The sequence below is a fragment of the Eupeodes corollae genome, chromosome 1 (assembly GCF_945859685.1).
Source record: "Eupeodes corollae chromosome 1, idEupCoro1.1, whole genome shotgun sequence".
In the NCBI taxonomy this organism is placed as follows: domain Eukaryota; kingdom Metazoa; phylum Arthropoda; class Insecta; order Diptera; family Syrphidae; genus Eupeodes; species Eupeodes corollae.
The window spans coordinates 171,345,800-171,417,888 of NC_079147.1; positions in this window are offsets into that span (position 1 = coordinate 171,345,800).

Sequence of the window (72,089 nt, forward strand, 5' to 3'; positions counted from 1 at the left end):
CCAAGCCTCCAAACATGATGCGGTTTTCACTAAAATACAGAGCATCGACCCACCTTTCAATTGATGCATAAATCACAAAAATGATTTTTTTTCAGTTTTTCGAGAAAATCGTAAGCTAACCCTTGCCGAAAAAAGTAGTATTTTCAAAACTATTTCCCACCCAATCAAAATGCACATCAAAAGAAAGGTATTTAAATGCTCTACCCACAACTGCAAACCAAAATGTTATACGATCGCTTGTTTCCGAAAAATTAGTCAAAAAGTAAAATTACAGAATTTCGACCCAGCTCATCACAAATTATCTTTCGGTTGCTCTATTTCTTCAACCAAGCCTCCAAACATGATGCGGTTTTCACTAAAATACAGAGCATCGACCCACCTTTCAATTGATGCATAAATCTCAAAAATGATTTTTTTTCAGTTTTTCGAGAAAATCGTGGGCTAACCCTTGCCGAAAAAAGTAGTATTTTCAAAACTATTTCCCACCCAATCAAAATGCACATCAAAAGAAAGGTATTTAAATGCTCTACCCACAACTGCAAACCAAAATGTTATACGATCGCTCGTTTCCGAAAAATTAGTCAAAAAGTAAAATTACAGAATTTCGACCCAGCTCATCACAAATTATCTTTCGGTTGCTCTATTTCCTCAACCAAGCCTCCAAACATGATGCGTTTTCACTAAAATACAGAGCATCGACCCACCTTTCAATTGATGCATAAATCACAAAAATGATTTTTTTTCAGTTTTTCGAGAAAATCGTGGGCTAACCCTTGCCGAAAAAAGTAGTATTTTCAAAACTATTTCCCACCCAATCAAAATGCACATCAAAAGAAAGGTATTTAAATGCTCTACCCACAACTGCAAACCAAAATGTTATACGATCTCTCTTCTCCGAAAAATTAGTCAAAAAGTAAAATTACAGAATTTCGACCCACACATCATCACAAATTATCTTTCGGTTGCTCTATTTCCTCAACCAAGCCTCCAAACATGATGCGGTTTTCACTAAAATACAGAGCATCGACCCAGCTTTCAATTGATGCATAAATCACAAAAATGATTTTTTTTCAGTTTTTCGAGAAAATCGTGGGCTAACCATTGCCGAAAAAGTAGTATTTTCAAAACTATTTCCCACCCAATCAAAATACACATCAAAAGAAAGGTATTTAAATGCTCTACCCACAACTGCAAACCAAAATGTTATACGATCGCTCGTTTCCGAAAAATTAGTCAAAAAGTAAAATTACAGAATTTCGACCCAGCTCATCACAAATTATCTTTCGGTTGCTCTATTTCCTCAACCAAGCCTCCAAACATGATGCGTTTTCACTAAAATACAGAGCATCGACCCACCTTTCAATTGATGCATAAATCACAAAAATGATTTTTTTTCAGTTTTTCGAGAAAATCGTGGGCTAACCCTTGCCGAAAAAAGTAGTATTTTCAAAACTATTTCCCACCCAATCAAAATGCACATCAAAAGAAAGGTATTTAAATGCTCTACCCACAACTGCAAACCAAAATGTTATACGATCGCTTGTTTCCGAAAAATTAGTCAAAAAGTAAAATTACAGAATTTCGACCCAGCTCATCACAAATTATCTTTCGGTTGCTCTATTTCCTCAACCAAGCCTCCAAACATGATGCGGTTTTCACTAAAATACAGAGCATCGACCCACCTTTCAATTGATGCATAAATCACAAAAATGATTTTTTTTCAGTTTTTCGAGAAAATCGTGGGCTAACCCTTGCCGAAAAAAGTAGTATTTTCAAAACTATTTCCCACCCAATCAAAATGCACATCAAAAGAAAGGTATTTAAATGCTCTACCCACAACTGCAAACCAAAATGTTATACGATCGCTTGTTTCCGAAAAATTAGTCAAAAAGTAAAATTACAGAATTTCGACCCAGCTCATCACAAATTATCTTTCGGTTGCTCTATTTCCTCAACCAAGGCTCCAAACATGATGCGGTTTTCACTAAAATACAGAGCATCGACCCACCTTTCAATTGATGCATAAATCTCAAAAATGATTTTTTTTTCAGTTTTTCGAGAAAATCGTGGGCTAACCCTTGCCGAAAAAAGTAGTATTTTCAAAACTATTTCCCACCCAATCAAAATGCACATCAAAAGAAAGGTATTTAAATGCTCTACCCACAACTGCAAACCAAAATGTTATACGATCGCTCGTTTCCGAAAAATTAGTCAAAAAGTAAAATTACAGAATTTCGACCCAGCTCATCACAAATTATCTTTCGGTTGCTCTATTTCCTCAACCAAGCCTACAAACATGATGCGGTTTTCACTAAAATACAGAGCATCGACCCACCTTTCAATTGATGCATAAATCTCAAAAATGATTTTTTTTCAGTTTTTCGAGAAAATCGTGGGCTAACCCTTGCCGAAAAAAGTAGTATTTTCAAAACTATTTCCCACCCAATCAAAATGCACATCAAAAGAAAGGTATTTAAATGCTCTACCCACAACTGCAAACCAAAATGTTATACGATCGCTCGTTTCCGAAAAATTAGTCAAAAAGTAAAATTACAGAACTTCGACCCAGCTCATCACAAATTATCTTTCGGTTGCTCTATTTCCTCAACCAAGCCTCCAAACATGATGCGGTTTTCACTAAAATACAGAGCATCGACCCACCTTTCAATTGATGCATAAATCACAAAAATGATTTTTTTTTTCAGATTTTCGAGAAAATCGTGGGCTAACCCTTGCCGAAAAAAGTAGTATTTTCAAAACTATTTCCCACCCAATCAAAATGCACATCAAAAGAAAGGTATTTAAATGCTCTACCCACAACTGCAAACCAAAATGTTATACGATTGCTTGTTTCCGAAAAATTAGTCAAAAAGTAAAATTACAGAATTTCGACCCAGCTCATCACAAATTATCTTTCGGTTGCTCTATTTCCTCAACCAAGCCTCCAAACATGATGCGGTTTTCACTAAAATACAGAGCATCGACCCACCTTTCAATTGATGCATAAATCTCAAAAATGATTTTTTTTCAGTTTTTCGAGAAAATCGTGGGCTTACCCATTGCCGAAAAAGTAGTATTTTCAAAACTATTTCCCACCCAATCAAAATGCACATCAAAAGAAAGGTATTTAAATGCTCTACCCACAACTGCAAACCAAAATGTTATACGATCGCTCGTTTCCGAAAAATTAGTCAAAAAGTAAAATTACAGAATTTCGACCCAGCTCATCACAAATTATCTTTCGGTTGCTCTATTTCCTCAACCAAGCCTCCAAACATGATGCGGTTTTCACTAAAATACAGAGCATCGACCCACCTTTCAATTGATGCATAAATCACAAAAATGATTTTTTTTTCAGTTTTTCGAGAAAATCGTGGGCTAACCCATTGCCGAAAAAGTAGTATTTTCAAAACTATTTCCCACCCAATCAAAATGCACATCAAGAGAAAGGTATTTAAATGCTCTACCCACAACTGCAAACCAAAATGTTATACAATCGCTCGTTTCCGAAAAATTAGTCAAAAAGTAAAATTACAGAATTTCGACCCAGCTCATCACAAATTATCTTTCGGTTGCTCTATTTCCTCAACCAAGCCTCCAAACATGATGCGGTTTTCACTAAAATACAGAGCATCGACCCAACTTTCAATTGATGCATAAATCTCAAAAATGATTTTTTTTCAGTTTTTCGAGAAAATCGTGGGCTAACCCATTGCCGAAAAAGTAGTATTTTCAAAACTATTTCCCACCCAATCAAAATGCACATCAAAAGAAAGGTATTTAAATGCTCTACCCACAACTGCAAACCAAAATGTTATACGATCGCTCGTTTCCGAAAAATTAGTCAAAAAGTAAAATTACAGAATTTCGACCCAGCTCATCACAAATTATCTTTCGGTTGCTCTATTTCCTCAACCAAGCCTCCAAACATGATGCGGTTTTCACTAAAATACAGAGCATCGACCCACCTTTCAATTGATGCATAAATCACAAAAATGATTTTTTTTTCAGTTTTTCGAGAAAATCGTGGGCTAACCCTTGCCGAAAAAAGTAGTATTTTCAAAACTATTTCCCACCCAATCAAAATGCACATCAAAAGAAAGGTATTTAAATGCTCTCCCCACAACTGCAAACCAAAATGTTATACGATCGCTCGTTTCCGAAAAATTAGTCAAAAAGTAAAATTACAGAATTTCGACCCAGCTCATCACAAATTATCTTTCGGTTGCTCTATTTCCTCAACCAAGCCTCCAAACATGATGCGGTTTTCACTAAAATACAGAGCATCGACCCACCTTTCCATTGATGCATAAATCACAAAAATGATTTTTTTTCAGTTTTTCGAGAAAATCGTGGGCTAACCCATTGCCGAAAAAGTAGCATTTTCAAATCTATTTCCCACCCAATCAAAATGCACATCAAAAGAAAGGTATTTAAATGCTCTACCCACAACTGCAAACCAAAATGTTATACGATCGCTCGTTTCCGAAAAATTAGTCAAAAAGTAAAATTACAGAATTTGGACCCAGCTCATCACAAATTATCTTTCGGTTGCTCTATTTCCTCAACCAAGCCTCCAAACATGATGCGGTTTTCACTAAAATACAGAGCATCGACCCACCTTTCAATTGATGCATAAATCTCAAAAATGATTTTTTTTCAGTTTTTCGAGAAAATCGTGGGCTAACCCTTGCCGAAAAAAGTAGTATTTTCAAAACTATTTCCCACCCAATCAAAATGCACATCAAAAGAAAGGTATTTAAATGCTCTACCCACAACAGCAAACCAAAATGTTATACGATCGCTCGTTTCCGAAAAATTAGTCAAAAAGTAAAATTACAGAATTTCGACCCAGCTCATCACAAATTATCTTTCGGTTGCTCTATTTCCTCAACCAAGCCTCCAAACATGATGCGGTTGTCACTAAAATACAGAGCATCGACCCACCTTACAATTGATGCATAAATCTCAAAAATGATTTTTTTTCAGTTTTTCGAGAAAATCGTGGGCTAACCCATTGCCGAAAAAGTAGTATTTTCAAAACTATTTCCCACCCAATCAAAATGCACATCAAAAGAAAGGTATTTAAATGCTCTACCCACAACTGCAAACCAAAATGTTATACGATCGCTCGTTTCCGAAAAATTAGTCAAAAAGTAAAATAGAATTTCGACCCAGCTCATCACAAATTATCTTTTGGTTGCTCTATTTCCTCAACCAAGCCTCCAAACATGATGCGGTTCTAACTAAAATACAGAGCATCGACCCACCTTTCAATTGATGCATAAATCTCAAAAATGATTTTTTTTTCAGTTTTTCGAGAAAATCGTGGGCTAACCCTTGCCGAAAAAAGTAGTATTTTCAAAACTATTTCCCACCCAATCAAAATGCACATCAAAAGAAAGGTATTTAAATGCTCTACCCACAACTGCAAACCAAAATGTTATACGATCGCTCGTTTCCGAAAAATTAGTCAAAAAGTAAAATTACAGAATTTCGACCCAGCTCATCACAAATTATCTTTCGGTTGCTCTATTTCCTCAACCAAGCCTCCAAACATGATGCGGTTTTCACTAAAATACAGAGCATCGACCCACCTTTCAATTGATGCATAAATCACAAAAATGATTTTTTTTTCAGTTTTTCGAGAAAATCGTGGGCTAACCCTTGCCGAAAAAAGTAGTATTTTCAAAACTATTTCCCACCCAATCAAAATGCACATCAAAAGAAAGGTATTTAAATGCTCTCCCCACAACTGCAAACCAAAATGTTATACGATCGCTCGTTTCCGAAAAATTAGTCAAAAAGTAAAATTACAGAATTTCGACCCAGCTCATCACAAATTATCTTTCGGTTGCTCTATTTCCTCAACCAAGCCTCCAAACATGATGCGGTTTTCACTAAAATACAGAGCATCGACCCACCTTTCCATTGATGCATAAATCACAAAAATGATTTTTTTTCAGTTTTTCGAGAAAATCGTGGGCTAACCCATTGCCGAAAAAGTAGCATTTTCAAATCTATTTCCCACCCAATCAAAATGCACATCAAAAGAAAGGTATTTAAATGCTCTACCCACAACTGCAAACCAAAATGTTATACGATCGCTCGTTTCCGAAAAATTAGTCAAAAAGTAAAATTACAGAATTTGGACCCAGCTCATCACAAATTATCTTTCGGTTGCTCTATTTCCTCAACCAAGCCTCCAAACATGATGCGGTTTTCACTAAAATACAGAGCATCGACCCACCTTTCAATTGATGCATAAATCTCAAAAATGATTTTTTTTTCAGTTTTTCGAGAAAATCGTGGGCTAACCCTTGCCGAAAAAAGTAGTATTTTCGAAACTATTTCCCACCCAATCAAAATGCACATCAAAAGAAAGGTATTTAAATGCTCTACCCACAACAGCAAACCAAAATGTTATACGATCGCTCGTTTCCGAAAAATTAGTCAAAAAGTAAAATTACACAATTTCGACCCAGCTCATCACAAATTATCTTTCGGTTGCTCTATTTCCTCAACCAAGCCTCCAAACATGATGCGGTTGTCACTAAAATACAGAGCATCGACCCACCTTTCAATTGATGCATAAATCTCAAAAATGATTTTTTTTCAGTTTTTCGAGAAAATCGTGGGCTAACCCATTGCCGAAAAAGTAGTATTTTCAAAACTATTTCCCACCCAATCAAAATGCACATCAAAAGAAAGGTATTTAAATGCTCTACCCACAACTGCAAACCAAAATGTTATACGATCGCTCGTTTCCGAAAAATTAGTCAAAAAGTAAAATAGAATTTCGACCCAGCTCATCACAAATTATCTTTTGGTTGCTCTATTTCCTCAACCAAGCCTCCAAACATGATGCGGTTCTAACTAAAATACAGAGCATCGACCCACCTTTCAATTGATGCATAAATCTCAAAAATGATTTTTTTTTCAGTTTTTCGAGAAAATCGTGGGCTAACCCTTGCCGAAAAAAGTAGTATTTTCAAAACTATTTCCCACCCAATCAAAATATGCACATCAAAAGAAAGGTATTTAAATGCTCTACCCACAACTGCAAACCAAAATGTTATACGATCTCTCTTTTCCGAAAAATTATTCAAAAAGTGAAATTACAGAATTTCGACCCAGCTCATCACAAATTATCTTTCGGTTGCTCTATTTCCTCAACCAGGCCTCCAAACATGATGCGGTTTTCACTAAAATACAGAGCATCGACCCACCTTTCAATTGATGCATAAATCACAAAAATGATTTTTTTTCAGTTTTTCGAGAAAATCGTGGGCTAACCCATTGCCGAAAAAGTAGCATTTTCAAAACTATTTCCCACCCAATCAAAATGCACATCAAAAGAAAGGTATTTAAATGCTCTACCCACAACTGCAAACCAAAATGTTATACGATCGCTCGTTTCCGAAAAATTAGTCAAAAAGTTAAATTACAGAATTTCGACCCAGCTCATCACAAATTATCTTTCGGTTGCTCTATTTCCTCAACCAAGCCTCCAAACATGATGCGGTTTTCACTAAAATACAGAGCATCGACCCACCTTTCAATTGATGCATAAATCTCAAAAATGATTTTTTTTTCAGTTTTTCGAGAAAATCGTGGGCTAACCCTTGCCGAAAAAAGTAGTATTTTCAAAACTATTTCCCACCCAATCAAAATGCACATCAAAAGAAAGGTACTTAAATGCTCTACCCACAACTGCAAACCAAAATGTTATACGATCTCTCGTTTCCGAAAAATTAGTCAAAAAGTAAAATTTCAGAATTTCGACCCAGCTCATCACAAATTATCTTTCGGTTGCTCTATTTCCTCAACCAAGCCTCCAAACATGATGCGGTTTTCACTAAAATACAGAGCATCGACCCACCTTTCAATTGATGCATAAATCAAAAAAATGATTTTTTTTTCAGTTTTTCGAGAAAATCGTGGGCTAACCCTTGCCGAAAAAAGTAGTATTTTCAAAACTATTTCCCACCCAATCAAAATGCACATCAAAAGAAAGGTATTTAAATGCTCTACCCACAACTGCAAACCAAAATGTTATACGATCGCTCGTTTCCGAAAAATTAGTCAAAAAGTAAAATTACAGAATTTCGACCCAGCTCATCACAAATTATCTTTCGGTTGCTCTATTTCCTCAACCAAGCCTCCAGACATGATGCGGTTTTCACTAAAATACAGAGCATCGACCCACCTTTCAATTGATGCATAAATCACAAAAATTATTTTTTTTCAGTTTTTCGAGAAAATCGTGGGCTAACCCTTGCCGAAAAAAGTAGTATTTTCAAAACTATTTCCCACCCAATCAAAATGCACATCAAAAGAAAGGTATTTAAATGCTCTACCCACAACTGCAAACCAATATGTTATACGATCGCTCGTTTCCGAAAAATTAGTCAAAAAGTAAAATTACAGAATTTCGACCCAGCTCATCACAAATTATCTTTCGGTTGCTCTATTTCCTCAACCAAGCCTCCAAACATGATGCGGTTTTCACTAAAATACAGAGCATCGACCCACCTTTCAATAGATGCATAAATCTCAAAAATAATTTTTTTCAGTTTTTCGAGAAAATCGTGGGCTAACCCTTGCCGAAAAAAGTAGTATTTTCAAAACTATTTCCCACCCAATCAAAATGCACATCAAAAGAAAGGTATTTAAATGCTCTACCCACAACTGCAAACCAAAATGTTATACGATCGCTCGTTTCCGAAAAATTAGTCAAAAAGTAAAATTACAGAATTTCGACCCAGCTCATCACAAATTATCTTTCGGTTGCTCTATTTCCTCAACCAAGCCTCCAAACATGATGCGGTTTTCACTAAAATACAGAGCATCGACCCACCTTTCAATTGATGCATAAATCACAAAAATGATTTTTTTTCAGTTTTTCGAGAAAATCGTGGGCTAACCCTTGCCGAAAAAGTAGTATTTTCAAAACTATTTCCCACCCAATCAAAATGCACATCAAAAGAAAGGTATTTAAATGCTCTACCCACAACTGCAAACCAAAATGTTATACGATCTCTCTTTTCCGAAAAATTAGTCAAAAAGTAAAATTACAGAATTTCGACCCAGCTCATCACAAATTATCTTTCGGTTGCTCTATTTCCTCAACCAAGCCTCCAAACATGATGCGGTTTTCACTAAAATACAGAGCATCGACCCACCTTTCAATTGATGCATAAATCACAAAAATGATTTTTTTTCAGTTTTTCGTGAAAATCGTGGGCCATTGCCAAAAAAGTAGTATTTTCAAAACTATTTCCCACCCAATCAAAATGCACATCAAAAGAAAGGTATTTAAATGCTCTACCCACAACTGCAAACCAAAATGTTATACGATCGCTCGTTTCCGAAAAATTAGTCAAAAAGTAAGATTACAGAATTTCGACCCAGCTCATCACAAATTATCTTTCGGTTGCTCTATTTCCTCAACCAAGCCTCCAAACATGATGCGGTTTTCACTAAAATACAGAGCATCGACCCACCTTTCAATTGATGCATAAATCACAAAAATGATTTCTTTTCAGTTTTTCGAGAAAATCGTGGGCTAACCCTTGCCGAAAAAAGTAGTATTTTCAAAACTATTTCCCACCCAATCAAAATGCACATCAAAAGAAAGGTATTTAAATGCTCTACCCACAACTGCAAACCAAAATGTTATACAATCGCTCGTTTCCGAAAAATTAGTCAAAAAGTAAAAATACAGAATTTCGACCCAGCTAATCACAAATTATCTTTCGGTTGCTCTATTTCCTCAACCAAGCCTCCAAACATGATGCGGTTTTCACTAAAATACAGAGCATCGACCCACCTTTCAATTGATGCATAAATCTCAAAAATGATTTTTTTTCAGTTTTTCGAGAAAATCGTGGGCTAACCCTTGCCGAAAAAAGTAGTATTTTCAAAACTATTTCCCACCCAATCAAAATGCACATCAAAAGAAAGGTATTTAAATGCTCTACCCACAACTGCAAACCAAAATGTTATACGATCTCTCGTTTCCGAAAAATTAGTCAAAAAGTAAAATTACAGAATTTCGACCCAGCTCATCACAAATTATCTTTCGGTTGCTCTATTTCCTCAACCAAGCCTCCAAACATGATGCGGTTTTCAATAAAATACAGAGCATCGACCCACCTTTCAATTGATGCATAAATCACAAAAATGATTTTTTTTCAGTTTTTCGAGAAAATCGTGGGCTAACCCATTGCCGAAAAAAGTAGTATTTTCAAAATTATTTCCCAACCAATCAAAATACACATCAAAAGAAAGGTATTTAAATGCTCTACCCACAACTGCAAACCAAAATGTTATACGATCTCTCTTTTCCGAAAAATTAGTCAAAAAGTAAAATTACAGAATTTCGACCCAGCTCATCACAAATTATCTTTCGGTTGCTCTATTTCCTCAACCAAGCCTCCAAACATGATGCGGTTTTCACTAAAATACAGAGCATCGACCCACCTTTCAATTGATGCATAAATCACAAAAATGATTTTTTTTCAGTTTTTCGAGAAAATCGTGGGGCTAACCCTTGCCGAAAAAAGTAGTATTTTCAAAACTATTTCCCACCCAATCAAAATGCACATCAAAAGAAAGGTATTTAAATGCTCTACCCACAACTGCAAACCAAAATGTTATACAATCGCTCGTTTCCGAAAAATTAGTCAAAAAGTAAAATTACAGAATTTCGACCCAGCTCATCACAAATTATCTTTCGGTTGCTCTATTTCCTCAACCAAGCCTCCAAACATGATGCGGTTTTCACTAAAATACAGAGCATCGACCCACCTTTCAATTGATGCATAAATCACAAAAATGATTTTTTTTTCAGTTTTTCGAGAAAATCGTGGGCTAACCCTTGCCGAAAAAAGTAGTATTTTCAAAACTATTTCCCACCCAATCAAAATGCACATCAAAAGAAAGGTATTTAAATGCTCTACCCACAACTGCAAACCAAAATGTTATACGATCGCTCGTTTCCGAAAAATTAGTCAAAAAGTAAAATTACAGAATTTCGACTCAGCTCATCACAAATTATCTTTCGGTTGCTCTATTTCCTCAACCAAGCCTCCAAACATGATGCGGTTTTCACTAAAATACAGAGCATCGACCCACCTTTCAATTGATGCATAAATCACAAAAATGATTTTTTTTCAGTTTTTCGAGAAAATCGTGGGCTAACCCATTGCCGAAAAAGTAGCATTTTCAAATCTATTTCCCACCCAATCAAAATGCACATCAAAATAAAGGTATTTAAATGCTCTACCCACAACTGCAAAACAAAATGTTATACGATCTCTCTTTTCCGAAAAATTAATCAAAAAGTAAAATTACAGAATTTCGACCCAGCTCATCACAAATTATCTTTCGTTTGCTCTATTTCCTCAACCAAGCCTCCAAACATGATGCGGTTTTCACTAAAATACAGAGCATCGACCCACCTTTCAATTGATGCATAAATCACAAAAATGATTTTTTTTCAGTTTTTCGTGAAAATCGTGGGCTAACCCTTGCCCAAAAAAGTAGTATTTTAAAAACTATTTCCCACCTAATCAAAATGCACATCAAAAGAAAGGTATTTAAATGCTCTACCCACAACTGCAAACCAAAATGTTATACGATCTCTCTTTTCCGAAAAATTAGTCAAAAAGTAAAATTACAGAATTTCGACCCAGCTCATCACAAATTATCTTTCGGTTGCTCTATTTCCTCAACCAAGCCTCCAAACATGATGCGGTTTTCACTAAAATACAGAGCATCGACCCACCTTTCAATTGATGCATAAATCACAAAAATGATTTTTCTTCAGTTTTTCGAGAAAATCGTGGGCTAACCCTTGCCGAAAAAAGTAGTATTTTCAAAACTATTTCCCACCCAATCAAAATGCACATCAAAAGAAAGGTATTTAAATGCTCTACCCACAACTGCAAACCAAAATGTTATACGATCGCTCGTTTCCGAAAAATTAGTCAAAAAGTAAAATTACAGAATTTCGACCCAGCTCATCACAAATTATCTTTCGGTTGCTCTATTTCCTCAACCAAGTCTCCAAACATGATGCGGTTTTCACTAAAATACAGAGCATCGACCCACCTTTCAATTGATGCATAAATCACAAAAATGATTTTTTTTTCAGTTTTTCGAGAAAATCGTGGGCTAACCCTTGCCGAAAAAGTAGTATTTTCAAAACTATTTCCCACCCAATCAAAATGCACATCAAAAGAAAGGTATTTAAATGCTCTACCCACAACTGCAAACCAAAATGTAATACGATCGCTCGTTTCCGAAAAATTAGTCAAAAAGTAAAATTATAGAATTTCGACCCAGATCATCACAAATTATCTTTCGGTTGCTCTATTTCCTCAACCAAGCCTCCAAACATGATGCGGTTTTCACTAAAATACAGAGCATCGACCAACCTTTCAATTGATGCATAAATCTCAAAAAATGATTTTTTTTCAGTTTTTCGAGAAAATCGTGGGCTAACCCATTGCCGAAAAAGTAGTATTTTCAAAACTATTTCCCACCCAATCAAAATGCACATCAAAAGAAAGGTATTTAAATGCTCTACCAACAACTGCAAACCAAAATGTTATACGATCGCTCGTTTCCGAAAAATTAGTCAAAAAGTAAAATTACAGAATTTCGCCCCAGCTCATCACAAATTATCTTTCGGTTGCTCTATTTCCTCAACCAAGCCTCCAAACATGATGCGGTTTTTACTAAAATACAGAGCATCGACCCACCTTTCAATTGATGCATAAATCTCAAAAATGATTTTTTTTCAGTTTTTCGAGAAAATCGTGGGCTAACCCTTGCCGAAAAAAGTAGTATTTTCAAAACTATTTCCCAACCAATCAAAATGCACATCAAAAGAAAGGTATTTAAATGCTCTACCCACAAATGCAAACCAAAATGTTATACGATCGCTCTTTTCCGAAAAATTAGTCAAAAAGTAAAATTACAGAATTTCGACCCAGCTCATCACAAATTATCTTTCGGTTGCTCTATTTCCTCAACCAAGCCTCCAAACATGATGCGGTTTTCACTAAAATACAGAGCATCGACCCACCTTTCAATTGATGCATAAATCACAAAAATGATTTTTTTTCAGTTTTTCGAGAAAATCGTGGGCTAACCCTTGCCGAAAAAAGTAGTATTTTCAAATCTATTTCCCACCCAATCAAAATGCACATCAAAAGAAAGGTATTTAAATGCTCTACCCACAACTGCAAACCAAAATGTTATACGATCGCTCGTGTCCGAAAAATTAGTTAAAAAGTAAAATTACAGAATTTCGACCCAGCTCATCACAAATTATCTTTCGGTTGCTCTATTTCCTCAACCAAGCCTCCAAACATGATGCGGTTTTCACTAAAATACAGAGCATCGACCCACCTTTCAATTGATGCATAAATCACAAAAATGATTTTTTTTCAGTTTTTCGAGAAAATCGTGGGCTAACCCATTGCCGAAAAAGTAGTATTTTTAAATCTATTTCCCACCCAATCAAAAGAAAGGTATTTAAATGCTCTACCCACAACTGCAAACCAAAATGTTATACGATCGCTCGTTTCCGAAAAATTAGTCAAAAAGTAAAATTACAGAATTTCGACCCAGCTCATCACAAATTATCTTTCGGTTGCTCTATTTCCTCAACCAAGCCTCCAAACATGATGCGGTTTTCACTAAAATACAGAGCATCGACCCACCTTTCAATTGATGCATAAATCACAAAAATGATTTTTTTTTTCAGTTTTTCGAGAAAATCGTGGGCTAACCCTTGCCGAAAAAAGTAGTATTTTCAAAACTATTTCCCACCCAATCAAAATGCACATCAAAAGAAAGGTATTTAAATGCTCTACCCACAACTGCAAACCAAAATGTTATACGATAGCTCGTTTCCGAAAAATTAGTCAAAAAGTAAAATTACAGAATTTCGACCCAGCTCATCACAAATTATCTTTCGGTTGCTCTATTTCCTCAACCAAGCCTCCAAACATGATGCGGTTTTCACTAAAATACAGAGCATCGACCCAGCTTTCAATTGATGCATAAATCACAAAAATGATTTTTTTTCAGTTTTTCGAGAAAATCGTGGGCTAACCCTTGCCGAAAAAAGTACTATTTTCAAAACTATTTCCCACCCAATCAAAATGCACATCAAAAGAAAGGTATTTAAATGCTCTACCCACAACTGCAAACCAAAATGTTATACGATCGCTCGTTTCCGAAAAATTAGTCAAAAAGTAAAATTACAGAATTTCGACCCAGCTCATCACAAATTATCTTTCGGTTGCTCTATTTCCTCAACCAAGCCTCCAAACATGATGCGTTTTTCACTAAAATACAGAGCATCGACCCACATTTCAATTGATGCATAAATCTCAAAAATGATTTTTTTTCAGTTTTTCGAGAAAATCGTGGGCTAACCCTTGCCGAAAAAGTATTATTTTCAAAACTATTTCCCACCCAATCAAAATGCACATCAAAAGAAAGGTATTTAAATGCTCTACCCACAACTGCAAACCAAAATGTTATACGATCTCTCGTTTCCGAAAAATTAGTCAAAAAGTAAAATTACAGAATTTCGACCCAGCTCATCACAAATTATCTTTCGGTTGCTCTATTTCCTCAACCAAGCCTCCAAACATGATGTGGTTTTCACTAAAATACAGAGCATCGACCCACCTTTCAATTGATGCATAAATCACAAAAATGATTTTTGTTCAGTTTTTCAAGAAAATCGTGGGCTAACCCTTGCCGAAAAAAGTAGTATTTTCAAAATTATTTCCCAACCAATCAAAATACACATCAAAAGAAAGGTATTTAAATGCTCTACCCACAACTGCAAACCAAAATGTTATACGATCGCTCGTTTCCGAAAAATTAGTCAAAAAGTAAAATTACAGAATTTCGACCCAGCTCATCACAAATTATCTTTCGGTTGCTCTATTTCCTCAACCAAGCCTCCAAACATGATGCGGTTTTCACTAAAATACAGAGCATCGACCCACCTTTCAATTGATGCATAAATCACAAAAATTATTTTTTTTCAGTTTTTCGAGAAAATCGTGGGCTAACCCTTGCCGAAAAAGTAGTATTTTCAAAACTATTTCCCACCCAATCAAAATGCACATCAAAAGAAAGGTATTTAAATGCTCTACCCACAACTGCAAACCAAAATGTTATACGATCGCTCGTTTCCGAAAAATTAGTCAAAAAGTAAAATTACAGAATTTCGACCCAGCTCATCACAAATTATCTTTCGGTTGCTCTATTTCCTCAACCAAGCCTCCAAACATGATGCGGTTTTCACTAAAATACAGAGCATCGACCCACCTTTCAATTGATGCATAAATCACAAAAATGATTTTTTTTCAGTTTTTCGAGAAAATCGTGGGCTAACCCTTGCCGAAAAAAGTAGTATTTTCAAAATTATTTCCCAATCAATCAAAATACACATCAAAAGAAAGGTATTTAAATGCTCTACCCACAACTGCAAACCAAAATGTTATACGATCTCTCTTTTCCGAAAAATTAGTCAAAAAGTAAAATTACAGAATTTCGACCCAGCTCATCACAAATTATCTTTCGGTTGCTCTATTTCCTCAACCAAGCCTCCAAACATGATGCGGTTTTCACTAAAATACAGAGCATCGACCCACCTTTCAATTGATGCATAAATCACAAAAATTATTTTTTTTCAGTTTTTCGAGAAAATCGTGGGCTAACCCTTGCCGAAAAAGTAGTATTTTCAAAACTATTTCCCACCCAATCAAAATGCACATCAAAAGAAAGGTATTTAAATGCTCTACCCACAACTGCAAACCAAAATGTTATACGATCGCTCGTTTCCGAAAAATTAGTCAAAAAGTAAAATTACAGAATTTCGACCCAGCTCATCACAAATTATCTTTCGGTTGCTCTATTTCCTCAACCAAGCCTCCAAACATGATGCGGTTTTCACTAAAATACAGAGCATCGACCCACCTTTCAATTGATGCATAAATCACAAAAATGATTTTTTTTCAGTTTTTCGAGAAAATCGTGGGCTAACCCTTGCCGAAAAAGTAGTATTTTCAAAACTATTTCCAACCCAATCAAAAAGCACATCAAAAGAAAGGTATTTAAATGCTCTACCCACAACTACGATCGCTCGTTTCCGAAAAATTAGTCAAAAAGTAAAATTACAGAATTTCGACCCAGCTCATCACAAATTATCTTTCGGTTGCTCTATTTCCTCAACCAAGCCTCCAAACATGATGCGGTTTTCACTAAAATACAGAGCATCGACCCACCTTTCAATTGATGCATAAATCACAAAAATGATTTTTTTTCAGTTTTTCGAGAAAATCGTGGGCTAACCCTTGCCGAAAAAGTAGTATTTTCAAAACTATTTCCAACCCAATCAAAAAGCACATCAAAAGAAAGGTATTTAAATGCTCTACCCACAACTACGATCGCTCGTTTCCGAAAAATTAGTCAAAAAGTAAAATTACAGAATTTCGACCCAGCTCATCACAAATTATCTTTCGGTTGCTCTATTTCCTCAACCAAGCCTCCAAACATGATGCGGTTTTCATTAAAATACAGAGCTTCGACCCACCTTTCAATTGATGCATAAATCACAAAAATGATTTTTTTTCAGTTTTTCGAGAAAATCGTGGGCTAACCCTTGCCGAAAAAAGTAGTATTTTCGAAACTATTTCCCACCCAATCAAAATGCACATCAAAAGAAAGGTATTTAAATGCTCTACCCACAACTGCAAACCAAAATGTTATACGATCTCTCTCTTCCGAAAAACTAGTCAAAAAGTAAAATTACAGAATTTCGACCCAGCTCATCACAAATTATCTTTCGGTTGCTCTATTTCCTCAACCAAGCCTCCAAACATGATGCGGTTTTCACTAAAATACAGAGCATCGACCCACCTTTCAATTGATGCATAAATCACAAAAATGATTTTTTTTCAGTTTTTCGAGAAAATCGTGGGCTAACCCTTGCCGAAAAAAGTAGTATTTTCAAAACTATTTCCCACCCAATCAAAATGCACATCAAAAGAAAGGTATTTAAATGCTCTACCCACAACTGCAAACCAAAATGTTATACGATCGCTCGTTTCCGAAAAATTAGTCAAAAAGTAAAATTACAGAATTTCGACCCAGCTCATCACAAATTATCTTTCGGTTGCTCTATTTCCTCAACGAAGCCTCCAAACATGATGCGGTTTTCACTAAAATACAGAGCATCGACCCACCTTTCAACTGATGCATAAATCACAAAAATGATTTTTTTCAGTTTTTCGAGAAAATCGTGGGCTAACCCATTGCCGAAAAAAGTAGTATTTTCAAAACTATTTCCCACCCAATCAAAATGCACATCAAAAGAAAGGTATTTAAATGCTCTACCCACAACTGCAAACCAAAATGTTATACGATCGCTCGTTTCCGAAAAATTAGTCAAAAAGTAAAATTACAGAATTTCGACCCAGCTCATCACAAATTATCTTTCGGTTGCTCTATTTCCTCAACCAAGCCTCCAAACATGATGCGGTTTTCACTAAAATACAGAGCATCGACCCACCTTTCAATTGATGCATAAATCTCAAAAATGATTTTTTTTCAGTTTTTCGAGAAAATCGTGGGCTAACCCAATGCCGAAAAAGTAGTATTTTCAAAACTATTTCCCACCCAATCAAAATGCACATCAAAAGAAAGGTATTTAAATGCTCTACCCACAACTGCAAACCAAAATGTTATACGATCGCTCGTTTCTGAAAAATTAGTCAAAAAGTAAAATTACAGAATTTCGACCCAGCTCATCACAAATTATCTTTCGGTTGCTCTATTTCCTCAACCAAGCCTCCAAACATGATGCGGTTTTCACTAAAATACAGAGCATCGACCCACCTTTCAATTGATGCATAAATCACAAAAATGATTTTTTTTCAGTTTTTCGAGAAAATCGTGGGCTAACCCTTGCCGAAAAAAGTAGTATTTTCAAAACTATTTCCCACCCAATCAAAATGCACATCAAAAGAAAGGTATTTAAATGCTCTACCCACAACTGCAAACCAAAATGTTATACGATCGCTCGTTTCCGAAAAATTAGTCAAAAAGTAAAATTACAGAATTTCGACCCAGCTCATCACAAATTATCTTTCGGTTGCTCTATTTCCTCAACCAAGCCTCCAAACATGATGCGGTTTTCACTAAAATACAGAGCATCGACCCACCTTTCAATTGATGCATAAATCACAAAAATGATTTTTTTTCAGTTTTTCGAGAAAATCGTGGGCTAACCCTTGCCGAAAAAAGTAGTATTTTCAAAACTATTTCCCACCCAATCAAAATGCACATCAAAAGAAAGGTATTTAAATGCTCTACCCACAACTGCAAACCAAAATGTTATACGATCGCTCGTTTCCGAAAAATTAGTCAAAAAGTAAAATTACAGAATTTCGACCCAGCTCATCACAAATTATCTTTCGGTTGCTCTATTTCCTCAACCAAGCCTCCAAACATGATGCGGTTTTCACTAAAATACAGAGCATCGACCCACCTTTCAATTGATGCATAAATCACAAAAATGATTTTTTTTCAGTTTTTCGAGAAAATCGTGGGCTAACCCTTGCCGAAAAAAGTAGTATTTTCAAAACTATTTCCCACCCAATCAAAATGCACATCAAAAGAAAGGTATTTAAATGCTCTACCCACAACTGCAAACCAAAATGTTATACGATCGCTCGTTTCCGAAAATTAGTCAAAAAGTAAAATTACAGAATTTCGACCCAGCTCATCACAAATTATCTTTCGGTTGCTCTATTTCCTCAACCAAGCCTTCAAATATGATGCTGTTTTCACTAAAATACAGAGCATCGACCCACCTTTCAATTGATGCATAAATCACAAAAATGATTTTTTTTCAGTTTTTCGAGAAAATCGTGGGCTAACCCTTGCCGAAAAAAGTAGTATTTTCAAAACTATTTCCCACCCAATCAAAATGCACATCAAAAGAAAGGTATTTAAATGCTCTACCAACAACTGCAAACCAAAATGTTATACGATCGCTTGTTTCCGAAAAATTAGTCATAAAGTAAAATTACAGAATTTCGACCCAGCTCATCACAAATTATCTTTCGGTTGCTCTATTTCCTCAACCAAGCCTCCAAACATGATGCGGTTTTCACTAAAATACAGAGCATCGACCCACCTTTCAATTGATGCATAAATCTCAAAAATGATTTTTTTCAGTTTTTCGAGAAAATCGTGGGCTAACCCATTGCCGAAAAAAGTAGTATTTTCAAAACTATTTCCCACCCAATCAAAATGCACATCAAAAGAAAGGTATTTTAATGCTCTACCCACAACTGCAAACCAAAATGTTATACGATCGCTCGTTTTCGAAAAATTAGTCAAAAAGTAAAATTACAGAATTTCGACCCAGCTCATCACAAATTATCTTTCGGTTGCTCTATTTCCTCAACCAAGCCTCCAAACATGATGCGGTTTTCACTAAAATACAGAGCATCGACCCACCTTTCAATTGATGCATAAATCACAAAAATGATTTTTTTTCAGTTTTTCGAGAAAATCGTGGGCTAACCCTTGCCGAAAAAGTAGTATTTTCAAAACTATTTCCAACCCAATCAAAAAGCACATCAAAAGAAAGGTATTTAAATGCTCTACCCACAACTACGATCGCTCGTTTCCGAAAAATTAGTCAAAAAGTAAAATTACAGAATTTCGACCCAGCTCATCACAAATTATCTTTCGGTTGCTCTATTTCCTCAACCAAGCCTCCAAACATGATGCGGTTTTCATTAAAATACAGAGCTTCGACCCACCTTTCAATTGATGCATAAATCACAAAAATGATTTTTTTTCAGTTTTTCCAGAAAATCGTGGGCTAACCCTTGCCGAAAAAAGTAGTATTTTCAAAACTATTTCCCACCCAATCAAAATGCACATCAAAAGAAAGGTATTTAAATGCTCTACCCACAACTGCAAACCAAAATGTTATACGATCGCTCGTTTCCGAAAAACTAGTCAAAAAGTAAAATTACAGAATTTCGACCCAGCTCATCACAAATTATCTTTCGGTTGCTCTATTTCCTCAACCAAGCCTCCAAACATGATGCGGTTTTCACTAAAATACAGAGCATCGACCCACCTTTCAATTGATGCATAAATCACAAAAATGATTTTTTTTCAGTTTTTCGAGAAAATCGTGGGCTAACCCATGCCGAAAAAAGTAGTATTTTCAAAACTATTTCCCACCCAATCAAAATGCACATCAAAAGAAAGGTATTTAAATGCTCTACCCACAACTGCAAACCAAAATGTTATACGATCGCTCGTTTCCGAAAAATTAGTCAAAAAGTAAAATTACAGAATTTCGACCCAGCTCATCACAAATTATCTTTCGGTTGCTCTATTCCCTCAACCAAGCCTCCAAACATGATGCGGTTTTCACTAAAATACAGAGCATCGACCCACCTTTCAACTGATGCATAAATCACAAAAATGATTTTTTTCAGTTTTTCGAGAAAATCGTGGGCTAACCCTTTGCCGAAAAAAGTAGTATTTTCAAAACTATTTCCCACCCAATCAAAATGCACATCAAAAGAAAGGTATTTAAATGCTCTACCCACAACTGCAAACCAAAATGTTATACGATCGCTCGTTTCCGAAAAATTAGTCAAAAAGTAAAATTACAGAATTTCGACCCAGCTCATCACAAATTATCTTTCGGTTGCTCTATTTCCTCAACCAAGCCTCCAAACATGATGCGGTTTTCACTAAAATACAGAGCATCGACCCACCTTTCAATTGATGCATAAATCTCAAAAATGATTTTTTTTCAGTTTTTCGAGAAAATCGTGGGCTAACCCAATGCCGAAAAAGTAGTATTTTCAAAACTATTTCCCACCCAATCAAAATGCACATCAAAAGAAAGGTATTTAAATGCTCTACCCACAACTGCAAACCAAAATGTTATACGATCGCTCGTTTCCGAAAAATTAGTCAAAAAGTAAAATTACAGAATTTCGACCCAGCTCATCACAAATTATCTTTCGGTTGCTCTATTTCCTCAACCAAGCCTCCAAACATGATGCGGTTTTCACTAAAATACAGAGCATCGACCCACCTTTCAATTGATGCATAAATCACAAAAATGATTTTTTTTCAGTTTTTCGAGAAAATTGTGGGCTAACCCTTGCCGAAAAAAGTAGTATTTTCAAAACTATTTCCCACCCAATCAAAATGCACATCAAAAGAAAGGTATTTAAATGCTCTACCCACAACTGCAAACCAAAATGTTATACGATCGCTCGTTTCCGAAAAATTAGTCAAAAAGTAAAATTACAGAATTTCGACCCAGCTCATCACAAATTATCTTTCGGTTGCTCTATTTCCTCAACCAAGCCTCCAAACATGATGCGGTTTTCAATAAAATACAGAGCATCGACCCACCTTTCAATTGATGCATAAATCACAAAAATGATTTTTTTTCAGTTTTTCGAGAAAATCGTGGGCTAACCCTTGCCGAAAAAAGTAGTATTTTCAAAACTATTTCCCACCCAATCAAAATGCACATCAAAAGAAAGGTATTTAAATGCTCTACCCACAACTGCAAACCAAAATGTTATACGATCGCTCGTTTCCGAAAAATTAGTCAAAAAGTAAAATTACAGAATTTCGACCCAGCTCATCACAAATTATCTTTCGGTTGCTCTATTTCCTCAACCAAGCCTCCAAACATGATGCGGTTTTCACTAAAATACAGAGCATCGACCCACCTTTCAATTGATGCATAAATCACAAAAATGATTTTTTTTCAGTTTTTCGAGAAAATCGTGGGCTAACCCTTGCCGAAAAAAGTAGTATTTTCAAAACTATTTCCCACCCAATCAAAATGCACATCAAAAGAAAGGTATTTAAATGCTCTACCCACAACTGCAAACCAAAATGTTATACGATCGCTCGTTTCCGAAAATTAGTCAAAAAGTAAAATTACAGAATTTCGACCCAGCTCATCACAAATTATCTTTCGGTTGCTCTATTTCCTCAACCAAGCCTTCAAATATGATGCTGTTTTCACTAAAATACAGAGCATCGACCCACCTTTCAATTATTGATGCATAAATCACAAAAATGATTTTTTTTCAGTTTTTCGAGAAAATCGTGGGCTAACCCTTGCCGAAAAAAGTAGTATTTTCAAAACTATTTCCCACCCAATCAAAATGCACATCAAAAGAAAGGTATTTAAATGCTCTACCAACAACTGCAAACCAAAATGTTATACGATCGCTTGTTTCCGAAAAATTAGTCAAAAAGTAAAATTACAGAATTTCGACCCAGCTCATCACAAATTATCTTTCGGTTGCTCTATTTCCTCAACCAAGCCTCCAAACATGATGCGGTTTTCACTAAAATACAGAGCATCGACCCACCTTTCAATTGATGCATAAATCTCAAAAATGATTTTTTTCAGTTTTTCGAGAAAATCGTGGGCTAACCCATTGCCGAAAAAGTAGTATTTTCAAAACTATTTCCCACCCAATCAAAATGCACATCAAAAGAAAGGTATTTAAATGCTCTACCCACAACTGCAAACCAAAATGTTATACGATCGCTCGTTTCCGAAAAATTAGTCAAAAAGTAAAATTACAGAATTTCGACCCAGCTCATCACAAATTATCTTTCGGTTGCTCTATTTCCTCAACCAAGCCTCCAAACATGATGCGGTTTTCACTAAAATACAGAGCATCGACCCACCTTTCAATTGATGCATAAATCACAAAATTGATTTTTTTTCAGTTTTTCGAGAAAATCGTGGGCTAACCCTTGCCGAAAAAAGTAGTATTTTCAAAACTATTTCCCACCCAATCAAAATGCACATCAAAAGAAAGGTATTTAAATGCTCTACCCACAACTGCAAACCAAAATGTTATACGATCGCTCGTTTCCGAAAAATTAGTCAAAAAGTAAAATTACAGAATTTCGACCCAGCTCATCACAAATTATCTTTCGGTTGCTCTATTTCCTCAACCAAGCCTCCAAACATGATGCGGTTTTCACTAAAATACAGAGCATCGACCCACCTTTCAATTGATGCATAAATCACAAAAATGATTTTTTTTCAGTTTTTCGAGAAAATCGTGGGCTAACCCATTGCCGAAAAAGTAGCATTTTCAAAACTATTTCCCACCCAATCAAAATGCACATCAAAAGAAAGGTATTTAAATGCTCTACCCACAACTGCAAACCAAAATGTTATACGATCGCTCGTTTCCGAAAAATTAGTCAAAAAGTAAAATTACAGAATTTCGACCCAGCTCATCACAAATTATCTTTCGGTTGCTCTATTTCCTCAACCAAGCCTCCAAACATGATGCGGTTTTCACTAAAATACAGAGCATCGACCCACCTTTCAATTGATGCATAAATCTCAAAAATGATTTTTTTTCAGTTTTTCGAGAAAAATCGTGGGCTAACCCATTGCCGTAAAAGTAATATTTTCAAAACTATTTCCCACCCAATCAAAATGCACATCAAAAGAAAGGTATTTAAATGCTCTACCCACAACTGCAAACCAAAATGTTATACAATCGCTCGTTTCCGAAAAATTAGTCAAAAAGTAAAATTACAGAATTTCGACCCAGCTCGTCACAAATTATCTTTCGGTTGCTCTATTTCCTCAACCAAGCCTCCAAACATGATGCGGTTTTCACTAAAATACAGAGCTTCGACCCACCTTTCAATTGATGCATAAATCACAAAAATGATTTTTTTTCAGTTTTTTCGAGAAAATCGTGGGCTAACCTATTGCCGAAATAGTAGTATTTTCAAAACTATTTCCCACCCAATCAAAATGCACATCAAAAGAAAGGTATTTAAATGCTCTACCCACAACTGCAAACCAAAATGTTATACGATCGCTCGTTTCCGAAAATTAGTCAAAAAGTAAAATTACAGAATTTCGACCCAGCTCATCACAAATTATCTTTCGGTTGCTCTATTTCCTCAACAAGCCTCCAAACATGATGCGGTTTTCACTAAAATACAGAGCATCGACCCAGCTTTCAATTGATGCATAAATCACAAAAATGATTTTTTTTAAGTTTTTCGAGAAAATCGTGGGCTAACCCATTGCCGAAAAAGTAGTATTTTCAAAACTATTTCCCACCCAATCAAAATGCACATCAAAAGAAAGGTATTTAAATGCTCTACCCACAACTGCAAACCAAAATGTTATACGATCGCTCGTTTCCGAAAAATTAGTCAAAAAGTAAAATTACAGAATTTCGACCCAGCTCATCACAAATTATCTTTCGGTTGCTCTATTTCCTCAACCAAGCCTCCAAACATGATGCGGTTTTCACTAAAATACAGAGCATCGACCCACCTTTCAATTGATGCATAATCACAAAAATGATTTTTTTTCAGTTTTTCGAGAAAATCGTGGGCTAACCCATTGCCGAAAAAGTAGTATTTTCAAAACTATTTCCCAACCAATCAAAATGCACATCAAAAGAAAGGTATTTAAATGCTCTACCCACAACTGCAAACCAAAATGTTATACGATCGCTCGTTTCCGAAAAATTAGTCAAAAAGTAAAATTACAGAATTTCAACCCAGCTCATCACAAATTATCTTTCGGTTGCTCTATTTCCTCAACCAAGCCTCCAAACATGATGCGGTTTTCACTAAAATACAGAGCATCGACCCACCTTTCAATTGATGCATAAATCACAAAAATGACGACCCACCTTTCAATTGATGCATAAATCACAAAAATGATTTTTTTTCAGTTTTTCGTAGAAAATCGTGGGCTAACCCATTGCCGAAAAAGTAGTATTTTCAAAACTATTTCCCACCCAATCAAAATGCACATCAAAAGAAAGGTATTTAAATGCTCTACCCACAACTGCAAACCAAAATGTTATACGATCGCTCGTTTCCGAAAAATTAGTCAAAAAGTAAAATTACAGAATTTCGACCCAGCTCATCACAAATTATCTTTCGGTTGCTCTATTTCCTCACCAAGCCTCCAAACATGATGCGATTTTCACTAAAATACAGAGCATCGACCCACCTTTCAATTGATGCATAAATCACAAAAATTATTTTTTTTCAGTTTTTCGAGAAAATCGTGGGCTAACCCATGCCGAAAAAAAGTAGTATTTTCAAAACTATTTCCCACCCAATCAAAATGCACATCAAAAGAAAGGTATTTAAATGCTCTACCCACAACTGCAAACCAAAATGTTATACGATCGCTCGTTTCCGAAAAATTAGTCAAAAAGTAAAATTACAGAATTTCGACCCAGCTCATCACAAATTATCTTTCGGTTGCTCTATTTCCTCAACCAAGCCTCCAAACATGATGCGGTTTTCACTAAAATACAGAGCATCGACCCACCTTTCAATTGATGCATAAATCACAAAAATGACGACCCACCTTTCAATTGATGCATAAATCACAAAAATGATTTTTTTTCAGTTTTTCGAGAAAATCGTGGGCTAACCCATTGCCGAAAAAGTAGTATTTTCAAAACTATTTCCCACCCAATCAAAATGCACATCAAAAGAAAGGTATTTAAATGCTCTACCCACAACTGCAAACCAAAATGTTATACGATCGCTCGTTTCCGAAAAATTAGTCAAAAAGTAAAATTACAGAATTTCGACCCAGCTCATCACAAATTATCTTTCGGTTGCTCTATTTCCTCAACCAAGCCTCCAAACATGATGCGGTTTTCACTAAAATACAGAGCATCGACCCACCTTTCAATTGATGCATAAATCTCAAAAATGATTTTTTTTCAGTTTTTCGAGAAAATCGTGGGCTAACCCATTGCCGTAAAAGTAATATTTTCAAAACTATTTCCCACCCAAATCAAAATGCACATCAAAAGAAAGGTATTTAAATGCTCTACCCACAACTGCAAACCAAAATGTTATACAATCGCTCGTTTCCGAAAAATTAGTCAAAAAGTAAAATTACAGAATTTCGACCCAGCTCGTCACAAATTATCTTTCGGTTGCTCTATTTCCTCAACCAAGCCTCCAAACATGATGCGGTTTTTCACTAAAATACAGAGCTTCGACCCACCTTTCAATTGATGCATAAATCACAAAAATGATTTTTTTTTCAGTTTTTCGAGAAAATCGTGGGCTAACCTATTGCCGAAATAGTAGTATTTTCAAAACTATTTCCCACCCAATCAAAATGCACTTCAAAAGAAAGGTATTTAAATGCTCTACCCACAACTGCAAACCAAAATGTTATACGATCGCTCGTTTCCGAAAAATTAGTCAAAAAGTAAAATTACAGAATTTCGACCCAGCTCATCACAAATTATCTTTCGGTTGCTCTATTTCCTCAACCAAGCCTCCAAACATGATGCGGTTTTCACTAAAATACAGAGCATCGACCCAGCTTTCAATTGATGCATAAATCACAAAAATGATTTTTTTTAAGTTTTTCGAGAAAATCGTGGGCTAACCCATTGCCGAAAAAGTAGTATTTTTAAAACTATTTCCCACCCAATCAAAATGCACATCAAAAGAAAGGTATTTAAATGCTCTACCCACAACTGCAAACCAAAATGTTATACGATCGCTCGTTTCCGAAAAATTAGTCAAAAAGTAAAATTACAGAATTTCGACCCAGCTCATCACAAATTATCTTTCGGTTGCTCTATTTCCTCAACCAAGCCTCCAAACATGATGCGGTTTTCACTAAAATACAGAGCATCGACCCACCTTTCAATTGATGCATAAATCACAAAAATGATTTTTTTTCAGTTTTTCGAGAAAATCGTGGGCTAACCCATTGCCGAAAAAGTAGTATTTTCAAAACTATTTCCCAACCAATCAAAATGCACATCAAAAGAAAGGTATTTAAATGCTCTACCCACAAACTGCAAACCAAAATGTTATACGATCGCTCGTTTCCGAAAAATTAGTCAAAAAGTAAAATTACAGAATTTCAACCCAGCTCATCACAAATTATCTTTCGGTTGCTCTATTTCCTCAACCAAGCCTCCAAACATGATGCGGTTTTCACTAAAATACAGAGCATCGACCCACCTTTCAATTGATGCATAAATCACAAAAATGACGACCCACCTTTCAATTGATGCATAAATCACAAAAATGATTTTTTTTCAGTTTTTCGAGAAAATCGTGGGCTAACCCATTGCCGAAAAAGTAGTATTTTCAAAACTATTTCCCACCCAATCAAAATGCACATCAAAAGAAAGGTATTTAATGCTCTACCCACAACTGCAAACCAAAATGTTATACGATCGCTCGTTTCCGAAAAATTAGTCAAAAAGTAAAATTACAGAATTTCGACCCAGCTCATCACAAATTATATTTCGGTTGCTCTATTTCCTCAACCAAGCCTCCAAACATGATGCGGTTTTCACTAAAATACAGATCATCGACCCACCTTTCAATTGATGCATAAATCTCAAAAATGATTTTTTTTCAGTTTTTTGAGAAAATCGTGGGCTAACCCATTGCCGAAAAAGTAGTATTTTTAAAACTATTTCCCACCCAATCAAAAGGCACATCAAAAGAAAGGTATTTAAATGCTCTACCCACAACTGCAAACCAAAATGTTATACGATCGCTCGTTTCCGAAAAATTAGTCAAAAAGTAAAATTACAGAATTTCGACCCAGCTCATCACAAATTATCTTTCGGTTGCTCTATTTCCTCAACCAAGCCTCCAAACATGATGCGGTTTTCACTAAAATACAGAGCATCGACCCACCTTTCAATTGATGCATAAATCGCAAAAATGATTTTTTTTTCAGTTTTTCGAGAAAATCGTGGGCTAACCCATTGCCGAAAAAGTAGCATTTTCAAATCTATTTCCCACCAAATCAAAATGCACATCAAAAGAAAGGTATTTAAATGCTCTACCCACAACTGCAAACCAAAATGTTATACGATCGCTCGTTTCCGAAAAATTAGTCAAAAAGTAAAATTACAGAATTTCGACCCAGCTCATCACAAATTATCTTTCGGTTGCTCTATTTCCTCAACCAAGCCTCCAAACATGATGCGGTTTTCACTAAAATACAGAGCATCGACCCACCTTTCAATTGATGCATAAATCACAAAAATGATTTTTTTTTTTCAGTTTTTCGAGAAAATCGTGGGCTAACTCTTGCCGAAAAAAGTAGTATTTTCAAAACTATTTCCCACCCAATCAAAATGCACATCAAAAGAAAGGTATTTAAATGCTCTACCCACAACTGCAAACCAAAATGTTATACAATCGCTCGTTTCCGAAAAATTAGTCAAAAGTAAAATTACAGAATTTCGACCCAGCTCATCACAAATTATCTTTCGGTTGCTCTATTTCCTCAACCAAGCCTCCAAACATGATGCGGTTTTCACTAAAATACAGAGCATCGACCACCTTTCAATTGATGCATAAATCACAAAAATGATTTTTTTTCAGTTTTCGAGAAAATCGTGGGCTAACCCATTGCCGAAAAAGTAGTATTTTCAAAACTATTTCCCACCCAATCAAAATGCACATCAAAAGAAAGGTATTTAAATGCTCTACCCACAACTGCAAACCAAAATGTTATACGATCGCTCGTTTCCGAAAAATTAGTCAAAAAGTAAAATTACAGAATTTCGACCCAGCTCATCACAAATTATCTTTCGGTTGCTCTATTTCCTCAACCAAGCCTCCAAACATGATGCGGTTTTCACTAAAATACAGAGCATCGACCCACCTTTCAATTGATGCATAAATCACAAAAATGATTTTTTTTTTTCAGTTTTTCGAGAAAATCGTGGGCTAACCCATTGCCGAAAAAAGTAGTATTTTCAAAACTATTTCCCACCCAATCAAAATGCACATCAAAAGGAAGGTATTTAAATGCTCTACCCACAACTGCAAACCAAAATGTTATACGATCGCTCGTTTCCGAAAAATTAGTCAAAAAGTAAAATTACAGAATTTCGACCCAGCTCATCACAAATTATCTTTCGGTTGCTCTATTTCCTCAACCAAGCCTCCAAACATGATGCGGTTTTTCACTAAAATACAGAGCATCGACCCACCTTTCAATTGATGCATAAATCACAAAAATGATTTTTTTTCAGTTTTTCGAGAAAATCGTGGGCTAACCCTTGCCGAAAAAGTAGTATTTTCAAAACTATTTCCCACCCAATCAAAATGCACATCAAAAGAAAGGTATTTAAATGCTCTACCCACAACTGCAAACCAAAATGTTATACGATCTCTCTTTCCGAAAAATTAGTCAAAAAGTAAAATTACAGAATTTTGACCCAGCTCATCACAAATTATCTTTCGGTTGCTCTATTTCCTCAACCAAGCCTCCAAACATGATGCGGGTTTTCACTAAAATACAGAGCATCGACCCACCTTTTAATTGATGCATAAATCTCAAAAATGATTTTTTTTCAGTTTTTCGAGAAAATCGTGGCTAACCCTTGCCGAAAAAAGTAGTATTTTCAAAACTATTTCCCACCCAATCAAAATGCACATCAAAAGAAAGGTATTTAAATGCTTTACCCACAACTGCAAACTAAAATGTTATACGATCGCTCGTTTCCGAAAAAATTAGTCAAAAAGTAAAATTACAGAATTTCGACCCAGCTCATCACAAATTATCTTTCGGTTGCTCTATTTCCTCAACCAAGCCTCCAAACATGATGCGGTTTTCACTAAAATACAGAGCATCGACCCACCTTTCAATTGATGCATAAATCACAAAAATGATTTTTTTTTTTAGTTTTTCGAGAAAATCGTGGGCTAACTCTTGCCGAAAAAAGTAGTATTTTCAAAACTATTTCCCACCCAATCAAAATGCACATCAAAAGAAAGGTATTTAAATGCTCTACCCACAACTGCAAACCAAAATGTTATACAATCGCTCGTTTCCGAAAAATTAGTCAAAAAGTAAAATTACAGAATTTCGACCCAGCTCATCACAAATTATCTTTCGGTTGCTCTATTTCCTCAACCAAGCCTCCAAACATGATGCGGTTTTCACTAAAATACAGAGCATCGACCCACCTTTCAATTGATGCATAAATCACAAAAATGATTTTTTTTCAGTTTTTCGAGAAAATCGTGGGCTAACCCTTGCCGAAAAAAGTAGTATTTTCAAAACTATTTCCCACCCAATCAAAATGCACATCAAAAGAAAGGTATTTAAATGCTCTACCCACAACTGCAAACCAAAATGTTATACGATCGCTCGTTTCCGAAAAATTAGTCAAAAAGTAAAATTACAGAATTTCGACCCAGCTCATCACAAATTATCTTTCGGTTGCTCTATTTCCTCAACCAAGCCTCCAAACATGATGCGGTTTTCACTAAAATACAGAGCATCGACCCACCTTTCAATTGATGCATAAATCACAAAAATGATTTTTTTTCAGTTTTTCGAGAAAATCGTGGGCTAACCCTTGCCGAAAAAAGTAGTATTTTCAAAACTATTTCCCACCCAATCAAAATGCACATCAAAAGAAAGGTATTTAAATGCTCTACCCACAACTGCAAACCAAAATGTTATACGATCGCTCGTTTCCGAAAAATTAGTCAAAAAGTAAAATTACAGAATTTCGACCCAGCTCATCACAAATTATCTTTCGGTTGCTCTATTTCCTCAACCAAGCCTCCAAACATGATGCGGTTTTCACTAAAATACAGAGCATCGACCCACCTTTCAATTGATGCATAAATCTCAAAAATGATTATTTTTTCAGTTTTTCGAGAAAATCGTGGGCTAACCCATTGCCGAAAAAGTAGTATTTTCAAAACTATTTCCCACCCAATCAAAATGCACATCAAAAGAAAGGTATTTAAATGCTCTACCCACAACTGCAAACCAAAATGTTATACAATCGCTCGTTTCCGAAAAATTAGTCAAAAAGTAAAATTACAGAATTTCGACCCAGCTCATCACAAATTATCTTTCGGTTGCTCTATTTCCTCAACCAAGCCTCCAAACATGATGCGGTTTTCACTAAAATACAGAGCATCGACCCACCTTTCAATTGATGCATAAATCACAAAAATGATTTTTTTTCAGTTTTTCGAGAAAATCGTGGGCTAACCCTTGCCGAAAAAAGTAGTATTTTCAAAACTATTTCCCACCCAATCAAAATGCACATCAAAAGAAAGGTATTTAAATGCTCTACCCACAACTGCAAACCAAAATGTTATACGATCGCTCGTTTCCGAAAAATTAGTCAAAAAGTAAAATTACAGAATTTCGACCCAGCTCATCACAAATTATCTTTCGGTTGCTCTATTTCCTCAACCAAGCCTCCAAACATGATGCGGTTTTCACTAAAATACAGAGCATCGACCCACCTTTCAATTGATGCATAAATCTCAAAAATGATTTTTTTTCAGTTTTTCGAGAAAATCGTGGGCTAACCCATTGCCCAAAAAGTAGCATTTTCAAATCTATTTCCCACCCAATCAAAATGCACATCAAAAGAAAGGTATTTAAATGCTCTACCCACAACTGCAAACCAAAATGTTATACGATCGCTCGTTTCCGAAAAATTAGTCAAAAAGTAAAATTACAGAATTTCGACCCAGCTCATCACAAATTATCTTTCGGTTGCTCTATTTCCTCAACCAAGCCTCCAAACATGATGCGGTTTTCACTAAAATACAGAGCATCGACCCACCTTTTAATTGATGCATAAATCTCAAAAATGATTTTTTTTCAGTTTTTCGAGAAAATCGTGGGCTAACCCATTGCCGAAAAAGTAATATTTTCAAAACTATTTCCCACCCAATCAAATTGCACATCAAAAGAAAGGTATTTAAATGCTCTACCCACAACTGCAAACCAAAATGTTATACGATCTCTCGTTTCCGAAAAATTAGTCAAAAAGTAAAATTACAGAATTTCGACCCAGCTCATCACAAATTATCTTTCGGTTGCTCTATTTCCTCAACCAAGCCTCCAAACATGATGCGGTTTTCACTAAAATACAGAGCATCGACCCACCTTTCAATTGATGCATAAATCACAAAAATGATTTTTTTTTCAGTTTTTCGAGAAAATCGTGGGCCAACCCTTGCCGAAAAAAGTAGTATTTTCAAAACTATTTCCCACCCAATCAAAATGCACATCAAAAGAAAGGTATTTAAATGCTCTACCCACAACTGCAAACCAAAATGTTATACGATCGCTCGTTTCCGAAAAATTAGTCAAAAAGTAAAATTACAGAATTTCGACCCAGCTCATCACAAATTATCTTTCGGTTGCTCTATTTCCTCAACCAAGCCTCCAAACATGATGCGGTTTTCACTTAAATACAGAGCATCGACCCACCTTTCAATTGATGCATAAATCACAAAAATGATTTTTTTTTTCAGTTTTTCGAGAAAATCGTGGGCTAACCCTTGCCGAAAAAAGTAGTATTTTCAAAACTATTTCCCACCCAATCAAAATGCACATCAAAAGAAAGGTATTTAAATGCTCTACCCACAACTGCAAACCAAAATGTTATACGATCGCTCGTTTCCGAAAAATTAGTCAAAAAGTAAAATTACAGAATTTCGACCCAGCTCATCACAAATTATCTTTCGGTTGCTCTATTTCCTCAACCAAGCCTCCAAACATGATGCGGTTTTCACTAAAATACAGAGCATCGACCCACCTTTCAATTGATGCATAAATCTCAAAAATGATTTTTTTTTCAGTTTTTCGAGAAAATCGTGGGCTAACCCATTGCCGAAAAAGTAGTATTTTCAAAACTATTTCCCACCCAATCAAAATGCACATCAAAAGAAAGGTATTTAAATGCTCTACCCACAACTGCAAACCAAAATGTTATACAATCGCTCGTTTCCGAAAAATTAGTCAAAAAGTAAAATTACAGAATTTCGACCCAGCTCATCACAAATTATCTTTCGGTTGCTCTATTTCCTCAACCAAGCCTCCAAACATGATGCGGTTTTCACTAAAATACAGAGCATCGACCCACCTTTCAATTGATGCATAAATCACAAAAATGATTTTTTTTTCAGTTTTTCGAGAAAATCGTGGGCTAACCCTTGCCGAAAAAAGTAGTATTTTCAAAACTATTTCCCACCCAATCAAAATGCACATCAAAAGAAAGGTATTTAAATGCTCTACCCACAACTGCAAACCAAAATGTTATACGATCGCTCGTTTCCGAAAAATTAGTCAAAAAGTAAAATTACAGAATTTCGACCCAGCTCATCACAAATTATCTTTCGGTTGCTCTATTTCCTAACCAAGCCTCCAAACATAATGCTGTTTTCACTAAAATACAGAGCATCGACCCACCTTTCAATTGATGCATAAATCTCAAAAATGATTTTTTTTTCAGTTTTTCGAGAAAATCGTGGGCTAACCCATTGCCGAAAAAGTAGCATTTTCAAATCTATTTCCCACCCAATCAAAATGCACATCAAAAGAAAGGTATTTAAATGCTCTACCCACAACTGCAAACCAAAATGTTATACGATCGCTCGTTTCCGAAAAATTAGTCAAAAAGTAAAATTACAGAATTTCGACCCAGCTCATCACAAATTATCTTTCGGTTGCTCTATTTCCTCAACCAAGCCTCCAAACATGATGCGGTTTTCACTAAAATACAGAGCATCGACCCACCTTTTAATTGATGCATAAATCTCAAAAATGATTTTTTTTCAGTTTTTCGAGAAAATCGTGGGCTAACCCATTGCCGAAAAAGTAGTATTTTCAAAACTATTTCCCACCCAATCAAATTGCACATCAAAAGAAAGGTATTTAAATGCTCTACCCACAACTGCAAACCAAAATGTTATACGATCTCTCTTTTCCGAAAAATTAGTCAAAAAGTAAAATTACAGAATTTCGACCCAGCTCATCACAAATTATCTTTCGGTTGCTCTATTTCCTCAACTAATCCTCCAAACATGATGCGGTTTTCACTAAAATACAGAGCATCGACCCACCTTTCAATTGATGCATAAATCACAAAAATGATTTTTTTTCAGTTTTTTCGAGAAAATCGTGGGCTAACCCTTGCCGAAAAAAGTAGTATTTTCAAAACTATTTCCCACCCAATCAAAATGCACATCAAAAGAAAGGTATTTAAATGCTCTACCCACAACTGCAAACCAAAATGTTATACGATCGCTCGTTTCCGAAAAATTAGTCAAAAAGTAAAATTACAGAATTTCGACCCAGCTCATCACAAATTATCTTTCGGTTGCTCTATTTCCTCAACCAAGCCTCCAAACATGATGCGGTTTTCACTAAAATACAGAGCATCGACCCACCTTTCAATTGATGCATAAATCACAAAAATGATTTTTTTTTCAGTTTTTCGAGAAAATCGTGGGCTAACCCTTGCCGAAAAAAGTAGTATTTTCAAAACTATTTCCCACCCAATCAAAATGAACATCAAAAGAAAGGTATTTAAATGCTCTACCCACAACTGCAAACCAAAATGTTATACGATCTCTCTTTTCCGAAAAATTAGTCAAAAAGTAAAATTACAGAATTTCGACCCAGCTCATCACAAATTATCTTTCGGTTGCTCTATTTCCTCAACCAAGCCTCCAAACATGATGCGGTTTTCACTAAAATACAGAGCATCGACCCACCTTTCAATTGATGCATAAATCTCAAAAATGATTTTTTTTCAGTTTTTCGAGAAAATCGTGGGCTAACCCTTGCCGAAAAAAGTAGTATTTTCAAAACTATTTCGCACCCAATCAAAATGCACATCAAAAGAAAGGTATTTAAATGCTCTACCCACAACTGCAAACCAAAATGTTATACGATCGCTCGTTTCCGAAAAATTAGTCAAAAAGTAAAATTACAGAATTTCGACCCAGCTCATCACAAATTATCTTTCGGTTGCTCTATTTCCTCAACCAAGCCTCCAAACATGATGCGGTTTTCACTAAAATACAGAGCATCGACCCACCTTTCAATTGATGCATAAATCTCAAAAATGATTTTTTTTTCAGTTTTTCGAGAAAATCGTGGGCTAACCCTTGCCGAAAAAAGTAGTATTTTCAAAACTATTTCGCACCCAATCAAAATGCACATCAAAAGAAAGGTATTTAAATGCTCTACCCACAACTGTAAAAAAGTAAAATTACAGAACAAAATTTGCCGAAAAAAGTAGTATTTTCAAAACTATTTCCCACCCAATCAAAATGCACATCAAAAGAAAGGTATTTAAATGCTCTACCAACAACTGCAAACCAAAATGTTATACGATCTCTCTTTTCCGAAAAATTAGTCAAAAAGTAAAATTACAGAATTTCGACCCAGCTCATCACAAATTATCTTTCGGTTGCTCTATTTCCTCAACCAAGCCTCCAAACATGATGCGGTTTTCACTAAAATACAGAGCATCGACCCACCTTTCAATTGATGCATAAATCACAAAAATGATTTTTTTTCAGTTTTTCGAGAAAATCGTGGGCTAACCCATTGCCGAAAAAGTAGTATTTTCAAATCTATTTCCCACCCAATCAAAATGCACATCAAAAGAAAGGTATTTAAATGCTCTACCCACAACTGCAAACCAAAATGTTATACGATCGCTCGTTTCCGAAAAATTAGTCAAAAAGTAAAATTACAGAATTTCGACCCAGCTCATCACAAATTATCTTTCGGTTGCTCTATTTCCTCAACCAAGCCTCCAAACATGATGCGGTTTTCACTAAAATACAGAGCATCGACCCACCTTTCAATTGATGCATAAATCACAAAAATGATTTTTTTTTCAGTTTTTCGAGAAAATCGTGGGCTAACCCATTGCCGAAAAAGTAGCATTTTCAAATCTATTTCCCACCCAATCAAAATGCACATCAAAAGAAAGGTATTTAAATGCTCTACCCACAACTGCAAACCAAAATGTTATACGATCGCTCGTTTCCGAAAAATTAGTCAAAAAGTAAAATTACAGAATTTCGACCCAGCTCATCACAAATTATCTTTCGGTTGCTCTATTTCCTCAACCAAGCCTCCAAACATGATGCGGTTTTCACTAAAATACAGAGCATCGACCCACCTTTCAATTGATGCATAAATCTCAAAAATGATTTTTTTTCAGTTTTTCGAGAAAATCGTGGGCTAACCCTTGCCGAAAAAAGTAGTATTTTCAAAACTATTTCCCACCCAATCAAAATGCACATCAAAAGAAAGGTATTTAAATGCTCTACCCACAACTGCAAACCAAAATGTTATACGATCGCTCGTTTCCGAAAAATTAGTCAAAAAGTAAAATTACAGAACAAAATTTGCCGAAAAAAGTAGTATTTTCAAAACTATTTCCCACCCAATCAAAATGCACATCAAAAGAAAGGTATTTAAATGCTCTACCCACAACTGCAAACCAAAATGTTATACGATCGCTCGTTTCCGAAAAATTAGTCAAAAAGTAAAATTACAGAATTTCGACCCAGCTCATCACAAATTATCTTTCGGTTGCTCTATTTCCTCAACCAAGCCTCCAAACATGATGCGGTTTTCACTAAAATACAGAGCATCGACCCACCTTTCAATTGATGCATAAATCACAAAAATGATTTTTTTTCAGTTTTTCGAGAAAATCGTGGGCTAACCCATTGCCGAAAAAGTAGTATTTTCAAAACTATTTCCCACCCAATCAAAATGCACATCAAAAGAAAGGTATTTAAATGCTCTACCCACAACTGCAAACCAAAATGTTATACGATCGCTCGTTTCCGAAAAATTAGTCAAAAAGTAAAATTACAGAATTTCGACCCAGCTCATCACAAATTATCTTTCGGTTGCTCTATTTCCTCAACCAAGCCTCCAAACATGATGCGGTTTTCACTAAAATACAGAGCATCGACCCACCTTTCAATTGATGCATAAATCTCAAAAATGATTTTTTTTCAGTTTTTCGAGAAAATCGTGGGCTAACCCATTGCCGAAAAAGTAGTATTTTCAAATCTATTTCCCACCCAATCAAAATGCACATCAAAAGAAAGGTATTTAAATGCTCTACCCACAACTGCAAACCAAAATGTTATACGATCGCTCGTTTCCGAAAAATTAGTCAAAAAGTAAAATTACAGAATTTCGACCCAGCTCATCACAAATTATCTTTCGGTTGCTCTATTTCCTCAACCAAGCCTCCAAACATGATGCGGTTTTCACTAAAATACAGAGCATCGACCCACCTTTCAATTGATGCATAAATCACAAAAATGATTTTTTTTCAGTTTTTCGAGAAAGTCGTGGGCTAACCCATTGCCGAAAAAGTAGCATTTTCAAATCTATTTCCCACCCAATCAAAATGCACATCAAAAGAAAGGTATTTAAATGCTCTACAAACAACTGCAAACCAAAATGTTATACGATCGCTCGTTTCCGAAAAATTAGTCAAAAAGTAAAATTACAGAATTTCGACCCAGCTCATCACAAATTATCTTTCGGTTGCTCTATTTCCTCAACCAAGCCTCCAAACATGATGCGGTTTTCACTAAAATACAGAGCATCGACCCACCTTTCAATTGATGCATAAATCTCAAAAATGATTTTTTTCAGTTTTTCGAGAAAATCGTGGGCTAACCCTTGCCGAAAAAAGTAGTATTTTCAAAACTATTTCCCACCCAATCAAAATGCACATCAAAAGAAAGGTATTTAAATGCTCTACCCACAACTGCAAAACCAAAATGTTATACGGTCGCTCGTTTCCGAAAAATTAGTCAAAAAGTAAAATTACAGAATTTCGACCCAGCTCATCACAAATTATCTTTCGGTTGCTCTATTTCCTCAACCAAGCCTCCAAACATGATGCGGTTTTCACTAAAATACAGAGCATCGACCCACCTTTCAATTGATGCATAAATCACAAAAATGATTTTTTTTTCAGTTTTTCGAGAAAATCGTGGGCTAACCCATTGCCGAAAAAGTAGTATTTTCAAAACTATTTTCCCACCCAATCAAAATGCACATCAAAAGAAAGGTATTTAAATGCTCTACCCACAACTGCAAACCAAAATGTTATACGATCGCTCGTTTCCGAAAAATTAGTCAAAAAGTAAAATTACAGAATTTCGACCCAGCTCATCACAAATTATCTTTCGGTTGCTCTATTTCCTCAACCAAGCCTCCAAACATGATGCGGTTTTCACTAAAATACAGAGCATCGACCCACCTTTTAATTGATGCATAAATCACAAAAATGATTTTTTTCAGTTTTTCGAGAAAATCGCGGGCTAACCCATTGCCGAAAAAGTAGTATTTTCAAAACTATTTCCCACCCAATCAAAATGCACATCAAAAGAAAGGTATTTAAATGCTCTACCCACAACTGCAAAACCAAAATGTTATACGATCACTCGTTTCCGAAAAATTAGTCAAAAAGTAAAATTACAGAATTTCGACCCAGCTCATCACAAATTATCTTTCGGTTGCTCTATTTCCTCAACCAAGCCTCCAAACATGATGCGGTTTTCACTAAAATACAGAGCATCGACCCACCTTTCAATTGGTGCATAAATCACAAAAATGATTTTTTTTTCAGTTTTTCGAGAAAATCGTGGGCTAACCCTTGCCGAAAAAAGTAGTATTTTCAAAACTATTTCCCACCCAATCAAAATGCACATCAAAAGAAAGGTATTTAAATGCTCTACCAACAACTGCAAACCAAAATGTTATACGATCTCTCTTCTACGAAAAATTAGTCAAAAAGTAAAATTACAGAATTTCGACCCAGCTCATCACAAATTATCTTTCGGTTGCTCTATTTCCTCAACCAAGCCTCCAAACATGATGCGGTTTTCACTAAAATACAGAGCATCGACCCACCTTTCAATTGATGCATAAATCACAAAAATGATTTTTTTTTCAGTTTTTCGAGAAAATCGTGGGCTAAACCATTGCGGAAAAAGTAGCATTTTCAAATCTATTTCCCACCCAATCAAAATGCACATCAAAAGAAAGGTATTTAAATGCTCTACCCACAACTGCAAACCAAAATGTTATACGATCTCTCTTTTCCGAAAAATTAGTCAAAAAGTAAAATTACAGAATTTCGAGCCAGCTCATCACAAATTATCTTTCGGTTGCTCTATTTCCTCAACCAAGCCTCCAAACATGATGCGGTTTTCACTAAAATACAGAGCATCGACCCACCTTTCAATTGATGCATAAATCTCAAAAATGATTTTTTTTCAGTTTTTCGAGAAAATCGTGGGCTAACCCTTGCCGAAAAAAGTAGTATTTTCAAAACTATTTCCCACCCAATCAAAATGCACATCAAAAGAAAGGTATTTAAATGCTCTACCCACAACTGCAAACCAAAATGTTATACGATCGCTCGTTTCCGAAAAATTAGTCAAAAAGTAAAATTACAGAATTTCGACCCAGCTCATCACAAATTATCTTTCGGTTGCTCTATTTCCTCAACCAAGCCTCCAAACATGATGCGGTTTTCACTAAAATACAGAGCATCGACCCACCTTTCAATTGATGCATAAATCACAAAAATGATTTTTTTCAGTTTTTCGAGAAAATCGTGGGCTAACCCCTTGCCGAAAAAAGTAGTATTTTCAAAACTATTTCCCACCCAATCAAAATGCACATCAAAAGAAAGGTATTTAAATGCTCTACCCACAACTGCAAACCAAAATGTTATACGATCGCTCGTTTCCGAAAAATTAGTCAAAAAGTAAAATTACAGAATTTCGACCCAGCTCATCACAAATTATCTTTCGGTTGCTCTATTTCCTCAACCAAGCCTCCAAACATGATGCGGTTTTCACTAAAATACAGAGCATCGACCCACCTTTCAATTGATGCATAAATCACAAAAATGATTTTTTTTTCAGTTTTTCGAGAAAATCGTAGTATTTTCAAAACTATTTCCACCCAATCAAAATGCACATCAAAAGAAAGGTATTTAAATGCTCTACCCACAACTGCAAACCAAAATGTTATACGATCGCTCGTTTCCGAAAAATTAGTCAAAAAGTAAAATTACAGAATTTTGACCCAGCTCATCACAAATTATCTTTCGGTTGCTCTATTTCCTCAACCAAGCCTCCAAACATGATGCGGTTTTCACTAAAATACAGAGCATCGACCCACCTTTCAATTGATGCATAAATCTCAAAAATGATTTTTTTCAGTTTTTCGAGAAAATCGTGGGCTAACCCTTGCCGAAAAAAGTAGTATTTTCAAAACTATTTCCACCCAATCAAAATGCACATCAAAAGAAAGGTATTTAAATGCTCTACCCACAACTGCAAACCAAAATGTTATACGATCGCTCGTTTCCGAAAAATTAGTCAAAAAGTAAAATTACAGAATTTCGACCCAGCTCATCACAAATTATCTTTCGGTTGCTCTATTTCCTCAACCAAGCCTCCAAACATGATGCGGTTTTCACTAAAATACAGAGCATCGACCCACCTTTCAATTGATGCATAAATCACAAAAATGATTTTTTTCAGTTTTTCGAGAAAATCGTGGGCTAACCCTTGCCGAAAAAAGTAGTATTTTCAAAACTATTTCCCACCCAATCAAAATGCACATCAAAAGAAAGGTATTTAAATGCTCTACCCACAACTGCAAACCAAAATGTTATACAATCGCTCGTTTCCGAAAAATTAGTCAAAAAGTAAAATTACAGAATTTCGACCCAGCTCATCACAAATTATCTTTCGGTTGCTCTATTTTCCTCTACCAAGCCTCCAAACATGATGCGGTTTTCACTAAAATACAGAGCATCGACCCACCTTTCAATTGATGCATAAATCTCAAAAATGATTTTTTTTCAGTTTTTCGAGAAAATCGTGGGCTAACCCATTGCCGAAAAAGTAGTATTTTCAAAAACTATTTCCCACCCAATCAAAATGCACATCAAAAGAAAGGTATTTAAATGCTCTACCCCACAACTGCAAACCAAAATGTTATACGATCGCTCGTTTCCGAAAAATTAGTCAAAAAGTTAAATTACAGAATTTCGACCCAGCTCATCACAAATTATGTTTCGGTTGCTCTATTTCCTCAACAAAGCCTCCAAACATGATGCGGTTTTCACTAAAATACAGAGCATCGACCCACCTTTCAATTGATGCATAAATCTCAAAAATGATTTTTTTTCAGTTTTTCGAGAAAATCGTGGGCTAACCCTTGCCGAAAAAAGTAGTATTTTCAAAACTATTTCCCACCCAATCAAAATGCACATCAAAAGAAAGGTATTTAAATGCTCTCTACCCACAACTGCAAACCAAAATGTTATACGATCGCTCGTTTCCGAAAAATTAGTCAAAAAGTAAAATTACAGAATTTCGACCCAGCTCATCACAAATTATCTTTCGGTTGCTCTATTTCCTCAACCAAGCCTCCAAACATGATGCGGTTTTCACTAAAATACAGAGCATCGACCCACCTTTCAATTGATGCATAAATCACAAAAATGATTTTTTTTTCAGTTTTTCGAGAAAATCGTGGGCTAACCCTTGCCGAAAAAAGTAGTATTTTCAAAACTATTTCCCACCCAATCAAAATGCACATCAAAAGAAAGGTATTTAAATGCTCTACCCACAACTGCAAACCAAAATGTTATACGATCGCTCGTTTCCGAAAAATTAGTCAAAAAGTAAAATTACAGAATTTCGACCCAGCTCATCACAAATTATCTTTCGGTTGCTCTATTTCCTCAACCAAGCCTCCAAACATGATGCGGTTTTCACTAAAATACAGAGCATCGACCCACCTTTCAATTGATGCATAAATCACAAAAATGATTTTTTTTTCAGTTTTTCGAGAAAATCGTAGTATTTTCAAAACTATTTCCCACCCAATCAAAATGCACATCAAAAGAAAGGTATTTAAATGCTCTACCCCACAACTGCAAACCAAAATGTTATACGATCGCTCGTTTCCGAAAAATTAGTCAAAAAGTAAAATTACAGAATTTTGACCCAGCTCATCACAAATTATCTTTCGGTTGCTCTATTTCCTCAACCAAGCCTCCAAACATGATGCGGTTTTCACTAAAATACAGAGCATCGACCCACCTTTCAATTGATGCATAAATCTCAAAAATGATTTTTTTTCAGTTTTTCGAGAAAATCGTGGGCTAACCCTTGCCGAAAAAAGTAGTATTTTCAAAACTATTTCCCACCCAATCAAAATGCACATCAAAAGAAAGGTATTTAAATGCTCTACCCACAACTGCAAACCAAAATGTTATACGATCGCTCGTTTCCGAAAAATTAGTCAAAAAGTAAAATTACAGAATTTCGACCCAGCTCATCACAAATTATCTTTCGGTTGCTCTATTTCCTCAACCAAGCCTCCAAACATGATGCGGTTTTCACTAAAATACAGAGCATCGACCCACCTTTCAATTGATGCATAAATCACAAAAATGATTTTTTTTCAGTTTTTCGAGAAAATCGTGGCTAACCCTTGCCGAAAAAAGTAGTATTTTCAAAACTATTTCCCACCCAATCAAAATGCACATCAAAAGAAAGGTATTTAAATGCTCTACCCACAACTGCAAACCAAAATGTTATACAATCGCTCGTTTCCGAAAAATTAGTCAAAAAGTAAAATTACAGAATTTCGACCCAGCTCATCACAAATTATCTTTCGGTTGCTCTATTTCCTCTACCAAGCCTCCAAACATGATGCGGTTTTCACTAAAATACAGAGCATCGACCCACCTTTCAATTGATGCATAAATCTCAAAAATGATTTTTTTTCAGTTTTTCGAGAAAATCGTGGGCTAACCCATTGCCGAAAAAGTAGTATTTTCAAAACTATTTCCCACCCAATCAAAATGCACATCAAAAGAAAGGTATTTAAATGCTCTACCCACAACTGCAAACCAAAATGTTATACGATCGCTCGTTTCCGAAAAATTAGTCAAAAGTTAAATTACAGAATTTCGACCCAGCTCATCACAAATTATGTTTCGGTTGCTCTATTTCCTCAACAAAGCCTCCAAACATGATGCGGTTTTCACTAAAATACAGAGCATCGACCCACCTTTCAATTGATGCATAAATCACAAAAATGATTTTTTTTTTCAGTTTTTCGAGAAAATCGTGGGCTAACCCTTGCCGAAAAAAGTAGTATTTTCAAAAACTATTTCCCACCCAATCAAAATGCACATCAAAAGAAAGGTATTTAAATGCTCTACCCACAACTGCAAACCAAAATGTTATACGATCGCTCGTTTCCGAAAAATTAGTCAAAAAGTAAAATTACAGAATTTCGACCCAGCTCATCACAAATTATCTTTCGGTTGCTCTATTTCCTCAACCAAGCCTCCAAACATGATGCGGTTTTCACTAAAATACAGAGCATCGACCCACCTTTCAATTGATGCATAAATCACAAAAATGATTTTTTTTTCAGTTTTTCGAGAAAATCGTGGTATTTTCAAAACTATTTCCCACCCAATCAAAATGCACATCAAAAGAAAGGTATTTAAATGCTCTACCCCACAACTGCAAACCAAAATGTTATAGAATCGCTCGTTTCCGAAAAATTAGTCAAAAAGTAAAATTACAGAATTTCGACCCAGCTCATCACAAATTATCTTTCGGTTGCTCTATTTCCTCAACCAAGCCTCCAAACATGATGCGGTTTTCACTAAAATACAGAGCATCGACCCAGCTTTCAATTGATGCATAAATCACAAAAATGATTTTTTTTTCAGTTTTTCGAGAAAATCGTGGGCTAACCCATTGCCGAAAAAGTAGTATTTTCAAAACTATTTCCCACCCAATCAAAATGCACATCAAAAGAAAGGTATTTAAATGCTCTACCCACAACTGCAAACCAAAATGTTATACGATCGCTCGTTTCCGAAAAATTAGTCAAAAAGTAAAATTACAGAATTTCGACCCAGCTCATCACAAATTATCTTTCGGTTGCTCTATTTCCTCAACCAAGCCTCCAAACATGATGCGGTTTTCACTAAAATACAGAGCATCGACCCACCTTTCAATTGATGCATAAATCTCAAAAATGATTTTTTTTCAGTTTTTCGAGAAAATCGTGGGCTAACCCTTGTCGAAAAAAGTAGTATTTTCAAAACTATTTCCCACCCAATCAAAATGCACATCAAAAGAAAGGTATTTAAATGCTCTACCCACAACTGCAAACCAAAATGTTATACGATCGCTCGTTTCCGAAAATTAGTCAAAAAGTAAAATTACAGAATTTCGACCCAGCTCATCACAAATTATCTTTCGGTTGCTCTATTTCCTCAACCAAGCCTCCAAACATGATGCGGTTTTCACTAAAATACAGAGCATCGACCCACCTTTCAATTGATGCATAAATCACAAAAATGATTTTTTTTTCAGTTTTTCGAGAAAATCGTAGTATTTTCAAAACTATTTCCCACCCAATCAAAATGCACATCAAAAGAAAGGTATTTAAATGCTCTACCCACAACTGCAAACCAAAATGTTATACGATCGCTCGTTTCCGAAAAATTAGTCAAAAAGTAAAATTACAGAATTTTGACCCAGCTCATCACAAATTATCTTTCGGTTGCTCTATTTCATCAACCAAGCCTCCAAACATGATGCGGTTTTCACTAAAATACAGAGCATCGACCCACCTTTCAATTGATGCATAAATCTCAAAAATGATTTTTTTCAGTTTTTCGAGAAAATCGTGGGCTAACCCTTGCCGAAAAAAGTAGTATTTTCAAAACTATTTCCCACCCAATCAAAATGCACATCAAAAGAAAGGTATTTAAATGCTCTACCCACAACTGCAAACCAAAATGTTATACGATCGCTCGTTTCCGAAAAATTAGTCAAAAAGTAAAATTACAGAATTTCGACCCAGCTCATCACAAATTATCTTTCGGTTGCTCTATTTCCTCAACCAAGCCTCCAAACATGATGCGGTTTTCACTAAAATACAGAGCATCGACCCACCTTTCAATTGATGCATAAATCACAAAAATGATTTTTTTCAGTTTTTCGAGAAAATCGTGGGCTAACCCTTGCCGAAAAAAGTAGTATTTTCAAAACTTTTTCCCACCCAATCAAAATGCACATCAAAAGAAAGGTATTTAAATGCTCTACCCACAACTGCAAACCAAAATGTTATACGATCGCTCGTTTCCGAAAAATTAGTCAAAAAGTAAAATTACAGAATTTCGACCCAGCTCATCACAAATTATGTTTCGGTTGCTCTATTTCCTCAACAAAGCCTCCAAACATGATGCGGTTTTCACTAAAATACAGAGCATCGACCCACCTTTCAATTGATGCATAAATCTCAAAAATGATTTTTTTTTCAGTTTTTCGAGAAAATCGTGGGCTAACCCTTGCCGAAAAAAGTAGTATTTTCAAAACTATTTCCCACCCAATCAAAATGCACATCAAAAGAAAGGTATTTAAATGCTCTACCCACAACTGCAAACCAAAATGTTATACGATCGCTCGTTTCCGAAAAATTAGTCAAAAAGTAAAATTACAGAATTTCGACCCAGCTCATCACAAATTATCTTTCGGTTGCTCTATTTCCTCAACCAAGCCTCCAAACATGATGCGGTTTTCACTAAAATACAGAGCATCGACCCACCTTTCAATTGATGCATAAATCACAAAAATGATTTTTTTTTCAGTTTTTCGAGAAAATCGTGGTATTTTCAAAACTATTTCCCACCCAATCAAAATGCACATCAAAAGAAAGGTATTTAAATGCTCTACCCACAACTGCAAACCAAAATGTTATACGATCGCTCGTTTCCGAAAAATTAGTCAAAAAGTAAAATTACAGAATTTTGACCCAGCTCATCACAAATTATCTTTCGGTTGCTCTATTTCCTCAACCAAGCCTCCAAACATGATGCGGTTTTCACTAAAATACAGAGCATCGACCCACCTTTCAATTGATGCATAAAACACAAACATTTTTTTTTTCAGTTTTTCGAGAAAATCGTGGGCTAACCCTTGCCGAAAAAAGTAGTATTTTCAAAACTATTTCCCACCCAATCAAAATTCACATCAAAAGAAAGGTATTTAAATGCTCTACCCACAACTGCAAACCAAAATGTTATAGAATCGCTCGTTTCCGAAAAATTAGTCAAAAAGTAAAATTACAGAATTTCGACCCAGCTCATCACAAATTATCTTTCGGTTGCTCTATTTCCTCAACCAAGCCTCCAAACATGATGCGGTTTTCACTAAAATACAGAGCATCGACCCAGCTTTCAATTGATGCATAAATCACAAAAATGATTTTTTTTCAGTTTTTCGAGAAAATCGTGGGCTAACCCATTGCCGAAAAAGTAGTATTTTCAAAACTATTTCCCACCCAATCAAAATGCACATCAAAAGAAAGGTATTTAAATGCTCTACCCACAACTGCAAACCAAAATGTTATACGATCGCTCGTTTCCGAAAAATTAGTCAAAAAGTAAAATTACAGAATTTCGACCCAGCTCATCACAAATTATCTTTCGGTTGCTCTATTTCCTCAACCAAGCCTCCAAACATGATGCGGTTTTCACTAAAATACAGAGCATCGACCCACCTTTCAATTGATGCATAAATCTCAAAAATGATTTTTTTTCAGTTTTTCGAGAAAATCGTGGGCTAACCCTTGTCGAAAAAAGTAGTATTTTCAAAACTATTTCCCACCCAATCAAAATGCACATCAAAAGAAAGGTATTTAAATGCTCTACCCACAACTGCAAACCAAAATGTTATACGATCGCTTGTTTCCGAAAAATTAGTCAAAAAGTAAAATTACAGAATTTCGACCCAGCTCATCACAAATTATCTTTCGGTTGCTCTATTTCCTCAACCAAGCCTCCAAACATGATGCGGTTTTCACTAAAATACAGAGCATCGACCCACCTTTCAATTGATGCATAAATCTCAAAAATTATTTTTTTTCAGTTTTTCGAGAAAATCGTGGGCTAACCCTTGCCGGAAAAAGTAGTATTTTCAAAACTATTTGCCACCCAATCAAAATGCACATCAAAAGAAAGGTATTTAAATGCTCTACCCACAACTGCAAACCAAAATGTTATACGATCGCTCGTTTCCGAAAAATTAGTCAAAAAGTAAAATTACAGAATTTCGACCCAGCTCATCACAAATTATCTTTCGGTTGCTCTATTTCCTCAACCAAGCCTCCAAACATGATGCGGTTTTCACTAAAATACAGAGCATCGACCCACCTTTCAATTGATGCATAAATCTCAAAAATGATTTTTTTTCAGTTTTTCGAGAAAATCGTGGGCTAACCCTTGCCGAAAAAAGTAGTATTTTCAAAACTATTTCCCACCCAATAAAAATGCACATCAAAAGAAAGGTATTTAAATGCTCTACCCACAACTGCAAACCAAAATGTTATACGATCGCTCGTTTCCGAAAAATTAGTCAAAAAGTAAAATTACAGAATTTCGACCCAGCTCATCACAAATTATCTTTCGGTTGCTCTATTTCCTCAACCAAGCCTCCAAACATGATGCGGTTTTCACTAAAATACAGAGCATCGACCCACCTTTCAATTGATGCATAAATCACAAAAATGATTTTTTTTCAGTTTTTCGAGAAAATAGTGGGCTAACCCTTGCCGAAAAAAGTAGTATTTTCAAAACTATTTCCCACCCAATCAAAATGCACATCAAAAGAAAGGTATTTAAATGCTCTACCCCACAACTACAAACCAAAATGTTATACGATCGCTCGTTTCCGAAAAATAAAAATTAGTCAAAAAGTAAAATTACAGAATTTCGACCCAGCTCATCACAAATTATCTTTCGGTTGCTCTATTTCCTCAACCAAGCCTCCAATTATGATGCGGTTTTCAATAAAATACAGAGCATCGACCCACCTTTCAATTGATGCATAAATCACAAAAATGATTTTTTTTCAGTTTTTCGAGAAAATCGTGGGCTTACCCATTGCCGAAAAAGTAGCATTTTCAAAACTATTTCCCACCCAATCAAAATGCACATCAAAAGAAAGGTATTTAAATGCTCTACCCACAACTGCAAACCAAAATGTTATACGATCGCTCGTTTCCGAAAAATTAGTCAAAAAGTAAAATTACAGAATTTCGACCCAGCTCATCACAAATTATCTTTCGGTTGCTCTATTTCCTCAACCAAGCCTCCAAACATGATGCGGTTTTCACTAAAATACAGAGCATCGACCCACCTTTCAATTGATGCATAAATCTCAAAAATGATTTTTTTTCAGTTTTTCGAGAAAATCGTGGGCTAACCCTTGCCGAAAAAAGTAGTATTTTCAAAACTATTTCCCACCCAATCAAAATGCACATCAAAAGAAAGGTCTTTAAATGCTCTACCCACAACTGCAAACCAAAATGTTATACGATCGCTCGTTTCCGAAAAAATTAGTCAAAAAGTAAAATTACAGAATTTCGACCCAGCTCATCACAAATTATCTTTCGGTTGCTCTATTTCCTCAACCAAGCCTCCAAACATGATGCGGTTTTCACTAAAATACAGAGCATCGACCCACCTTTTAATTGATGCATAAATCTCAAAAATGATTTTTTTCAGTTTTTCGAGAAAATATTTCCCACCCAATCAAAATGCACATCAAAAGAAAGGTATTTAAATGCTCTACCCACAACTGCAAAACAAAATGTTATACGATCGCTCGTTTCCGAAAAATTAGTCAAAAAGTAAAATTACAGAATTTCGACCCAGCTCATCACAAATTATCTTTCGGTTGCTCTATTTCCTCAACCAAGCCTCCAAACATGATGCGGTTTTCACTAAAAAAACAGAGCATCGACCCACCTTTCAATTGATGCATAAATCACAAAAATGATTTTTTTTCAGTTTTTCGAGAAAATCGTGGCTAACCCTTGCCGAAAAAAGTAGTATTTTCAAAACTATTTCCCACCCAATCAAAATGCACATCAAAAGAAAGGTATTTAAATGCTCTACCCACAACTGCAAACCAAAATGTTATACAATCGCTCGTTTCCGAAAAATTAGTCAAAAAGTAAAATTACAGAATTTCGACCCAGCTCATCACAAATTATCTTTCGGTTGCTCTATTTCCTCAACCAAGCCTCCAAACATGATGCGGTTTTCACTAAAATACAGAGCATCGACCCACCTTTCAATTGATGCATAAATCACAAAAAAGATTTTTTTCAGTTTTTCGAGAAAATCGTGGGCTAACCCTTGCCGAAAAAAGTAGTATTTTCAAAACTATTTCCCACCCAATCAAAATGCACATCAAAAGAAAGGTATTTAAATGCTCTACCCACAACTGCAAACCAAAATGTTATACGATCGCTCGTTTCCGAAAAATTAGTCAAAAAGTAAAATTACAGAATTTCGACCCAGCTCATCACAAATTATCTTTCGGTTGCTCTATTTCCTCAACCAAGCCTCCAAACATGATGCGGTTTTCACTAAAATACAGAGCATCGACCCACCTTTTAATTGATGCATAAATCTCAAAAATGATTTTTTTTCAGTTTTTCGAGAAAATCGTGGGCTAACCCTTGCCGAAAAAAGTAGTATTTTCAAAACTATTTCCCACCCAATCAAAATGCACATCAAAAGAAAGGTATTTAAATGCTCTACCCACAACTACAAACCAAAATGTTATACGATCGCTCGTTTCCGAAAAATTAGTCAAAAAGTAAAATTACAGAATTTCGACCCAGCTCATCACAAATTACCTTTCGGTTGCTCTATTTCCTCAACCAAGCCTCCAAACATGATGCGGTTTTCACTAAAATACAGAGCATCGACCCACCTTTCAATTGATGCATAAATCACAAAAATGATTTTTTTTTCAGTTTTTCGAGAAAATCGTGGGCTAACCCTTGCCGAAAAAAGTAGTATTTTCAAAACTATTTCCCACCCAATCAAAATGCACATCAAAAGAAAGGTATTTAAATGCTCTACCCACAACTGCAAACCAAAATGTTATACGATCGCTCGTTCCGAAAAATTAGTCAAAAAGTAAAATTACAGAATTTCGACCCAGCTCATCACAAATTATCTTTCGGTTGCTCTATTTCCTCAACCAAGCCTCCAAACATGATGCGGTTGTCACTAAAATACAGAGCATCGACCCACCTTTCAATTGATGCATAAATCTCAAAAATGATTTTTTTTCAGTTTTTCGAGAAAATCGTGGGCTAACCCATTGCCGAAAAAGTAGTATTTTCAAAACTATTTCCCACCCAATCAAAATGCACATCAAAAGAAAGGTATTTAAATGCTCTACCCACAACTGCAAACCAAAATGTTATACGATCGCTCGTTTCCGAAAAATTAGTCAAAAAGTAAAATTACAGAATTTCGACCCAGCTCATCACAAATTATCTTTCGGTTGCTCTATTTCCTCAACCAAGCCTCCAAACATGATGCGGTTTTCACTAAAATACAGAGCATCGACCCACCTTTCAATTGATGCATAAATCACAAAAATGATTTTTTTTCAGTTTTTCGAGAAAATCGTGGGCTAACCCTTGCCGAAAAAAGTAGTATTTTCAAAACTATTTCCCACCCAATCAAAATGCACATCAAAAGAAAGGTATTTAAATGCTCTACCCACAACTGCAAACCAAAATGTTATACGATCGCTCGTTTCCGAAAAATTAGTCAAAAAGTAAAATTACAGAATTTCGACCCAGCTCATCACAAATTATCTTTCGGTTGCTCTATTTCCTCAACCAAGCCTCCAATTATGATGCGGTTTTCAATAAAATACAGAGCATCGACCCACCTTTCAATTGATGCATAAATCTCAAAAATGATTTTTTTTCAGTTTTTCGAGAAAATCGTGGGCTAACCCATTGCCGAAAAAGTAGTATTTTCAAAACTATTTCCCACCCAATCGAAATGCACATCAAAAGAAAGGTATTTAAATGCTCTACCCACAACTGCAAACCAAAATGTGATACGATTGCTCGTTTCCGAAAAATTAGTCAAAAAGTAAAATTACAGAATTTCGACACAGCTCATCACAAATTATCTTTCGGTTGCTCTATTTCCTCAACCAAGCCTCCAAACATGATGCGGTTTTCACTAAAATACAGAGCATCGACCCACCTTTTAATTGATGCATAAATCTCAAAAATGATTTTTTTTCAGTTTTTCGAGAAAATATTTCCCACCCAATCAAAATGCACATCAAAAGAAAGGTATTTAAATGCTCTACCCACAACTGCAAACCAAAATGTTATACGATCGCTCGTTTCCGAAAAATTAGTCAAAAAGTAAAATTACAGAATTTCGACCCAGCTCATCACAAATTATCTTTCGGTTGCTCTATTTCCTCAACCAAGCCTCCAAACATGATGCGGTTTTCACTAAAATACAAAGCATCGACCCACCTTTTAATTGATGCATAAATCTCAAAAATGATTTTTTTTTCAGTTTTTCGAGAAAATCGTGGGCTAACCCTTGCCGAAAAAAGTAGTATTTTCAAAACTATTTCCCACCCAATCAAAATGCACATCAAAAGAAAGGTATTTAAATGCTCTACCCACAACTGCAAACCAAAATGTTATACGATCGCTCGTTTCCGAAAAATTAGTCAAAAAGTAAAATTACAGAATTTCGACCCAGCTCATCACAAATTATCTTTCGGTTGCTCTATTTCCTCAACCAAACCTCCAAACATGATGCGGTTTTCACTAAAATACAGAGCATCGACCCACCTTTCAATTGATGCATAAATCACAAAAATGATTTTTTTTTCAGTTTTTCGAGAAAATCGTGGGCTAACCCTTGCCGAAAAAAGTAGTATTTTCAAAACTATTTCCCACCCAATCAAAATGCACATCAAAAGAAAGGTATTTAAATGCTCTACCCACAACTGCAAACCAAAATGTTATACGATCGCTCGTTTCCGAAAAATTAGTCAAAAAGTAAAATTACAGAATTTCGACCCAGCTCATCACAAATTATCTTTCGGTTGCTCTATTTCCTCAACCAAGCCTCCAATTATGATGCGGTTTTCAATAAAATACAGAGCATCGACCCACCTTTCAATTGATGCATAAATCTCAAAAATGATTTTTTTTCAGTTTTTCGAGAAAATCGTGGGCTAACCCCATTGCCGAAAAAGTAGTATTTTCAAAACTATTTCCCACCCAATCGAAATGCACATCAAAAGAAAGGTATTTAAATGCTCTACCCACAACTGCAAACCAAAATGTTATACGATTGCTCGTTTCCGAAAAATTAGTCAAAAAGTAAAATTACAGAATTTCGACACAGCTCATCACAAATTATCTTTCGGTTGCTCTATTTCCTCAACCAAGCCTCCAAACATGATGCGGTTTTCACTAAAATACAGAGCATCGACCCACCTTTTAATTGATGCATAAATCTCAAAAATGATTTTTTTTCAGTTTTTCGAGAAAATATTTCCCACCCAATCAAAATGCACATCAAAAGAAAGGTATTTAAATGCTCTACCCACAACTGCAAACCAAAATGTTATACGATCGCTCGTTTCCGAAAAATTAGTCAAAAAGTAAAATTACAGAATTTCGACCCAGCTCATCACAAATTATCTTTCGGTTGCTCTATTTCCTCAACCAAGCCTCCAAACATGATGCGGTTTTCACTAAAATACAGAGCATCGACCCACCTTTCAATTGATGCATAAATCACAAAAATGATTTTTTTCAGTTTTTCGAGAAAATCGTGGGCTAACCCTTGCCGAAAAAAGTAGTATTTTCAAAACTATTCCCACCCAATCAAAATGCACATCAAAAGAAAGGTATTTAAATGCTCTACCCACAACTGCAAACCAAAATGTTATACAATCGCTCGTTTCCGAAAAATTAGTCAAAAAGTAAAATTACAGAATTTCGACCCAGCTCATCACAAATTATCTTTCGGTTGCTCTATTTCCTCAACCAAGCCTCCAAACATGATGCGGTTTTCACTAAAATACAGAGCATCGACCCACCTTTCAATTGATGCATAAATCACAAAAATGATTTTTTTTCAGTTTTTCGAGAAAATCGTGGGCTAACCCTTGCCGAAAAAAGTAGTATTTTCAAAACTATTTCCCACCCAATCAAAATGCACATCAAAAGAAAGGTATTTAAATGCTCTACCCACAACTGCAAACCAAAATGTTATACGATCGCTCGTTTCCGAAAAATTAGTCAAAAAGTAAAATTACAGAATTTCGACCCAGCTCATCACAAATTATCTTTCGGTTGCTCTATTTCCTCAACCAAGCCTCCAAACATGATGCGGTTTTCACTAAAATACAGAGCATCGACCCACCTTTCAATTGATGCATAAATCTCAAAAATGATTTTTTTTCAGTTTTTCGAGAAAATCGTGGGCTAACCCTTGCCGAAAAAAGTAGTATTTTCAAAACTATTTCCCACCCAATCAAAATGCACATCAAAAGAAAGGTATTTAAATGCTCTACCCACAACTGCAAACCAAAATGTTATACATACATAATGTTATGCATAAATCTCAAAAATGATTTTTTTTCAGTTTTTCGAGAAAATCGTGGGCTAACCCTTGCCGAAAAAAGTAGTATTTTCAAAACTATTTCCCACCCAATCAAAATGCACATCAAAAGAAAGGCATTTAAATGCTCTACCCACAACTGCAAACCAAAATGTTATACGATCGCTCGTTTCCGAAAAATTAGTCAAAAAGTAAAATTACAGAATTTCGACCCAGCTCATCACAAATTATCTTTCGGTTGCTCTATTTCCTCAACCAAGCCTCCAAACATGATGCGGTTTTCACTAAAATACAGAGCATCGACCCACCTTTCAATTGATGCATAAATCACAAAAATGATTTTTTTTTCAGTTTTTCGAGAAAATCGTGGGCTAACCCTTGCCGAAAAAAGTAGTATTTTCAAAACTATTTCCCACCCAATCAAAATGCACATCAAAAGAAAGGTATTTAAATGCTCTACCCACAACTGCAAACCAAAATGTTATACGATCGCTCGTTTCCGAAAAATTAGTCAAAAAGTAAAATTACAGAATTTCGACCCAGCTCATCACAAATTATCTTTCGGTTGCTCTATTTCCTCAACCAAGCCTCCAAACATGATGCGGTTGTCACTAAAATACAGAGCATCGACCCACCTTTTAATTGATGCATAAATCTCAAAAATGATTTTTTTTCAGTTTTTCGAGAAAATCGTGGGCTAACCCATTGCCGAAAAAGTAGTATTTTCAAAACTATTTCCCACCCAATCAAAATGCTCATCAAAAGAAGGGTATTTAAATGCTCTACCCACAACTGCAAACCAAAATGTTATACGATCGCTCGTTTCCGAAAAATTAGTCAAAAAGTAAAATTACAGAATTTCGACCCAGCTCATCACAAATTATCTTTCGGTTGCTCTATTTCCTCAAACAAGCCTCCAAACATGATGCGGTTTTCACTAAAATACAGAGCATCGACCCACCTTTCAATTGATGCATAAATCTCAAAAATGATTTTTTTTCAGTTTTTCGAGAAAATCGTGGGCTAACCCTTGCCGAAAAAAGTAGTATTTTCAAAACTATTTCCCACCCAATCAAAATGCACATCAAAAGAAAGGTATTTAAATGCTCTACCCACAACTGCAAACCAAAATGTTATACATACATAATGTTATGCATAAATCTCAAAAATGATTTTTTTTCAGTTTTTCGAGAAAATCGTGGGCTAACCCTTGCCGAAAAAAGTAGTATTTTCAAAACTATTTCCCACCCAATCAAAATGCACATCAAAAGAAAGGCATTTAAATGCTCTACCCACAACTGCAAACCAAAATGTTATACGATCGCTCGTTTCCGAAAAATTAGTCAAAAAGTAAAATTACAGAATTTCGACCCAGCTCATCACAAATTATCTTTCGGTTGCTCTATTTCCTCAACCAAGCCTCCAAACATGATGCGGTTTTCACTAAAATACAGAGCATCGACCCACCTTTCAATTGATGCATAAATCACAAAAATGATTTTTTTTTCAGTTTTTCGAGAAAATCGTGGGCTAACCCTTGCCGAAAAAAGTAGTATTTTCAAAACTATTTCCCACCCAATCAAAATGCACATCAAAAGAAAGGTATTTAAATGCTCTACCCACAACTGCAAACCAAAATGTTATACGATCGCTCGTTTCCGAAAAATTAGTCAAAAAGTAAAATTACAGAATTTCGACCCAGCTCATCACAAATTATCTTTCGGTTGCTCTATTTCCTCAACCAAGCCTCCAAACATGATGCGGTTGTCACTAAAATACAGAGCATCGACCCACCTTTCAATTGATGCATAAATCTCAAAAATGATTTTTTTTCAGTTTTTCGAGAAAATCGTGGGCTAACCCATTGCCGAAAAAGTAGTATTTTCAAAACTATTTCCCACCCAATCAAAATGCTCATCAAAAGAAGGGTATTTAAATGCTCTACCCACAACTGCAAACCAAAATGTTATACGATCGCTCGTTTCCGAAAAGTTAGTCAAAAAGTAAAATTACAGAATTTCGACCCAGCTCATCACAAATTATCTTTCGGTTGCTCTATTTCCTCAACCAAGCCTCCAAACATGATGCGGTTTTCACTAAAATACAGAGCATCGACCCACCTTTCAATTGATGCATAAATCACAAAAATGATTTTTTTTCAGTTTTTCGAGAAAATCGTGGGCTAACCCTTGCCGAAAAAAGTAGTATTTTCAAAACTATTTCCCACCCAATCAAAATGCACATCAAAAGAAAGGTATTTAAATGCTCTACCCACAACTGCAAACCAAAATGTTATACGATCGCTCGTTTCCGAAAAATTAGTCAAAAAGTAAAATTACAGAATTTCGACCCAGCTCATCACAAATTATCTTTCGGTTGCTCTATTTCCTCAACCAAGCCTCCAAACATGATGCGGTTGTCACTAAAATACAGAGCATCGACCCACCTTTCAATTGATGCATAAATCTCAAAAAAGATTTTTTTTCAGTTTTTCGAGAAAATCGTGGGCTAACCCATTGCCGAAAAAGTAGTATTTTCAAAACTATTTCCCACCCGATCAAAATGCACATCAAAAGAAAGGTATTTAAATGCTCTACCCACAACTGCAAACCAAAATGTTATACGATCGCTCGTTTCCGAAAAATTAGTCAAAAAGTAAAATTACAGAATTTCGACCCAGCTCATCACAAATTATCTTTCGGTTGCTCTATTTCCTCAACCAAGCCTCCAAACATGATGCGGTTTTCACTAAAATACAGAGCATCGACCCACCTTTCAATTGATGCATAAATCACAAAAATGATTTTTTTTTCAGTTTTTCGAGAAAATCGTGGGCTAACCCTTGCCGAAAAAAGTAGTATTTTCAAAACTATTTCCCACCCAATCAAAATGCACATCAAAAGAAAGGTATTTAAATGCTCTACCCACAACTGCAAACCAAAATGTTATACGATCGCTCGTTTCCGAAAAATTAGTCAAAAAGTAAAATTACAGAATTTCGACCCAGCTCATCACAAATTATCTTTCGAATGCTCTATTTCCTCAACCAAGCCTCCAAACATGATGCGGTTTTCACTAAAATACAGAGCATCGACCCACCTTTCAATTGATGCATAAATCACAAAAATAATTTTTTTTTCAGTTTTTCGAGAAAATCGTGGGCTAACCCTTGCCGAAAAAAGTAGTATTTTTAAAACTATTTCCCACCCAATCAAAATGCACATCAAAAGAAAGGTATTTAAATGCTCTACCCACAACTGCAAACCAAAATGTTATACGATCGCTCGTTTCCGAAAAATTAGTCAAAAAGTTAAATTACAGAATTTCGACCCAGCTCATCACAAATTATCTTTCGGTTGCTCTATTTCCTCAACCAAGCCTCCAAACATGATGCGGTTGTCACTAAAATACAGAGCATCGACCCACCTTTCAATTGATGCATAAATCTCAAAAAGATTTTTTTTCAGTTTTTCGAGAAAATCGTGGGCTAACCCATTGCCGAAAAAGTAGTATTTTCAAAACTATTTCCCACCCGATCAAAATGCACATCAAAAGAAAGGTATGTAAATGCTCTACCCACAACTGCAAACCAAAATGTTATACGATCGCTCGTTTCCGAAAAATTAGTCAAAAAGTAAAATTACAGAATTTCGACCCAGCTCATCACAAATTATCTTTCGGTTGCTCTATTTCCTCAACCAAGCCTCCAAACATGATGCGGTTTTCACTAAAATACAGAGCATCGACCCACCTTTCAATTGATGCATAAATCTCAAAAATGATTTTTTTTCAGTTTTTCGAGAAAATCGTGGGCTAACCCTTGCCGAAAAAGTAGTATTTTCAAAACTATTTCCCACCCAATCAAAATACACATCAAAGGAAAGGTATTTAAATGCTCTACCCACAACTGCAAACCAAAATGTTATACAATCGCTCGTTTCCGAAAAATTAGTCAAAAAGTAAAATTACAGAATTTCGACCCAGCTCATCACAAATTATCTTTCGGTTGCTCTATTTCCTCAACCAAGCCTCCAAACATGATGCGGTTTTCATTAAAATACAGAGCATCGACCCACCTTTCAATTGATGCATAAATCACAAAAATGATTTTTTTTCAGTTTTTCGAGAAAATCGTGGGCTAACCCTTGCCGAAAAAGTAGTATTTTCAAAACTATTTCCCACCCAATCAAAATACACATCAAAAGAAAGGTATTTAAATGCTCTACCCACAACTGCAAACCAAAATGTTATACGATCGCTCGTTTCCGAAAAATTAGTCAAAAAGTTAAATTACAGAATTTCGACCCAGCTCATCACAAATTATCTTTCGGTTGCTCTATTTCCTCAACCAAGCCTCCAAACATGATGCGGTTGTCACTAAAATACAGAGCATCGACCCACCTTTCAATTGATGCATAAATCTCAAAAAAGATTTTTTTTCAGTTTTTCGAGAAAATCGTGGGCTAACCCATTGCCGAAAAAGTAGTATTTTCAAAACTATTTCCCACCCGATCAAAATGCACATCAAAAGAAAGGTATTTAAATGCTCTACCCACAACTGCAAACCAAAATGTTATACGATCGCTCGTTTCCGAAAAATTAGTCAAAAAGTAAAATTACAGAATTTCGACCCAGCTCATCACAAATTATCTTTCGGTTGCTCTATTTCCTCAACCAAGCCTCCAAACATGATGCGGTTTTCACTAAAATACAGAGCATCGACCCACCTTTCAATTGATGCATAAATCACAAAAATGATTTTTTTTCAGTTTTTCTAGAAAATCGTGGGCTAACCCTTGCCGAAAAAAGTATTATTTTCAAAACTATTTCCCACCCAATCAAAATGCACATCAAAGGAAAGGTATTTAAATGCTCTACCCACAACTGCAAACCAAAATGTTATACGATCGCTCGTTTCCGAAAAATTAGTCAAAAAGTAAAATTACAGAATTTCGACCCAGCTCATCACAAATTATCTTTCGGTTGCTCTATTTCCTCAACCAAGCCTCCAAACATGATGCGGTTTTCACTAAAATACAGAGCATCGACCCACCTTTCAATTGATGCATAAATCACAAAAATGATTTTTTTTCAGTTTTTCGAGAAAATCGTGGGCTAACCCTTGCCGAAAAAAGTAGTATTTTCAAAACTATTTCCCACCCAATCAAAATGCACATCAAAAGAAAGGTATTTAAATGCTCTACCCACAACTGCAAACCAAAATGTTATACGATCGCTCGTTTCCGAAAAATTAGTCAAAAAGTAAAATTACAGAATTTCGACCCAGCTCATCACAAATTATCTTTCGGTTGCTCTATTTCCTCAACCAAGCCTCCAAACATGATGCGGTTTTCACTAAAATACAGAGCATCGACCCACCTTTCAATTGATGCATAAATCACAAAAATGATTTTTTTTCAGTTTTTCGAGAAAATCGTGGGCTAACCCTTGCCGAAAAAAGTAGTATTTTCAAAACTATTTCCCACCCAATCAAAATGCACATCAAAAGAAAGGTATTTAAATGCTCTACCCACAACTGCAAACCAAAATGTTATACGATCTCTCTTTTCCGAAAAATTAGTCAAAAAGTAAAATTACAGAATTTCGACCCAGCTTATCACAAATTATCCTTTCGGTTGCTCTATTTCCTCAACCAAGCCTCCAAACATGATGCGGTTTTCACTAAAATACAGAGCATCGACCCACCTTTCAATTGATGCATAAATCTCAAAAACGATTTTTTTTCAGTTTTTCGAGAAAATCGTGGGCTAACCCATTGCCGAAAAAGTAGTATTTTCAAAACTATTTCCCACCCAATCAAAATGCACATCAAAAGAAAGGTATTTAAATGCTCTACCCACAACTGCAAACCAAAATGTTATACGATCTCTCGTTTCCGAAAAATTAGTCAAAAAGTAAAATTACAGAATTTCGACCCAGCTCATCACAAATTATCTTTCGGTTGCTCTATTTCCTCAACCAAGCCTCCAAACATGATGCGGTTTTCACTAAAATACAGAGCATCGACCCACCTTTCAATTGATGCATAAATCTCAAAAATGATTTTTTTTCAGTTTTTCGAGAAAATCGTGGGCTAACCCATTGCCGAAAAAGTAGTATTTTCAAAACTGTTTCCCACCCAATCAAAATGCACATCAAAAGAAAGGTATTTAAATGCTCTACCCACAACTGCAAACCAAAATGTTATACGATCTCTCGTTTCCGAAAAATTAGTCAAAAAGTAAAATTACAGAATTTCGACCCAGCTCATCACAAATTATCTTTCGGTTGCTCTATTTCCTCAACCAAGCCTCCAAACATGATGCGGTTTTCACTAAAATACAGAGCATCGACCCACCTTTCAATTGATGCATAAATCACAAAAATTATTTTTTTTCAGTTTTTCGAGAAAATCGTGGGCGAACCCATTGCCGAAAAAGTAGCATTTTCAAATCTATTTCCCACCCAATCAAAATGCACATCAAAAGAAAGGTATTTAAATGCTCTACCCACAACTGCAAACCAAAATGTTATACGATCGCTCGTTTCCGAAAAATTAGTCAAAAAGTAAAATTACAGAATTTCGACCCAGCTCATCACAAATTATCTTTCGGTTGCTCTATTTCCTCAACCAAGCCTCCAAACATGATGCGGTTTTCACTAAAATACAGAGCATCGACCCACCTTTCAATTGATGCATAAATCACAAAAATGATTTTTTTTCAGTTTTTCGAGAAAATCGTGGGCTAACCCATTGCCGAAAAAGTAGCATTTTCAAATCTATTTCCCACCCAATCAAAATGCACATCAAAAGAAAGGTATTTAAATGCTCTACCCACAACTGCAAACCAAAATGTTATACGATCGCTCGTTTCCGAAAAATTAGTCAAAAAGTAAAATTACAGAATTTCGACCCAGCTCATCACAAATTATCTTTCGGTTGCTCTATTTCCTCAACCAAGCCTCCAAACATGATGCGGTTTTCACTAAAATACAGAGCATCGACCCACCTTTCAATTGATGCATAAATCACAAAAATGATTTTTTTTCAGTTTTTCGAGAAAATCGTGGGCTAACCCATTGCCGAAAAAGTAGTATTTTCAAAACTATTTCCCACCCAATAAAAATGCACATCAAAAGAAAGGTATTTAAATGCTCTACCCACAACTGCAAACCAAAATGTTATACGATCTCTCTTTTCCGAAAAATTAGTCAAAAAGTAAAATTACAGAATTTCGACACAGCTCATCACAAATTATCTTTCGGTTGCTCTATTTCCTCAACCAAGCCTCCAAACATGATGCGGTTTTCACTAAAATACAGAGCATCGACCCACCTTTCAATTGATGCATAAATCACAAAAATGATTTTTTTTCAGTTTTTCGAGAAAATCGTGGGCTAACCCTTGCCGAAAAAGTAGTATTTTCAAAACTATTTCCCACCCAATCAAAATGCACATCAAAAGAAAGGTATTTAAATGCTCTACCCACAACTGCAAACCAAAATGTTATACGATCGCTCGTTTCCGAAAAATTAGTCAAAAAGTAAAATTACAGAATTTCGACCCAGCTCATCACAAATTATCTTTCGGTTGCTCTATTTCCTCAACCAAGCCTCCAAACATGATGCGGTTGTCACTAAAATACAGAGCATCGACCCACCTTTCAATTGATGCATAAATCTCAAAAATGATTTTTTTTTCAGTTTTTCGAGAAAATCGTGGGCTAACCCTTGCCGAAAAAAGTAGTATTTTCAAAACTATTTCCCACCCAATCAAAATGCACATCAAAAGAAAGGTATTTAAATGCTCTACCCACAACTGCAAACCAAAATGTTATACGATCGCTCGTTTCCGAAAAATTAGTCAAAAAGTAAAATTACAGAATTTCGACCCAGCTCATCACAAATTATCTTTCGGTTGCTTTTTTTCCTCAACCAAGCCTCCAAACATGATGCGGTTTTCACTAAAATACAGAGCATCGACCCAGCTTTCAATTGATGCATAAATCACAAAAATGATTTTTTTTCAGTTTTTCGAGAAAATCGTGGGCTAACCCTTGCCGAAAAAAGTAGTATTTTCAAAACTATTTCCCACCCAATCAAAATGCACATCAAAAGAAAGGTATTTAAATGCTCTACCCACAACTGCAAACCAAAATGTTATACGATCTCTCTTTTCCGAAAAATTAGTCAAAAAGTAAAATTACAGAATTTCGACCCAGCTCATCACAAATTATCTTTCGGTTGCTCTATTTCCTCAACCAAGCCTCCAAACATGATGCGGTTTTCACTAAAATACAGAGCATCGACCCACCTTTCAATTGATGCATAAATCACAAAAATGATTTTTTTTCAGTTTTTCGAGAAAATCGTGGGCTAACCCTTGCCGAAAAAAGTAGTATTTTCAAAACTATTTCCCACCCAATCAAAATGCACATCAAAAGAAAGGTATTTAAATGCTCTACCCACAACTGCAAACCAAAATGTTATACGATCGCTCGTTTCCGAAAAATTAGTCAAAAAGTAAAATTACAGAATTTCGACCCAGCTCATCACAAATTATCTTTCGGTTGCTCTATTTCCTCAACCAAGCCTCCAAACATGATGCGGTTTTCACTAAAATACAGAGCATCGACCCACCTTTCAATTGATGCATAAATCACAAAAATGATTTTTTTTTCAGTTTTTCGAGAAAATCGTGGGCTAACCCATTGCCGAAAAAGTAGCATTTTCAAATCTATTTCCCACCCAATCAAAATGCACATCAAAAGAAAGGTATTTAAATGCTCTACCCACAACTGCAAACCAAAATGTTATACGATCGCTCGTTTCCGAAAAATTAGTCAAAAAGTTAAATTACAGAATTTCGACCCAGCTCATCACAAATTATCTTTCGGTTGCTCTATTTCCTCAACCAAGCCTCCAAACATGATGCGGTTTTCACTAAAATACAGAGCATCGACCCACCTTTCAATTGATGCATAAATCACAAAAATGATTTTTTTTCAGTTTTTCGAGAAAATCGTGGGCTAACCCTTGCCGAAAAAAGTAGTATTTTCAAAACTATTTCCCACCCAATCAAAATGCACATCAAAAGAAAGGTATTTAAATGCTCTACCCACAACTGCAAACCAAAATGTTATACGATCGCTCGTTTCCGAAAAATTAGTCAAAAAGTAAAATTACAGAATTTCGACCCAGCTCATCACAAATTATCTTTCGGTTGCTCTATTTCCTCAACCAAGCATCCAAACATGATGCGGTTTTCACTAAAATACAGAGCATCGACCCACCTTTCAATTGATGCATAAATCTCAAAAATGATTTTTTTTCAGTTTTTCGAGAAAATCGTGGGCTAACCCATTGCCGAAAAAGTAGTATTTTCAAAACTATTTCCTACCCAATCAAAATGCACATCAAAAGAAAGGTATTTAAATGCTCTACCCACAACTGCAAACGAAAATGTTATACGATCGCTCGTTTCCGAAAAATTAGTCAAAAAGTAAAATTACCGAATTTCGACCCAGCTCATCACAAATTATCTTTTGGTTGCTCTATTTCCTCAACCAAGCCTCCAAACATGATGCAGTTTTCACTAAAATACAGAGCATCGATCCACCTTTCAATTGATGCATAAATCACAAAAATGATTTTTTTTCAGTTTTTCGAGAAAATCGTGGGCTAACCCTTGCCGAAAAAAGTAGTATTTTCAAAACTATTTCCCACCCAATCAAAATGCACATCAAAAGAAAGGTATTTAAATGCTCTACCCACAACTGCAAACCAAAATGTTATACGATCGCTCGTTTCCGAAAAATTAGTCAAAAAGTAAAATTACAGAATTTCGACCCAGCTCATCACAAATTATCTTTCGGTTGCTCTATTTCCTCAACCAAGCCTCCAAACATGATGCGGTTTTCACTAAAATACAGAGCATCGACCCACCTTTCAATTGATGCATAAATCACAAAAATGATTTTTTTTCAGTTTTTCGAGAAAATCGTGGGCTAACCCTTGCCGAAAAAAGTAGTATTTTCAAAACTATTTCCCACCCAATCAAAATGCACATCAAAAGAAAGGTATTTAAATGCTCTACCCACAACTGCAAACCAAAATGTTATACGATTGCTCGTTTCCGAAAAATTAGTCAAAAAGTAAAATTACAGAATTTCGACCCAGCTCATCACAAATTATCTTTCGGTTGCTCTATTTCCTCAACCAAGCCTCCAAACATGATGCGGTTTTCACTAAAATACAGAGCATCGACCCACCTTTCAATTGATGCATAAATCACAAAAATGATTTTTTTTTCAGTTTTTCGAGAAAATCGTGGGCTAACCCATTGCCGAAAAAGTAGCATTTTCAAATCTATTTCCCACCCAATCAAAATGCACATCAAAAGAAAGGTATTTAAATGCTCTACCCACAACTGCAAACCAAAATGTTATACGATCGCTCGTTTCCGAAAAATTAGTCAAAAAGTTAAATTACAGAATTTCGACCCAGCTCATCACAAATTATCTTTCGGTTGCTCTATTTCCTCAACCAAGCCTCCAAACATGATGCGGTTTTCACTAAAATACAGAGCATCGACCCACCTTTCAATTGATGCATAAATCACAAAAATGATTTTTTTTCAGTTTTTCGAGAAAATCGTGGGCTAACCCTTGCCGAAAAAAGTAGTATTTTCAAAACTATTTCCCACCCAATCAAAATGCACATCAAAAGAAAGGTATTTAAATGCTCTACCCACAACTGCAAACCAAAATGTTATACGATCGCTCGTTTCCGAAAAATTAGTCAAAAAGTAAAATTACAGAATTTCGACCCAGCTCATCACAAATTATCTTTCGGTTGCTCTATTTCCTCAACCAAGCATCCAAACATGATGCGGTTTTCACTAAAATACAGAGCATCGACCCACCTTTCAATTGATGCATAAATCTCAAAAATGATTTTTTTTCAGTTTTTCGAGAAAATCGTGGGCTTACCCATTGCCGAAAAAGTAGTATTTTCAAAACTTTTTCCTACCCAATCAAAATGCACATCAAAAGAAAGGTATTTAAATGCTCTACCCACAACTGCAAACCAAAATGTTATACGATCGCTCGTTTCCGAAAAATTAGTCAAAAAGTAAAATTACAGAATTTCGACCCAGCTCATCACAAATTATCTTTTGGTTGCTCTATTTCCTCAACCAAGCCTCCAAACATGATGCAGTTTTCACTAAAATACAGAGCATCGATCCACCTTTCAATTGATGCATAAATCACAAAAATGATTTTTTTTCAGTTTTTCGAGAAAATCGTGGGCTAACCCTTGCCGAAAAAAGTAGTATTTTCAAAACTATTTCCCACCCAATCAAAATGCACATCAAAAGAAAGGTATTTAAATGCTCTACCCACAACTGCAAACCAAAATGTTATACGATCGCTCGTTTCCGAAAAATTAGTCAAAAAGTAAAATTACAGAATTTCGACCCAGCTCATCACAAATTATCTTTCGGTTGCTCTATTTCCTCAACCAAGCCTCCAAACATGATGCGGTTTTCACTAAAATACAGAGCATCGACCCACCTTTCAATTGATGCATAAATCACAAAAATGATTTTTTTTTCAGTTTTTCGAGAAAATCGTGGGCTAACCCATTGCCGAAAAAGTAGCATTTTCAAATCTATTTCCCACCCAATCAAAATGCACATCAAAAGAAAGGTATTTAAATGCTCTACCCACAACTGCAAACCAAAATGTTATACGATCTCTCTTTTCCGAAAAATTAGTCAAAAAGTAAAATTACAGAATTTCGACCCAGCTCATCACAAATTATCTTTCGGTTGCTCTATTTCCTCAACCAAGCCTCCAAACATGATGCGGTTTTCACTAAAATACAGAGCATCGACCCACCTTTCAATTGATGCATAAATCACAAAAATGATTTTTTTTTTCAGTTTTTCGAGAAAATCGTGGGCTAACCCATTGCCGAAAAAGTAGCATTTTCAAATCTATTTCCCACCCAATCAAAATGCACATCAAAAGAAAGGTATTTAAATGCTCTACCCACAACTGCAAACCAAAATGTTATACGATCGCTCGTTTCCGAAAAATTAGTCAAAAAGTTAAATTACAGAATTTCGACCCAGCTCATCACAAATTATCTTTCGGTTGCTCTATTTCCTCAACCAAGCCTCCAAACATGATGCGGTTTTCACTAAAATACAGAGCATCTACCCACCTTTCAATTGATGCATAAATCACAAAAATGATTTTTTTTCAGTTTTTCGAGAAAATCGTGGGCTAACCCTTGCCGAAAAAAGTAGTATTTTCAAAACTATTTCCCACCCAATCAAAATGCACATCAAAAGAAAGGTATTTAAATGCTCTACCCACAACTGCAAACCAAAATGTTATACGATCGCTCGTTTCCGAAAAATTAGTCAAAAAGTAAAATTACAGAATTTCGACCCAGCTCATCACAAATTATCTTTCGGTTGCTCTATTTCCTCAACCAAGCCTCCAAACATGATGCGGTTTTCACTAAAATACAGAGCATCGACCCACCTTTCAATTGATGCATAAATCACAAAAATGATTTTTTTTCAGTTTTTCGAGAAAATCGTGGGCTAACCCTTGCCGAAAAAAGTAGTATTTTCAAAACTATTTCCCACCCAATCAAAATGCACATCAAAAGAAAGGTATTTAAATGCTCTACCCACAACTGCAAACCAAAATGTTATACGATCGCTCGTTTCCGAAAAATTAGTCAAAAAGTAAAATTACAGAATTTCGACCCAGCTCATCACAAATTATCTTTCGGTTGCTCTATTTCCTCAACCAAGCCTCCAAACATGATGCGGTTTTCACTAAAATACAGAGCATCGACCCACCTTTCAATTGATGCATAAATCACAAAAATGATTTTTTTTTTCAGTTTTTCGAGAAAATCGTGGGCTAACCCATTGCCGAAAAAGTAGCATTTTCAAATCTATTTCCCACCCAATCAAAATGCACATCAAAAGAAAGGTATTTAAATGCTCTACCCACAACTGCAAACCAAAATGTTATACGATCGCTCGTTTCCGAAAAATTGGTCAAAAAGTAAAATTACAGAATTTCGATCCAGCTCATCACAAATTATCTTTCGGTTGCTCTATTTCCTCAACCAAGCCTCCAAACATGATGCGGTTTTCACTAAAATACAGAGCATCGACCCACCTTTCAATTGATGCATAAATCTCAAAAATGATTTTTTTCAGTTTTTCGAGAAAATCGTGGGCTAACCCATTGCCGAAAAAGTAGTATTTTCAAAACTATTTCCAACCCAATCAAAATGCACATCAAAAGAAAGGTATTTAAATGCTCTACCCACAACTGCAAACCAAAATGTTATACGATCTCTCTTTTCCGAAAAATTAGTCAAAAAGTAAAATTACAGAATTTCGACCCAGCTCATCACAAATTATCTTTCGGTTGCTCTATTTCCTCAACCAAGCCTCCAAACATGATGCGGTTTTCACTAAAATACAGAGCATCGACCCACCTTTCAATTGATGCATAAATCACAAAAATGATTTTTTTTTTCAGTTTTTCGAGAAAATCGTGGGCTAACCCATTGCCGAAAAAGTAGCATTTTCAAATCTATTTCCCACCCAATCAAAATGCACATCAAAAGAAAGGTATTTAAATGCTCTACCCACAACTGCAAACCAAAATGTTATACGATCGCTCGTTTCCGAAAAATTAGTCAAAAAGTTAAATTACAGAATTTCGACCCAGCTCATCACAAATTATCTTTCGGTTGCTCTATTTCCTCAACCAAGCCTCCAAACATGATGCGGTTTTCACTAAAATACAGAGCATCGACCCACCTTTCAATTGATGCATAAATCACAAAAATGATTTTTTTTCAGTTTTTCGAGAAAATCGTGGGCTAACCCTTGCCGAAAAAAGTAGTATTTTCAAAACTATTTCCCACCCAATCAAAATGCACATCAAAAGAAAGGTATTTAAATGCTCTACCCACAACTGCAAACCAAAATGTTATACGATCGCTCGTTTCCGAAAAATTAGTCAAAAAGTAAAATTACAGAATTTCGACCCAGCTCATCACAAATTATCTTTCGGTTGCTCTATTTCCTCAACCAAGCCTCCAAACATGATGCGGTTTTCACTAAAATACAGAGCATCGACCCACCTTTCAATTGATGCATAAATCACAAAAATGATTTTTTTTCAGTTTTTCGAGAAAATCGTGGGCTAACCCTTGCCGAAAAAAGTAGTATTTTCAAAACTATTTCCCACCCAATCAAAATGCACATCAAAAGAAAGGTATTTAAATGCTCTACCCACAACTGCAAACCAAAATGTTATACGATCGCTCGTTTCCGAAAAATTAGTCAAAAAGTAAAATTACAGAATTTCGACCCAGCTCATCACAAATTATCTTTCGGTTGCTCTATTTCCTCAACCAAGCCTCCAAACATGATGCGGTTTTCACTAAAATACAGAGCATCGACCCACCTTTCAATTGATGCATAAATCACAAAAATGATTTTTTTTTTTCAGTTTTTCGAGAAAATCGTGGGCTAACCCATTGCCGAAAAAGTAGCATTTTCAAATCTATTTCCCACCCAATCAAAATGCACATCAAAAGAAAGGTATTTAAATGCTCTACCCACAACTGCAAACCAAAATGTTATACGATCGCTCGTTTCCGAAAAATTGGTCAAAAAGTAAAATTACAGAATTTCGATCCAGCTCATCACAAATTATCTTTCGGTTGCTCTATTTCCTCAACCAAGCCTCCAAACATGATGCGGTTTTCACTAAAATACAGAGCATCGACCCACCTTTCAATTGATGCATAAATCTCAAAAATGATTTTTTTCAGTTTTTCGAGAAAATCGTGGGCTAACCCATTGCCGAAAAAGTAGTATTTTCAAAACTATTTCCAACCCAATCAAAATGCACATCAAAAGAAAGGTATTTAAATGCTCTACCCACAACTGCAAACCAAAATGTTATACGATCGCTCGTTTCCGAAAAATTAGTCAAAAAGTAAAATTACAGAATTTCGACCCAGCTCATCACAAATTATCTTTCGGTTGCTCTATTTCCTCAACCAAGCCTCCAAACATGATGCGGTTTTCACTAAAATACAGAGCATCGACCCACCTTTCAATTGATGCATAAATCTCAAAAATGATTGTTTTTCAGTTTTTCGAGAAAATCGTGGGCTAACCCATTGCCGAAAAAGTAGCATTTTCAAATCTATTTCCCACCCAATCAAAATGCACATCAAAAGAAAGGTATTTAAATGCTCTACCCACAACTGCAAACCAAAATGTTATACGATCGCTCGTTTCCGAAAAATTAGTCAAAAAGTAAAATTACAGAATTTCGACCCAGCTCATCACAAATTATCTTTCGGTTGCTCTATTTCCTCAACCAAGCATCCAAACATGATGCGGTTTTCACTAAAATACAGAGCATCGACCCACCTTTCAATTGATGCATAAATCTCAAAAATGATTTTTTTTCAGTTTTTCGAGAAAATCGTGGGCTAACCCATTGCCGAAAAAGTAGTATTTTCAAAACTATTTCCTACCCAATCAAAATGCACATCAAAAGAAAGGTATTTAAATGCTCTACCCACAACTGCAAACCAAAATGTTATACGATCGCTCGTTTCCGAAAAATTAGTCAAAAAGTAAAATTACAGAATTTCGACCCAGCTCATCACAAATTATCTTTTGGTTGCTCTATTTCCTCAACCAAGCCTCCAAACATGATGCGGTTTTCACTAAAATACAGAGCATCGATCCACCTTTCAATTGATGCATAAATCACAAAAATGATTTTTTTTCAGTTTTTCGAGAAAATCGTGGGCTAACCCTTGCCGAAAAAAGTAGTATTTTCAAAACTATTTCCCACCCAATCAAAATGCACATCAAAAGAAAGGTATTTAAATGCTCTACCCACAACTGCAAACCAAAATGTTATACGATCGCTCGTTTCCGAAAAATTAGTCAAAAAGTAAAATTACAGAATTTCGACCCAGCTCATCACAAATTATCTTTCGGTTGCTCTATTTCCTCAACCAAGCCTCCAAACATGATGCGGTTTTCACTAAAATACAGAGCATCGACCCACCTTTCAATTGATGCATAAATCACAAAAATGATTTTTTTTCAGTTTTTCGAGAAAATCGTGGGCTAACCCTTGCCGAAAAAAGTAGTATTTTCAAAACTATTTCCCACCCAATCAAAATGCACATCAAAAGAAAGGTATTTAAATGCTCTACCCACAACTGCAAACCAAAATGTTATACGATCGCTCGTTTCCGAAAAATTAGTCAAAAAGTAAAATTACAGAATTTCGACCCAGCTCATCACAAATTATCTTTCGGTTGCTCTATTTCCTCAACCAAGCCTCCAAACATGATGCGGTTTTCACTAAAATACAGAGCATCGACCCACCTTTCAATTGATGCATAAATCACAAAAATGATTTTTTTTTCAGTTTTTCGAGAAAATCGTGGGCTAACCCATTGCCGAAAAAGTAGCATTTTCAAATCTATTTCCCACCAAATCAAAATGCACATCAAAAGAAAGGTATTTAAATGCTCTACCCACAACTGCAAACCAAAATGTTATACGATCGCTCGTTTCCGAAAAATTAGTCAAAAAGTAAAATTACAGAATTTCGACCCAGCTCATCACAAATTATCTTTCGGTTGCTCTATTTCCTCAACCAAGCCTCCAAACATGATGCGGTTTTCACTAAAATACAGAGCATCGACCCACCTTTCAATTGATGCATAAATCACAAAAATGATTTTTTTTCAGTTTTTCGAGAAAATCGTGGGCTAACCCATTGCCGAAAAAGTAGTATTTTCAAAACTATTTCAAACCCAATCAAAATGCACATCAAAAGAAAGGTATTTAAATGCTCTACCCACAACTGCAAACCAAAATGTTATACGATCGCTCGTTTCCGAAAAATTAGTCAAAAAGTAAAATTACAGAATTTCGACCCAGCTCATCACAAATTATCTTTCGGTTGCTCTATTTCCTCAACCAAGCCTCCAAACATGATGCGGTTTTCACTAAAATACAGAGCATCGACCCACCTTTCAATTGATGCATAAATCTCAAAAATGATTTTTTTTCAGTTTTTCGAGAAAATCGTGGGCTAACCCATTGCCGAAAAAGTAGTATTTTCAAAACTATTTCCCACCCAATCAAAATGCACATCAAAGGAAAGGTATTTAAATGCTCTACCCACAACTGCAAACCAAAATGTTATACGATCTCTCGTTTCCGAAAAATTAGTCAAAAAGTAAAATTACAGAATTTCGACCCAGCTCATCACAAATTATCTTTCGGTTGCTCTATTTCCTCAACCAAGCCTCCAAACATGATGCGGTTTTCACTAAAATACAGAGCATCGACCCACCTTTCAATTGATGCATAAATCACAAAAATGATTTTTTTTCAGTTTTTCGAGAAAATCGTGGGCTAACCCTTGCCGAAAAAAGTAGTATTTTCAAAACTATTTCCCACCCCATCAAAATGCACATCAAAAGAAAGGTATTTAAATGCTCTACCCACAACTGCAAACCAAAATGTTATACGATCGCTCGTTTCCGAAAAATTAGTCAAAAAGTAAAATTACAGAATTTCGACCCAGCTCATCACAAATTATCTTTCGGTTGCTCTATTTCCTCAACCAGGCCTCCAAACATGATGCGGTTTTCACTAAAATACAGAGCATCGACCCACCTTTCAATTGATGCATAAATCTCAAAAATGATTTTTTTTTCAGTTTTTCGAGAAAATCGTGGGCTAACCCATTGCCGAAAAAGTAGTATTTTCAAAACTATTTCCCACCCAATCAAAATGCACATCAAAGGAAAGGTATTTAAATGCTCTACCCACAACTGCAAACCAAAATGTTATACGATCGCTCGTTTCCGAAAAATTAGTCAAAAAGTAAAATTACAGAATTTCGACCCAGCTCATCACAAATTATCTTTCGGTTGCTCTATTTCCTCAACCAAGCCTCCAAACATGATGCGGTTTTCAATAAAATACAGAGCATCGACCCACCTTTCAATTGATGCATAAATCACAAAAATGATTTTTTTTCAGTTTTTCGAGAAAATCGTGGGCTAACCCTTGCCGAAAAAAGTAGTATTTTCAAAACTATTTCCCACCCAATCAAAATGCACATCAAAAGAAAGGTATTTAAATGCTCTACCCACAACTGCAAACCAAAATGTTATACGATCGCTCGTTTCCGAAAAATTAGTCAAAAAGTAAAATTACAGAATTTCGACCCAGCTCATCACAAATTATCTTTCGGTTGCTCTATTTCCTCAACCAAGCCTCCAAACATGATGCGGTTTTCACTAAAATACAGAGCATCGACCCACCTTTTAATTGATGCATAAATCACAAAAATGATTTTTTTTTTAGTTTTTCGAGAAAATCGTGGGCTAACCCATTGCCGAAAAAGTAGTATTTTCAAAACTATTTCCCACCCAATCAAAATGCACACAAAAGAAAGGTATTTAAAT